At 59.7% G+C, this 66,669-nt stretch overlaps 8 protein-coding genes across 8 annotated transcripts; 5 read left to right on the top strand and 3 right to left on the bottom strand.

The window, feature by feature from the left end:
* Positions 1 to 17,792: 17,792 nt before the first annotated feature.
* Positions 17,793 to 19,857, top strand: ZNHIT2 (zinc finger HIT-type containing 2). The gene has a single exon (XM_054295261.1). It carries the CDS (start codon positions 17,967 to 17,969, stop codon positions 19,398 to 19,400), a length of 1,434 nt encoding a protein of 477 aa, XP_054151236.1. The 5' UTR covers positions 17,793 to 17,966; the 3' UTR covers positions 19,401 to 19,857.
* A 431-nt stretch (positions 19,858 to 20,288) lies between these two features.
* LOC128950380 (delta(14)-sterol reductase TM7SF2-like) lies at positions 20,289 to 24,639 on the bottom strand. Its single transcript, XM_054295263.1, is given in 12 exon segments — positions 20,289 to 20,452; positions 20,454 to 20,485; positions 20,789 to 20,911; positions 20,999 to 21,082; positions 21,437 to 21,473; positions 21,475 to 21,600; positions 22,057 to 22,170; positions 22,771 to 22,868; positions 23,084 to 23,248; positions 23,432 to 23,471; positions 23,888 to 24,075; positions 24,571 to 24,639. Coding segments are annotated over 12 exon segments (1,188 nt in total). The 5' UTR covers positions 24,629 to 24,639; the 3' UTR covers positions 20,289 to 20,329.
* Positions 24,640 to 26,938: 2,299 nt separating this feature from the next.
* Positions 26,939 to 29,878, top strand: ZFPL1 (zinc finger protein like 1). Its single transcript, XM_054295264.1, has 8 exons — positions 26,939 to 26,992; positions 27,563 to 27,678; positions 27,755 to 27,866; positions 28,024 to 28,217; positions 28,313 to 28,376; positions 28,652 to 28,744; positions 28,940 to 29,051; positions 29,661 to 29,878. The coding sequence occupies exons 2-8, from the start codon at positions 27,577 to 27,579 to the stop codon at positions 29,827 to 29,829; spliced, it is 846 nt and encodes a 281-aa protein (XP_054151239.1). The 5' UTR covers positions 26,939 to 26,992; positions 27,563 to 27,576; the 3' UTR covers positions 29,830 to 29,878.
* Positions 29,879 to 30,341: 463 nt separating this feature from the next.
* Positions 30,342 to 35,079, bottom strand: LOC128950382 (EGF-containing fibulin-like extracellular matrix protein 2). The gene is made up of 12 exons (XM_054295265.1): positions 35,059 to 35,079; positions 34,927 to 34,971; positions 34,587 to 34,694; positions 34,296 to 34,344; positions 33,848 to 33,967; positions 32,799 to 32,918; positions 32,493 to 32,609; positions 32,260 to 32,379; positions 31,755 to 31,868; positions 31,267 to 31,346; positions 30,899 to 31,084; positions 30,342 to 30,648 (listed from the first exon to the last, which is right to left on the bottom strand). The coding sequence occupies exons 1-12, from the start codon at positions 35,077 to 35,079 to the stop codon at positions 30,400 to 30,402; spliced, it is 1,329 nt and encodes a 442-aa protein (XP_054151240.1). The 3' UTR covers positions 30,342 to 30,399.
* An 8,086-nt stretch (positions 35,080 to 43,165) lies between these two features.
* FIBP (FGF1 intracellular binding protein) lies at positions 43,166 to 51,643 on the bottom strand. The gene is made up of 11 exons (XM_054295259.1): positions 51,585 to 51,643; positions 51,250 to 51,336; positions 50,775 to 50,973; positions 49,113 to 49,239; positions 48,659 to 48,759; positions 47,983 to 48,116; positions 47,486 to 47,594; positions 44,321 to 44,384; positions 43,964 to 44,050; positions 43,740 to 43,837; positions 43,166 to 43,374 (listed from the first exon to the last, which is right to left on the bottom strand). The coding sequence occupies exons 2-11, from the start codon at positions 51,332 to 51,334 to the stop codon at positions 43,305 to 43,307; spliced, it is 1,074 nt and encodes a 357-aa protein (XP_054151234.1). The 5' UTR covers positions 51,335 to 51,336; positions 51,585 to 51,643; the 3' UTR covers positions 43,166 to 43,304.
* On the top strand, positions 51,623 to 55,504 carry INTS5 (integrator complex subunit 5). The gene is given in 6 exon segments (XM_054295257.1): positions 51,623 to 51,742; positions 52,065 to 52,144; positions 52,764 to 54,882; positions 54,884 to 55,243; positions 55,245 to 55,464; positions 55,467 to 55,504. Coding segments are annotated over 6 exon segments (2,937 nt in total).
* Positions 55,505 to 56,175: 671 nt separating this feature from the next.
* Positions 56,176 to 58,902, top strand: POLR2G (RNA polymerase II subunit G). Its single transcript, XM_054295262.1, is given in 9 exon segments — positions 56,176 to 56,187; positions 56,350 to 56,370; positions 56,372 to 56,460; positions 57,024 to 57,183; positions 57,505 to 57,555; positions 57,818 to 57,883; positions 58,168 to 58,239; positions 58,541 to 58,574; positions 58,752 to 58,902. Coding segments are annotated over 9 exon segments (519 nt in total). The 3' UTR covers positions 58,766 to 58,902.
* Positions 58,903 to 59,109: 207 nt separating this feature from the next.
* On the top strand, positions 59,110 to 65,205 carry EEF1G (eukaryotic translation elongation factor 1 gamma). The gene is given in 16 exon segments (XM_054295258.1): positions 59,110 to 59,177; positions 60,141 to 60,299; positions 60,790 to 60,853; positions 61,623 to 61,765; positions 62,335 to 62,478; positions 62,670 to 62,697; positions 62,700 to 62,753; positions 62,756 to 62,797; positions 62,937 to 62,974; positions 62,976 to 63,072; positions 63,075 to 63,110; positions 63,113 to 63,143; positions 63,595 to 63,767; positions 64,315 to 64,395; positions 64,398 to 64,438; positions 64,946 to 65,205. Coding segments are annotated over 16 exon segments (1,305 nt in total). The 5' UTR covers positions 59,110 to 59,162; the 3' UTR covers positions 65,105 to 65,205.
* Positions 65,206 to 66,669: the final 1,464 nt, after the last annotated feature.

Raw genomic sequence — 66,669 nt, 5'->3', positions numbered from 1 at the left:
ACCGGTTCGGGAAAAAATTCCTTGGAGAGAGGTGGAAAGAACCTGTTTATTTGACTGGCACAGCACCCCCCGCACACTAAATGAACAATACCAGCTGACACCGCTCTGAGAAAGATGACAAAATCAGAAAGTCTCTTTTGGGGGTGGTTGCTCTGTTCTCAGTCCCTCCGGCGCTGGGCAGCTGCTGCAGCCGAACGGTGTTCCCGGGTCCCAGTCCAGAGCAGGTTCGAGATGGTCACAAGAACAGGAGAGGAAAACAGTCCGGGAAGGAATTTGGACTGTTTAGCTAAACTAGCCAACAAGCAGAAGCAAAAGCGAGAGCAGAAGCAAGAGCAGAAAAGCAAGCAAGCAAAGCAGCAACCTGCAAGCTAGAAGTGTTGTAGTTGAAGTACATACAGCCTTATGTACTGCTCATTTCTGTGTCCCTGATAAGGAAAACCCAAACAAAATTTCCACTCTTCAGAGTCGGTCTTAAAGGCACAGAACAGATAAATGGGAATACAAGCATCATAACATCACCCCAGGACAGGGCCTCGAGGGGAGAAGGCAGAAGAGACCCCAAAGACACACCAGGGAACACGGCACACCAGACAACACGACACAGACCAGAGCTGTTCTGCACTGCCCGCCTGAAAGCTGCCATCAAAAGTAGAGCCTCTCCCTTTAGCTGTCCTAACAGGCCCTCAGAGAAGAATGCTTTTCCCTCTGCTCATTTTTCAATCGGTCCCAAGAACTCCCAGTCTGCTACTCTCCCATCTCCAGGCTGTGGCCCCCAACTTATCTTTTGGATGATCGGTGATGGGAATCCATGTTGCACCTGAAATGAGTCTGCCTCAGAAGGTCTCATGATCACCTGTGAGCCTCTTGGTCAGCTACAATAAAGAAAACCAAAACCAAAGTGTGAGTCCAGAGTTATGTGGGCCAAATCCCACCAAGGCAGCTACTTGCCCTCTCCTGAGTGTGCCTGGCTCCTTCAGGCTCCAGCTTCATCCTGATTCCAAGGCTGTGGCCTTTATTAAGGGTGGGACCTGGGTTAGAGAAAGGCAAAGTTAAATGGCATTCCTGTGAGTGCAGTGGATGACCTTGTGTGCTGTAAGACATGGGAATGCCTCTGCTAGGCTTCTGAACAACCTTGTGTCAGGGGTCCTCAAATAAATAAAGAAATATCCTTTCTCACCCTGCTGGCTGCAAACCCCCTCCCAAGAACTTCTAACTGGATACCTGCTCACCCTCCCTCTCCCAGTCACAATCCTCAACTCACCTGAAGCATCAATCTCAAACATCATCCTTGACACTGGGCAGATCCCTCTTGTGACATGATCAATCTGCTGAAAAATTGTTCTGTTTGAGAGCTGAGCAATAACAACCACTTCTCTCCGCTGCTCACCTTGACTGCTGGTATCCAGATTTACTTCCTAAAAAGAAAGACACAGAACAGAGCTGTAACAGAATCACCATTTACACTTCTGCTGCAGACACAAATGGGGCCTAACCAGCTCGGTGCAATCCCCTCACCCGGGATGGGGCCCTGTGGCACAGATTTAATCCATCTCAATCTGAAAAGAAAGTTAGGACAAGAGTCAAACTGTTGCAGGATAACTGATGAGCTCCAGACATCCTGTGTCCATCTACAAATTCCATCTAGAGTCCAACTACACCCCACATTACAAATTCAAATTCCTCAACTCACCTGAAGCCTCAATCTCAAACATCATCTTGGACACTGGGCAGATCCCTCTTGTGATATGATGAATCTGCTGAAAAAAATGTTGTGCTTGACACAGCTTGGAATTTCAGGGAGTTGCACTCCTCAATTTAAAAAAAAAAAAAAAAATAAACCCCAAAAAACCAAAACCAGTCCCAAAAACAAACAAACAAAAAAAAAGCAAACAAAAAAAGCCCACAAAAACAACAACAAAAAGAAAACCAAAAACACCTAAATCTCCACAAAATAAAAAAAACCCAACAGAAACCACCAAAACATCAAAAAAACCAACTAAAACCAACCAAACACCCCAAAAAGAAACCAAAAAACCAGAAATTCTTTACGGCACCTTTTACGAGAGTCTCGCTTTACGACACCTTTTACGACAGTCGCGCTTTACGGACGAATTTGCGACAGTCGCGCTTTACGGCACCTTTTACGACAGTCGCGCTTTACGGCCGGTTTTACGACAGTCGCGCTTTACGGCTCCTTTTACGACAGTCGCGCTTTGCGGCTGCTTTTACGACAGTCGCGCTTTACGGCCGGTTTTACGACAGTCGCGCTTTACGGCACCTTTTACGACAGTCGCGCTTTACTGCACCTTTTACGACAGTCGCGCTTTACGGCCTCTTTTACGACAGTCGCGCTTTACGGCACCTTTTACGACAGTCGCGCTTTACGACACCTTTTGCGACAGTCGCGCTTTACGGCACCTTTTGCGACAGTCGCGCTTTACGGCCGGTTTTACGACAGTCGCGCTTTACGGCACCTTTTACGACAGTCGCGCTTTACGGCACCTTTTACGACAGTCGCGCTTTACGGCACCTTTTGCGACAGTCGCGCTTTACGACACCTTTTACGACAGTCGCGCTTTACGGCACCTTTTACGACAGTCGCGCTTTACGGCGGCTTTTACGACAGTCGCGCTTTACGGCCGGTTTTACGACAGTCGCGCTTTACGGCACCTTTTACGACAGTCGCGCTTTACGACACCTTTTACGACAGTCGCGCTTTACGGCCGGTTTTACGACAGTCGCGCTTTACGGCCGGTTTTACGACAGTCGCGCTTTACGGCACCTTTTACGACAGTCGCGCTTTACGACACCTTTTACGACAGTCGCGCTTTACGGCCGGTTTTACGACAGTCGCGCTTTACGGCACCTTTTGCGACAGTCGCGCTTTACGGCGGCTTTTACGACAGTCGCGCTTTACGGCACCTTTTACGACAGTCGCGCTTTACGACACCTTTTACGACAGTCGCGCTTTACGGCCGGTTTTACGACAGTCGCGCTTTACGGCGGCTTTTACGACAGTCGCGCTTTACGGCACCTTTTACGACAGTCGCGCTTTACGACACCTTTTACGACAGTCGCGCTTTACGGCCGGTTTTTACGACAGTCGCGCTTTACGGCCGGTTTTACGACAGTCGCGCTTTACGGCGGCTTTTACGACAGTCGCGCTTTACGGCACCTTTTACGACAGTCGCGCTTTACGGCCGCTTTTACGACAGTCGCGCTTTACGACACCTTTTACGACAGTCGCGCTTTACGACACCTTTTACGACAGTCGCGCTTTACGGCACCTTTTACGACAGTCGCGCTTTACGGCTTCTTTTGCGACAGTCGCGCTTTACGGCCGGTTTTACGACAGTCGCGCTTTACGGCACCTTTTACGACAGTCGCGCTTTACGGCACCTTTTACGACAGTCGCGCTTTACGGCACCTTTTACGACAGTCGGGCTTTACGGCACCTTTTACGACAGTCGCGCTTTACGGCTTCTTTTGCGACAGTCGCGCTTTACGGCGGCTTTTATGACAGTCGCGCTTTACGGCGGCTTTTACGACAGTCGCGCTTTACGGCGGCTTTTACGACAGTCGCGCTTTACGGCACCTTTTACGACAGTCGCGCTTTACGGCTTCTTTTGCGACAGTCGCGCTTTACGGCGGCTTTTACGACAGTCGCTCTTTACGGCAGCTTTTACGACAGTCGCGCTTTACGGCTTCTTTTGCGACAGTCGCGCTTTACGGCGGCTTTTATGACAGTCGCGCTTTACGGCGGCTTTTACGACAGTCGCGCTTTACGGCCGGTTTTGCGACAGTCGCGCTTTACGGCCGGTTTTACGACATGGTTTTTTGCCCATCTTGAGGTTTTTTTTCCTGTGTTTCTTTCTGGGTTTTTTCTTGCCCATCTTGGGGGTTTTTTTCCGGCTTTTTTCCTGTTTTTTTTTTTTTTTCTTGGTTTTTTCTGGGTTTTTTCTTGTCCATCTTGGGGTTTTTTTCTGGGATTCTTCTTGCCCATCTTGGGGGTTTTTTTCTGTGATTTTTCTGGGTTTTTTGTTGATCTTTTCCTTGCCCATCTTGGGTTTTTTTCCCTGGGTTTTCTTGCCCATGTTGGGGGTTTTTTCTTGGGGTTTTTTGGGTTTTTCTTGCCCATCTTGGGGTTTTTTAGCTTTTTTTTCCTGGGTTTGCTCAAGCTCCTCTTGAGGTTTTTTCCCTGGGATTGTTCTGGGTTTTTTCTTGATTTTTTCTTGCCCATCTTGAAGTTTTTTTCCTGGGTTGTTGTGGGGTTCTTTATTGCCCATCTTGGGGTTTTTCCTGCATTTTTTCTGGGTTTTTCTTGCCCATCTTGGGGTTTTTTACTGGGTTTTTTGGGTCTTTTCTAGCTTATCTTGGGGTATTTTTCTGGGTTTTTACTAGGCCGGGACCAAAAAAAAAAAAAACCAATAGCCAGGGTGGAAGGCGGCTGGGGAATTTTTATTCTCAATTTAACAATGAGTTGCAAAACCTGAAAAGCAAAAGTCATATACACAAGTTTAAATCCAGTCAGCATGCGTTCACACACGCAGAGACGAGCAGACAGACACAGCCACGTGCTCTCACACACACTCACACACTCCTTCCACTTACACGCTCGCTGCGGCCCTTACCTGAGATGCTGAAGAAGGTGCTTTGACACATCTTCTGGCTGCCGCTCCTTGAGGTAAATGGCAGATCCTGAGGAAATCAGCAGCCTCGGGGACCTGTGAGACAACAGGAAGGGTCAACAACTGGCTATCTGACAGCTAGGACTTGTCCCCACTCTGGACTGATAACTTTTCTACCCAAAATCCCACAAAACACAGATGAACAGTAAAGTTGTTATAACTGTTCTACCTAACTGTGACTACAGGCCAGGGCAGGGCAGCTCCGATCATAAGTGGTAGAGTGTAAGTACACACAAGATAAGCTGACACATACAGTGCAAGTGTACATAGAGTGTAAGCACACACAATATAAGGCAACATGCTTACATACAGTGTAAGTAGAGACAATATAAGGCAATGCACTTACATACAGTATAAACCAGCATAGGTACATGCAATGTAAGTACATACAGTATAAGCCAACATAGGAACATACAATATAAACCACAACTTAAGATAACTCTCTGGAAGATTACTTATTGAGCCCTATACCCTTGGAGAAGATAGAACCTATAGAACTACTGCAGTCACGTGAGGAGGATGTAAGATGCTCCCTCTAGAAGTCCAAGAAAATGGGAAAAAAAAGGCACTACCAAAGCTGGTAGTGAGAAGGAAGATGGATGAGAACATCTTGTGCCTGTGAGACATTCCTGTCTCAATGAGTAAAAATGTAAAGATGCTGGAATAAGGGATATCTGGAAAGGAATGTGAGTAGAACACAGCCTGTATGGCACAGAAGAGTGCCGATAAAGCATCGAGATGTAACAAAGGCCCGTGACGTGGAAGACAATGGACACAGACTACGTAACAGAGACACCATAACATAGACACAGATGACATAACACCGAGACAAGTTGCAACTGCTTGGCACTTTCCCCTTAGGGACCCGAGAGTCCTAGTGCAGGACAAGCCAGAGGCCAATGAGGCCAAGGGAAAGGAAGCCCTATGATGACAGCACGTGATGATGAAATGTAGCTCATTAAAGGAAGTTAGGGCCAAAGCAGTTAAGAGGATGCCCAAGAGGCTCAGCAAGCCTAGAGAAGGAAGCAGACTGCCGGGTGACCGTGGCTATAGCTCTGGACCTGAAGGCGAGGTCCTCAGGGGAAAGAGCCATGACGACGTCGAGTCGAGGAAGGCTGACAACACAAAGTTCATGACACTGTGGAGATGGGTCGGAACTGCCCTGCCCGGCAAAGGCTCTGGTGAGGCTGAGAAGAAACCCTCTCCCTTTACTTCCAGGGAGCCCGTCCCACTACAGACCTCTCCGCTCACCTGACATCAGATTGCCTCCTGTGACAGGAAAGGCTTTTCCCCTTCTCCCGACCGCTGACCCCGACACTTAGCTTTTGGAAGACGAGCGGACAAAAGCCATCGTCAGTCAGACAGGGACGTTGAGATGTTCTCAATGTGTGTGCTTCGGTGCTGCCGCTTCCAAGCTGTGGCTACAAGCCTCCCCAGGGTACCTAAGGCAAAACAGAAAAGATGACTATTGCCCTCAAAAAGAGTAATCCCCGGGACTCCTCCGCACCCCTGCCCCAGCTCACCTCAAGTCTTGATTTGACTCTGGAGGCTGCCCAGAAGGTACCTGCAAAAAGAAAAGGGACATGCTCAGCATGCTGCTGCATAACGCTCGCCTATGAGTCAGCCTGCCTAAACCCCGAGTCACCTGCCCTCCTCTGTTCCTTGGCATACCTAAGGGAACGACAGCACCTGCAAGGACACAAAGCAGAAAAGCATGCTGAGATACTGTGAAAACACAACCTCCCAACCCTGACAAGTATGCCACACCAATACCTTAAGCTTGAACCCGCCTGGAAGAGGCATGCTGGGCTAGGATAGACGGCAAGCGGATGAACTAAAATAAAAAGAATAATAATACATACTTAGAGTCGCACCAAAAACTGAGACCTCAGAAATAACAACAGCTTCCGTACCCTACTCAATGCTCACCTTGCCCACACAGCCTTGACAGCTGCTCTCTGCATGACTTCCTAAAAATAAAGACAAAGAGCAGAGATGTAACAGCCACCACTTATGCTTCCTCTGCAGAGAAAAAGAGTGACTGACCTGCACAGGGGGATCCCCCCAGCCGGGAGGGGTGGTTCTGCCCTGAATTTCATCCTTCTGAAACTAAAAGAAAATTAGGATGAAAGTCAAAGGGCTGCAGCATAACTGATGGGCTCCAGATATCCTGTGTCCCTCTGCAGATCCCATCTAGAGTCCAACTACACCCCACATTACACATCCCAAGTCCCCGGGCCCTCTCCTATTGCAGCAGGCTACGCGGCAGGGCAGAGCAGCTCCGGCACAAATGCGTGCAGACACCCGTGACACAGGACAGACACAATGTGACAAAAAAAGGGCACAAGACACAGACAGAAATCTCTTTGCAAGAAAAAGGGCTGCCAGGACTGAGAGAATGCAAAAGGAGATGACCAAGCTGAGACCGATGGTGAGCTGATGAGGCTCAGAGAAGCCTGGAGGAAGAAGATGCTAACTGAAGGATTTATTCCAAGAACAGCAAAGATGGATGCCTAGGAATCCTATGGTCAGAATGCTGTACCTAACCACATATTATTACAAGTCCTAATCCACCACAATGGATCCAGGTGGGGCACAGCTGTCCATACAGCTCTGAACAAGACCTGACAAGACATCTGACTGGATGCTTCTAAAGAGAGAACTTTTGACTGGGGAGCTCAGACAGGTATCAGAATCGCATCTATGGCCTGGGTGCCAGGCCAAGGAATGCAGAGATCACAGATGCTAACAATGATGCCAAGGTTTCTGACAGACCCCTCAAAGGGCTAAGGTAAAGGACAGGAGATACGCAAACAACACAAAATACACAATAGACAAGAGACACGAGACACACCGGGACTGCTCTGCCCTGCTGCACACCTCAGCACTGTGATCAAAAGTGAGACTTGGCTTTTATGGGGCCTAAGGGGCCAATTCATGAACACCTCCCACCTACAAAGCGGACTCAGAAACCCCTCCCAGTAATTCCCAAACCAGCACCCCGCTTTCATCCCCTCTGTGGGTCGTAGCCCTCCACTTATCTCTCAGACACCTGGGGATGCCAGTCTGTCTCAGGTGCAAAGAAAGGCCACCTCGTCAGCTGGAAAAGTCCTGCTGGCACCCGGCTGGTGTCTCTCAGACAGCTGTATTAAAGAGAACCAAACATCAGTGCCTGAGCTTGGCACCACATCGGCCAAAACCCCACCACTCTGGTACTCTCCGCGCTCCTAAGAAGGCCCAGCATCTCCAAACCCTGACCCTCAGCCACACATGGAATGCATCTGCACCTGAAAGAAAGTTAGAACATATGTCAAACACCACCAGGAAAACTCACAAGCTGCAAACACCTCATGTCAACCTAGGAACAGCATCTAGAGCCCAAGTACAGCCCACATTACTAATTCCAACTCCCCATGGTTTGTCCTATTGCAGCAGGCCATGCGGCAGGGCAGAACAGCTCTGGCACAAATAAGTGCAGACACCCGTGACACAGAACGTGACAAACAGGGGGACGTGAAACACGACACATCATGCTTGTGGTGAGGGCCTCGAGGGGAGAAGGCAAAAGGGACCCCAAAGACACACCAGGGAACACGGCACACCGGACAACACGACACAGACCAGAGCTGTTCTGCACTGCCCGCCTGAAAGCTGCCATCAAAAGTAGAGCCTCTCCCTTTAGCTGTCCTAGGAGGCCCTCGGACGAGAATGCTTTTCCCTTTGCTAATTTTTAAATCTGGCCCAAGAACTCCCAGTCTGCTACTGCCCCATCTCCAGGCCATGGTCCCCAACTTATCTTTTGGATGATCGGTGATGTGGATCCACGTTGCACCTGAAATGAGTCTGCCTCGGAGGGCCCCGTGATGGCCTGTCAGCCTCTCGGTCAGCTAAAATAAAGAAAACCAAAACAAAAGTGTGAGTCCAGAGTTATGTGGGCCAAATCCCACCAAGGCAGCTACTTGCCCTCTCCTGAGTGTGCCTGGCTCCTTCAGGCTCCAGCTTCATCCTGATTCCAAGGCTGTGGCCTTCATTGGGGTGGCACCTGGGTTAGAGAAAGGCAAAGTTAAATGGCATTCCTGTGAGTGCAGTGGATGACCTTGTGTGCTGTAAGACATGGCAATGCCTCTGCTAGGCTTCTGAACAGCCTTCTGTGGGGGGGCCCTCAAACAAACAAATAAACACCCTTTCTCACCCTGCTGCCTGCAAATCCCCTCCCCATAACTCCTAACTGGATACCTGCTCACCCTCCCTCTCCCAGTCACAATCCTCAACTCACCTGAAGGCTCAATCTCAAACGTCATCCTTAACACTGGGTAGATCCCTCTTGTGACATGATCAATCTGCTGAGAAATTGTTGTGCTTGAGAGCTGAGCAATAACAACCACTTCTCTCCACTGCTCACCTTGGCTGCTGGCATCCAGATTTACTTCCTAAAAAGAAAGACACAGAACAGAGCTGTAACACAGTCACCATACACACGTCTGCTGCAGAGACAAATGATGCCTCACCTGCTCGGGCCAATCCCCTCACCCGGGATGGGGCCCTCTGGCCCAGATTTAATCCATCTGAATCTGAAAAAAAAGTTAGGACAAGAGTCAAACTGTTGCAGGATAACTGATGAGCTCCAGATATCCTGTGTCCCTCTGCAGATCCCATCTAGAGTCCAACTACACCCCACATTACACATCCCAAGTCCCCGGGCCCTCTCCTATTGCAGCAGGCTACGCGGCAGGGCAGAGCAGCTCCGGCACAAATGCGTGCAGACACCCGTGACACAGGACAGACACAATGTGACAAAAAAAGGGCACAAGACACAGACAGAAATCTCTTTGCAAGAAAAAGGGCTGCCAGGACTGAGAGAATGCAAAAGGAGATGACCAAGCTGAGACCGATGGTGAGCTGATGAGGCTCAGAGAAGCCTGGAGGAAGAAGATGCTAACTGAAGGATTTATTCCAAGAACAGCAAAGATGGATGCCTAGGAATCCTATGGTCAGAATGCTGTACCTAACCACATATTATTACAAGTCCTAATCCACCACAATGGATCCAGGTGGGGCATAGCTGTCCATACAGCTCAGAACAAGACCTGACAAGACATCTGACTGGATGCTTCTAAAGAGAGAACTTTTGACTGGGGAGCTCAGACAGGTATCAGAATCGCATCTATGGCCTGGGTGCCAGGCCAAGGAATGCAGAGATCACAGATGCTAACAATGATGCCAAGGTTTCTGACAGACCCCTCAAAGGGCTAAGGTAAAGGACAGGAGATACGCAAACAACACATAATGCACAACAGACAAGTAACACGAGACACACCGGGACTGCTCTGCCCTGCTGCACACCTCAGCACTGTCATCAAAAGTGAGACTTGGCTTTTATGGGGCCTAAGGGGCCAATTCATGAACACCTCCCACCTACAAAGCGGACTCAGAAACCCCTCCCAGTAATTCCCAAACCAGCACCCCGATTTCATCCCCTCTGTGGGTCGTAGCCCTCCACTTATCTCTCAGACACCTGGGGATGCCAGTCTGTCTCAGGTGCAAAGAAAGGCCACCTCGTCAGCTGGAAAAGTCCTGCTGGCACCCGGCTGGTGTCTCTCAGACAGCTGTATTAAAGAGAACCAAACATCAGTGCCTGAGCTTGGCACCACATCGGCCAAAACCCCACCACTCTGGTACTCTCCGCGCTCCTAAGAAGGCCCAGCATCTCCTAACCCTGACCCTCAGCCACACATGGAATGCATCTGCACCTGAAAGAAAGTTAGAACATATGTCAAACACCACCAGGATAACTCACAAGCTGCAAACACCTCATGTCAACCTAGGAACAGCATCTAGAGCCCAAGTACAGCCCACATTACTAATTCCAACTCCCCATGGTTTGTCCTATTGCAGCAGGCCATGCGGCAGGGCAGAACAGCTCCGGCACAAATGCGTGCAGACACCCGTGACACAGAACGTGACAAACAGGTGGACGTGAAACACGACACATCATGCTTGTGGTGAGGGCCTCGAGGGGAGAAGGCAAAAGGGACCCCAAAGACACACCAGGGAACACGGCACACCGGACAACACGACACAGACCGGAGCTGTTCTGCACTGCCCGCCTGAAAGCTGCCATCAAAAGTAGAGCCTCTCCCTTTAGCTGTCCTAGGAGGCCCTTGGACGAGAATGCTTTTCCCTTTGCTAATTTTTAAATCTGGCCCAAGAACTCCCAGTCTGCTACTGCCCCATCTCCAGGCCATGGTCCCCAACTTATCTTTTGGATGATCGGTGATGTGGATCCACGTTGCACCTGAAATGAGTCTGCCTCGGAGGGCCCCGTGATGGCCTGTCAGCCTCTCGGTCAGCTAAAATAAAGAAAACCAAAACAAAAGTGTGAGTCCAGAGTTATGTGGGCCAAATCCCACCAAGGCAGCTACTTGCCCTCTCCTGAGTGTGCCTGGCTCCTTCAGGCTCCAGCTTCATCCTGATTCCAAGGCTGTGGCCTTCATTGGGGTGGCACCTGGGTTAGAGAAAGGCAAAGTTAAATGGCATTCCTGTGAGTGCAGTGGATGACCTTGTGTGCTGTAAGACATGGCAATGCCTCTGCTAGGCTTCTGAACAGCCTTCTGTGGGGGGGCCCTCAAACAAACAAATAAACACCCTTTCTCACCCTGCTGCCTGCAAATCCCCTCCCCATAACTCCTAACTGGATACCTGCTCACCCTCCCTCTCCCAGTCACAATCCTCAACTCACCTGAAGCCTCAATCTCAAACATCATCCTTAACACTGGGTAGATCCCTCTTGTGACATGATCAATCTGCTGAGAAATTGTTGTTCTTGAGAGCTGAGCAATAACAACCACTTCTCTCCACTGCTCACCTTGACTGCTGGTATCCACATTTACTTCCTAAAAAGAAAGACAAAGAACAGAGCTGTAACACAGTCACCATACACACGTCTGCTGCAGAGACAAATGATGCCTCACCTGCTCGGGCCAATCCCCTCACCCGGGATGGGGCCCTCTGGCCCAGATTTAATCCATCTGAATCTGAAAAAAAAGTTAGGACAAGAGTCAAACTGTTGCAGGATAACTAATGAGCTCCAGATATCCTGTGTCCATCTACAAATCCCATCTAGAGTCCAACTACACCCCACATTACACATCCCAAGTCCCCGGGCCCTCTCCTATTGCAGCAGGCTACGCGGCAGGGCAGAGCAGCCCCGGCACAAATGTGTGCAGACACCCGTGACACAGGACAGACAGGACAGGACAGACAACGGGGACACAACAGGAAAAGAGACCTCTAGGCAAGGAAAATGGCTGCAAGGACTGAGAGAATGCAAAAGGAAATGACCGAGCTGAGACCGATGGTGAGCTGATGAGGCTCAGAGAAGCCTGGAGGAAGAAGATGCTAACTGAAGGATTTATTCCAAGAACAGCAAAGATGGATGCCTAGGAATCCTATGGTCAGAATCCTCTACCTAACCTCATATTATTACAAGTCCTAATCCACCACAATGGATCCAGGTGGGGCACAGCTGTCCATACAGCTCAGAACAAGACCTGACAAGACACCTGACTGGATGCTTCCAAAGAGAGATGGAAGTCTGAAACCTGTCTGAGCTCCCGAGTCAAAAGTTCTATGGCCTGGGTGCCAGACCAAGGAATGCAGAGATCACAGATGCTAAAAATGATGCCAAGATTTCTGACAGGCACTCCCTAAGGTAAAAGACATGGGATACACAAACAACAGAAAATGCACAATAGACAAGAGATATGAGACACACCGGGACTGCTCTGCCCTGCTGCACACCTCAGCACTGTCATCAAAAGTGAGACTTGGCTTTTATGGGGCCTAAGGAGCCGTTTAATGAACACCTCCCCCCTCCAAATTGCACTTAAAAACCCCTCCCAGTAATTCATAAACCAGCACCATGCTTTCATCCCCTCTGTGGGTCGTAGCCCTCCACTTATCTCTCAGACATCTGGGGATGCCAGTCTGTCTCAGGTGCAAAGAAAGGCCACCTCGCCAGCTGGAAAGGTCCTGCTGGCACCCGGTTGGTGTCTCTCAGACAGCTGTATTAAAGAGAACCAAACATCAGTGCCTGATCATGGCACCACATCGGCCAAAACCCCACCACTCTGGTACTCTCCGCGCTCCTAAGAAGGCCCAGCATCTCCTAACCCTGACCCTCTGCCATGGAGGCAGTGCAACTGCACCGAAAGAAAGTCAGAACATATGTCAAACACCACCAGGATAACTCACAAGCTGAAAACACCTCATGTCAACCTAGGAACAGCATCTAAAGCCCAAGTACAGCCCACATTACTAATTCCAACTCCCCATGGTTTGTCCTATTGCAGCAGGCCATGCGGCAGGGAAGAACAGCTCTGGCACAAATAAGTGCAGACACCCGTGACACAGAACGTGACAAACGGGGGACATGAAACACGACACATCATGCTTGTGGTGAGGGCCTCGAGGGGAGAAGGCAAAAGGGACCCCAAAGACACACCAGGGAACACGGCACACCGGACAACAAGACACAGACCAGAGCTGTTCTGCACTGCCCGCCTGAAAGCTGCCATCAAAAGTAGAGCCTCTCCCTTTAGCTGTCCTAGGAGGCCCTTGGACAAGAATGCTTTTCCTTCTGCTATTTTTTAAATCTGTCCCAAGTACTCCCAACCCGCTACACTCCCATCTCCAGGCCGTGGCCCCCGACTTATCTTTTGGATGATCGGTGATGTGGATCCACGCTGCACCTGAAATGAGTCTGCCTCGGAGAGCCCCGTGATGGCCTGTCAGCCTCTCAGTCAGCTAAAATAAAGAAAACCAAAACCAAAGAGTGAGTCCAGAGCTATGGGGGCCAAATCCCACCAAGGCAGCTACTTGCCCTCTCCTGAGTGTGCCTGGCTCCTTCAGGCTCCAGCTTCATCCTGATTCCAAGGCTGTGGCCTTCATTGGGGTGGGACCTGGGTTAGAGAAAGGCAAAGTTAAATGGCATTCCTGTGAGTGCAGTGGATGACCTTGTGTGCTGTAAGACATGGCAATGCCTCTGCTAGGCTTCTGAACAGCCTTCTGCGGGGGGGGGGGGCCCTCAAATAAACAAATAAACACCCTTTCTCACCCTGCTGCCTGCAAATCCCCTCCCCATAACTCCTAACTGGATACCTGCTCACCCTCCCTCTCCCAGTCACAATCCTCAACTCACCTGAAGCCTCAATCTCAAACATCATGCTTGACACTGGGCAGATCCCTCTTGTGACATGATGAATCTGCTGAAAAATTGCTGTGCTTGAGAGCTGAGCAATAACAACCACTTCTCTCCACTGCTCACCTTGGCTGCTGGCATCCAGATTTACTTCCTAAAAAGAAAGACACAGAACAGTGCTGTAACACAGTCACCATATACACTTCTGCTGCAGAGACAAATGGGGCCTCACCTGCTCGGGCCAATCCCCTCACCCGGGATGGGGCCCTCTGGCCCAGATTTAATCCATCTGAATCTGAAAAAAAAGTTAGGACAAGAGTCAAACTGTTGCAGGATAACTGATGAGCTCCAGACATCCTGTGTCCATCTACAAATCCCATCTAGAGTCCAACTACACCCCACATTACAAATTCCAAGTCCCCAGGCCCTCTCCTATTGCACCAGGCCATGCGGCAGGGCAGAGCAGCTCCGGCACAAATGTGTGCTGACACCCGTGACACAGGACAGACAGGACAGGACAGGACAGACAATGGGAACACAACACAGACAGAAACCTCTAGGCAAGGAAAATGGCTGCCAGGACTGAGAGAATGCAAAAGAAAATGACCCAGTTGAGACTGATGGCGAGCTCATAAGGCTCAGAGAAATCTGGAGGAAGAAGATGTTAAACTGAATGATTTATTCCAAGGACAGCAGAGACCGATGCCTGAAATTCCTACAGCCAGAGTCCTCTACCTGCCCTCACATTCTTTCAAGTCCTAATCCACCACAATGGATCCTGGTGGGGCAGAGCTGTCCATACAGCTCAGAACAAGACCTAACAAGACATCTGACCAGATGTTCCAAAGGGAGAAGAGAGTCTGATGCCTGTCTGAGCTCCCGAGTCAAAAGTTCTATGGCCTGGGTGCCAGACCAAGGAATGCAGAGATCACAGATGCTAACAATGATGCCAAGGTTTCTGACAGACCCCCCCTAAGGTAAAAGGCACGATATACAAAAACAACACATAATGCACAACAGACAAGTGACACGAGACACACCGGGACTGCTCTGCCCTGCTGCACACCTCAGCACTGTCATCAAAAGTGAGACTTGGCTTTCATGGGGCCTAAGGGGCCACTTCACAAACACCCCCCACCTACAAAGCGGACTTAAAACCTACTCCCAGTAATTCCCAAAACAACACCCTGCTTTCATCCCGTCTGTGGGTCGTAGCCCTCTACTTATCTCTCAGACATCTGGGGATGCCAGTCTGTCTCAGGTGCAAAGAAAGGCCACCTCGTCAGCTGGGAAGGTCCTGCTGGCACCCGGCTGGTGTCTCTCAGACAGCTGTATTAAAGAAAAACTAAAACATCAGTGCCTGATCCTGGCACCACATCAGCCAAAACCCCACCAGTCTGCTACTCACCGCGCTCCTAAGAAGGCCCAGCACCTCCTAACCCTGACCCTCAGCCACACATGGAATGCATCTGCACCTGAAAGAAAGTTAGAACATATGTCAAACACCACCAGGATAACTCACAAGCTGAAAACACCTCATGTCAACCTAGGAACAGCATCTAGAGCCCAAGTACAGCCCACATTACAAATTCCAACTCCCCAGGCTTCTCCTATTGCAGCAGGCCATGCGGCAGGGCAGAACAGCTCTGGCACAAATAAGTGCAGACACCCGTGACACAGAACGTGACAAACAGGGGGGGACATGAAACACGACACATCATGCTTGTGGTGAGGGCCTTGAGGGGAGAAGGCAAAAGGGACCCCAAAGACACACCAGGGAACACGGCACACCGGACAACACGACACAGACCAGAGCTGTTCTGCACTGCCCGCCTGAAAGCTGCCATCAAAAGTAGAGCCTCTCCCTTTAGCTGTCCTAAGAGGCCCTTGCAGAAGATTGCTTTTCCCTTTGCTAATTTTTAAATCTGGCCCAAGAACTCCCAGTCTGCTACTGCCCCATCTCCAGGCCGTGGCCCCCGACTTATCTTTTGGATGATCGGTGATGTGGATCCACGTTGCACCTGAAATGAGTCTGCCTCGGAGGGCCTCGTGATGGCCTGTCAGCCTCTCGGTCAGCTAAAATAAAGAAAACCAAAACCAAAGTGTGAGTCCAGAGTTATGTGGGCCAAATCCCACCAAGGCAGCTACTTGCCCTTTCCTGAGTGTGCCTGGCTCCTTCAGGCTCCAGCTTCATCCTGATTCCAAGGTTGTGGCCTTTATTAGGAGTGGCACCTGGGTTAGAGAAAGGCAAAGTTAAATGGCATTCCTGTGAGTGCAGTGGATCACCTTGTGTTCTGTAAGATATGGGAATGCCTCTGCTAGGCTTCTGAGAAACCTGAGGGGAAAGGCTTTTTTTGTTTTTTATTTCCCTCAAATAAACAAATAAATACCCTTTCTCACCCTGCTTCCTTCAATCCCCATGCCACACACAACCACAATAACCCCTAACTGGACACCTGCTCACCCTCCCTCTCCTAATTACAATCCTCAACTCACCTGAAGCCTCAATCTCAAACATCATCCTTGACACTGGGCAGATCCCTCTTATAACATGATGCATCTGCTGAGAAAAGCCTTGTGTTTGATACAACCTGGAATTTCAGCAAGTTGCAGTCCTCAAAAATCTAAAAACCAAAAAAAAAAAAAAAAAAAAACCAAACCCAGATAACAGAAAAACCCCCAACAATAAAAGAAACAAAAAACCCACAAAAACTAAAAAAAAACAAAAAAAACCCAAAGCACCCACAAAAAAAAGCCCCCAAAAACTAAAACAACCCCAAAAAACCCCCAAAACCAAATCCCCCAAACACAAAAGAAAAAAAAAAAACCAACCAAAAAAAAAAACAAAAAAAAACCCCAAAACCAAAAAGAGAACAAAAAAAAAACCAAAAAACCTCCAGAAAAAAAAAAAAAAAAAAAAAAAACAGCAAAACCCAAAATTTCAAAAGCACCTTGCCACTCCTCAACATGCAAGCCAAAATCTCAATCTTAAATCCTCCCTGTATTCCACACTGTTTTCCTCACAGTATCTTCAAAGCCTCGGTTGCTTTAGATGCCCAGAAACAGCTGCTGGAAACAAGCTGAGATGAGCTAAAAGAGCCCCTTCACTGAAATGAGAGGAGAGCTCGTACCCCAGCACATCCCGGAGAGGGAATGAAGCCCCTCAGCCACGGCTGGGGTTAATATACCCCTGATTGTGCCCGCCCCTCGTTCCCATGATGCCCGGGCAAAGGGAGGGGGGGGCGAATCCCACCGGGTATAAAAGCCCTCAGAGCAGCTGCAGCTGTTTGGCCCCTCTGACTCAAGTTCAAGGGGAGTAAAGGGCTTGTTATAGAAGAAAACTCTTCAGAAAAATAACAGCACTTTCTTTTTGCATCATCTACTTGGAGCAGAAGAACAGGAAACTGGTAAGACATAGAACTTTGTGTTTAGGTAGCATAACTAGATAAATTGGGTAATTTGCTGTTAACTTACATAATTATTCCTTAGTGGCTACTAAGTAGTACTTCCCGTGTAACTAAGCTGGATGGAGAAGAATACTAATTATATGAATCATCTAGGTCTCCTTGGGACCTGTAATTCAGGCTATCTACGTTATAGGTCAAAATAAGAAAAATAAAAGCCTCCCAGGCAGTGTAAGGATTAAGTGCATGCTAGGCTCACCCTTCTCTGAGATACTTGGTCCTACAGCACAGAAAGAAGTGCCCTGAAATGTAGTTTTACACCCTTAAAATGCTGGAAAAGGCAGAGCTTCCTTCTAGTGAACTCCTTAAAAAGAGGAAATGGGGCAGTTACCTCTACTGAAGGTAATACAATGGCAAATAAATAGCTTCTTCCCTTTAATTCATTCTCCTTAAGTATTGGGAAAAGAGGGGTTTTCCTCACTTTAAATCTCTCCAGTGATGAAAAAAGTTTTTTTTAAACTAAGGGGGAATGCCCTTTCCCTGCAATTGTAAAAAAATTTTGCCTGGGGGATCCCGCTCATCCTTCCCCCTCATCTCGCACCCAGAGCACCCTCTGCCCTGGTCCCTCCTCTCCTGGCAGGCTCTGTCATAGGGCGCTAATTAGGGGGAGCATTAATGAACTGCTTACAGCGAAAGGGGTCTGGTTCGGAGGTGGGCGGCGAAAAGAGCCGAGTGCTGCCGGAGATGCCCGAATGGCGGAGAGGGCGCGGTCAGCGAAAGGACTCGAGCGGGGACGGAAAAACCCGAGCGGCGGAGCTCGGCGGAAGGCGACGAAGGGACGGGGACACCCAGACTGGGAGCCCTGATTGGCCAATCGCCTCGGGGAGCCCGGCCCCTGCGCCGGCCTCAGACGCCGCCATGGCGGCGGAGGTGGCGGACGGTTCGTGTGGGTTCTGCACCGCCTCCGCGGCGCCCTATACGTGCCCGCGCTGTCATCGCCGCCTCTGCTCCCTGCGCTGCTACCGCGCCCACGGCCCCTGCGCTGAGGCCTTTTACCGCGACCAGGTTCTTGAGGCGCTGCGCGCCGAGCGCGATTCAACCCGCCGGGGCCCCGCGTCGCCCGGGCTGCGCGAACTACGCGAGCCCGGGGATCCAGCGCGGCCTGTGGGCCGCGGGCTGTGGGAGCAGCTGAGCGAGGCGGAGCGCGACGGGTTCCGGCAGCTGCTGAGTTCCGGGGAGGCCGCGGCGCTGCTGCCGCAGTGGCGGCCGTGGTGGTGGCGCGGGCGGGGGCCAGTGGAGGAGCTCGGCGGCGGCTCGGGGGTCGAGCAGGAGGAGGAGGATGAGGAGGGCGGCGAAGGCCGGCCCGGCCCCGCGCCGCCCGTCCCGGCCTCGGTGCCGCCGCTGAGCGCCCTCCGCGCCGCGGCCCCGTCGCCCTTGGTGCGGTTCCAGCTGCCGAACGCGCTGTTCGGCTACGCTTTCGCGCTGAGCCTGCACGGCGGGGACGAGACGCTGCTGCCCGAGCTCCCCGCGGCCGCCATCGCCGCCTCGGCTGCGCTCCGCGCCCGCCGCCCCTTCGGCAGCACGGCCGAGGCGCTGCTGAGCGCCCGGCGCGACGCCCGCGCCGCGGGGCTGCCCCTGAGCCCGCTCGGCGACAGCGGCGCGCTCCTGGCCGTGGCGCAGCTGCTGGAGGGTCGCGATAGTCGCGACCCCGGCGCCGACGTGGCGGCAGCTTTGTGGCACCTGTGGCGGCTGCTGAAGGCGGGGGCGCGGGCGCTGCCGCCCCCCGAGCGGAGCCGCTTCCGAGCGGCGCGCAGAAAGGTCGGGTTCCTGCTGAGCTGGAGCCGCGGCGTCCCCGAGGAGCTCGCTCAGCTCGCCCGGGAGGCGCGGGCGGTTCACGCCGAGGTGGCCGCGGAGGAGGCGGCGGTGGCCGAAATCAGGGAGGGGCTGGAGAAGGTCTGGGGAGGGCCTCGGCCGCCCCCCAGGGAGGGGCAGGAGGATCGGGTACCCTGGCTGGTCAGGGACGGGGTTGAGGAGGGTTTCGGGGGTCTCCGGCCGCCCCCGGCTGACTGGGGGGTGCAGGGTCGGCGGCTGATCGAGGAGCTGGACTGAGATGGGCAGACGGCAAGGAAACGGCCCGAGAGAGAATCCGCTGGTCAAGGGACAGGACTGATGAACGTCCAGAGAACCGGGACTGGGAAAGCTGCTCCTTAAGGGACAGGACTGATTAACGTCCGGGAAATCTGCTCATTAAGGGACAGGACTGATTACTGTCCGGGAAAGTTGCTCGTTAAGGAACAGGATTAATGAACTTCCAGGAAAGCTGCTCATTAAGGGACAGGACTGATGGACGTCCCCACTCTCGGCGGATGTGGGGGGTCCCAGGGGGCCCCTCAGTTGATGGGAGAGGTCCCGGCAGTGCCAGTAAACGGTGGGGAGTGGGAGTGTGGGGTGGTGGTGCTCGCTGGGGTCTCAGGATGGGAGGGAAGACACGAGAACGTTGACTCCATGTTTCAGAAGGGTCAATATATTATTTTATGATATATATTACATTACAACTGTACTAAAAGAGTAGAAGAAAGGATTTCATTAGAAGGCTGGCTAAGAATAGAAAAAGAATGATAACAGGCTTGTGACTGACCGAGACAGTCGGGACAGCCGGACTGTGATTGGCCATTAATTAGAAACAACCACATAATTAGAAACAACCACATGAGAGTTGAGATGGGGAGGTTCCAAAGGTGCTGCAGTAGATGGGGGGGGGCCTCGGGGGTTTCCACAGGAAATGTGGGTGATCCCAGGAGGGTCCCAGGGGGGCCTTGGGGGTCCCACAGGCAATGTGGGCGATCCCGGGGGGTCCCACAGGCAATGTGGGCCATCCCGGAGGGCCTTGGGGGTCCCACAGGCAATGTGGGCTATCCTGGGGGGCCTTGGGGGTCCCACAGGCAATGTGGGCCATCCCGGGGGGTCCCACAGGCAATGTGGGCCATCCCGGGGGGTCCCACAGGCAATGTGGGCGATCCCGGGGGTCTCGGGGGCCCTCAGTAGAGCAGGGGCAGCAGGCGGTGCGGCACGCGCTGGCACAGCCCCCCCCAGGCCCCCCCAAAGCGGCGCCGCTGCCGCCGCTCCCCCTGCAGAGCCCGGAGCTCCCGGAGCGCCGCCCCCCGCCAGGAGCAGCAGCAGCGGTGGGGACAGACCTGGGGGGACAGGGGCGGCTCAGGGGTGGGGACACGGTGGGACACGGGGCTTTGGGGGGGGCTCGGGTGTGTGGCAGGGAGGCACACGGGGTTCTGGGGGGCTCAGGTATCTGGGAGAGAGGGACAGGGGGTTTTGGGGGGGCTCATGTGTCTATCTGGGGGGGACACGGGGCTTTGGGGGCTCAGGTGGCTGGGAGGAAGGGACACGGGGTTTTGGGGTGACCCCAGGGGAAGGAGGGGCGCCCCGCCGGGGTTTTGGGGGCTCAGGTGTCTGGGAGGGACACGGGGTTTTGGGGGTCTCACCGCAGGGCAGGGTCCAGCCCAAGGCCATCAGCAGCTCCCCGAGGTCATCGGGGCGTCGCACGAGCCCCCACCAGCCCCCGGCCAGCAGCAGCTGCCCCGTGGCCGTGGGAACCGTGGCGAGACCTGGGGAGGGGGTGGAACAGGGGTTTGAGGGGTCCCACATTTGGGGATCCGCGGCCGTTTGGGTGTCCCGGCCCTGGGGGGTCTCACCGGGCCACCCGGGGGTCTCGGGGGTCGCGGCTGAAAGGAGGCTCCTCTGGGTGGTGGCGCCGTGGAAGATCCACAAGCCCAGGGCTGGGGGAAACAGGAGGGGAGGGGGATGTCAGGGCCCCCCTAAACTGCCCCGAGCTCCTCAGGGACCCCCCCAAATCCCCCCAGTTCCCCTGAACCCGCCCCACCCCGATCCTGCCCACCCCCCCAATTCCCCCAAATAATCCCTGGTGCTCCCATTGATCCCAAATCCCCCCAATTCCCCCCAAAATCTCTTCCAGTACCCCCCAAATCTCCTCCAATTCCCCCCACTTGCCCCCAAATCCCCCCAATTCCTCCCAAATCCCCCCAGTGCCCCCAGTACTCCCCAAATCTCCTCCAGTGCCCCCCAAATGCCTCCAATTCCCCCAAAATTCCCCCAGAGCCCCCCGTGCCCACCGTAGAGCCCCCCACAGGCTGCCCCCCCGGCGCCCCCCCAGCCCCTGCTGGGGTCTCCTCAGCAGCAGCAGCACCGGGAGGGGACCCCCGAAAGGGCCCCAGGCGAGACCCCCAAAGAGCCCCAGGAACCCCCCGGGGCCGGGGGCAGGACTCACGCTCAGCTCCTGGGGAGAGGCGAGAGGTGAGACCCCCACAGACCCCCCCCACCCACAAACACACCCCAAAATACCCCCCCGGGCACCCCAAAATTTCTCTGGAGACCCCAAGCACGCCCCATAACCCCCCCCACCCCAAAGGCACTCCAAAACCCCCCCAAACACACCCCAAAAATTCCCCAGGGTATCCCGCACCCCCACCCCCCACCCCCCCCCAGACACATCCCAGAAAACCCCAAAAACCTCCTGGATACCCAAACACACCCCCTACCCCCAAACACATCCCAAAACCCCCCTGGAGACCCCACAGACCCCTCCCCCACTGCCCCCCCCGTGCCCTCCCACCCTGACCACTGCAGCACCGCCCCCATGCTCACCCCCCCGTGTCCCCCCCCCACCCTGAGCCGCCGCAGCACCGCCCCCATGTGCCCCCCATGCTCACCCCCCCGTGTCCCCCCCCCCCACCCTGAGCCGCCGCAGCACCGCCCCCCCCTGCGCGGCCGCCACCAGCGCCAGGGGCAGCGAGGGGGAGCCCCAAAGGCGCTGCTGCTCCCCCAGGGCCGCGCAGAGCACCAGGAACTGGGGGGGACACATTGGGGACACGGGGGGACATTGAGGGGACATTCAGGGACACGGGGGGGACATTGAGGACACATTGGGGACACGGGGGGACATTGAGGACACGGGGGGACATTGAGGACACATTGGGGACACGGGGGGGGACAGGGGGACAGAGGAGGAAGAGCTCGTTAATCCCCTGGGCTCTGCTCCAAGTGCTCCCAGTCTCTCCCCTAGTTCCCTCCCAGTCCCCCCAAGTCCTCCTGCAGTCCCTCCCAGTCCCCCCATTTCCCCCCCCACCCAGTTCCCTCCCAGTTTCCCCCCAGTCCCCCCAGTTTGCCCATTCCCCCCCCCAGTCCCCCCAGTTTGCCCATTCCCCCCCCAGTCCCCCCAGTTTGCCCATTCCTCTCCCAGTCCCCCCAGTTTGCCCGTTCCCCCCCCAGTCCCCCCAGTTTGCCCATTCCTCTCCCAGTCCCCCCAGTTTGCCCATTCCCCCCCCAGTCCCCCCAGTTTCCCCATTCCCCCCCCAGTCCCCCCCAGTTTCCCCATTCCCCCCCCAGTCCCCCCCAGTTTGCCCATTCCCCCCCCAGTCCCCCCCAGTTTGCCCAGTTCCCCCCGTACCCAGGCGCAGAGCCCGACCCGCTCCCAGTTCAGATTCTCGGGGGGTTCCAGGGGGGTCCCCGCTCCTCCCCCCACGAAGAATTCATACACGGGGTGTCCTGGGGGGGGGAGGGGCACGGCCTCAGCACCCCCGGGACCCCCCCCAGGACCCCCCAAAAGCCCCCAGCCCGCCATGATCCCCCCAACTCCCCCAGACCCCAATTCTGCTCCCAATTACCCCCCAGGACCCCAATTTCCCCCCCCAAACCCCAATTTCCCCCCCAGACCCCCATTTCCCCCCCAGACCCCCAATCCCCCCCACCCCCCCGCTCACCGGTGCCGCCGCCCCGCAGCCGCCGCCGCGCGAGGATGAGGAGGGCGAGGCCGAAGGCGACGCTGGAGGCGGCCGCGGCCAGCGGGGGGAGGAGGGGGCACAGGGGGGGCAGGGGGACCCCCAGGGCCAGCGACCCTCCCAGGGCCCCCCCCAGCAGCAGCAGCCCTGGGACAGCGGCCGTGAGGGGGGCGACCCCCGGGGGGACCCTGAGACCCCCCCCCAGTGAGGGCCGCGACCCCCGACGCTCCCTTCGAGCCCGAGGGGACCCCCCGAGCCCCCCGCCCGCACCCAACCCCCCCCCAAAGGGCCTGAACGGACCCTGGACGCCCCCGAGCGCCCCCCACTCACAGCCGAGGTCCTGGAGGGGTCCTGGGGGGTCACCGGGGCTCTGGGGGGACAGCGGCGTCACCCCGAGACCCCCATGGGACCCCCCGAGACCCCCCAAACCCCCCCATGTGGCCCCCCAAGACCCCCCATCACCCCCCAAACCACCCCAATCCCCCCCATCACCCCCCAAACCGCCCCAATCCCCACCAAATCCCCCCCATATCCCCCAATCCCCCATCCCGGCTCCCCAAATCCCCCCAAACCGCCCCAATCCCCACCAAATCCCCCCCATATCCCCCAATCCCTCATCCCGGCTCCCCAAATCCCCCCATCACCCCCCAAACCGCCCCAATCCCCCATCCCGGCTCCCCAAATCCCCCCAAGTCTCCCCAAACCGCCCCAATCCCCCCCAAATCCCTCCCAGACCCCCAAATTTCCCCAGAAGCCCCCCAACCCCCCCCCCCGACCCCCCCTCACCCTCGGGGGTCTCCGGGCCCCCATCCCGAGCGCCCCCACCCACGCCAGCACCAGCGCCAGCGCGGGGGGGGTGGGCGCGGCCAGGGGGGGGGGAGGGGCCCCCCAGGCCCCCCCCCGCCCCTCCCCCACCGTGGCGCTCACGACCCCCACGAGCCCCAAAGGGAGGAGCAGCGACAGAGCCCCCGCGCCTGGGGGGAGAGACCCCAGACCCAAAACAGGAGGGCCCCAGACCCAAATTAGGGGGACCCCAGAGCCAAAATACACACAGATGAGACTCCAGACCCAAGATACCCATAGGTGAGACCCCACACCCAAAACAGGGATCCCAGACCCAAGATACCCCCAGGTGTGACCCCAGGTGTCACCCCGACCCAAATTAGGGGGACCCCAGACCCCACAGGTGAGACCCCAGACCCAAAATAGGGACCCCAGACCCAAAATGGGGTCCCCTCAACCACCAGGCGAGACCCCCCTCCCCAAAAAAGGCACCCGGGGACCCCCAGGTGTGACCCCACACCCAAAAACACGACAGGGGTCACTCCACACCCCTCCCCGAGGGACTCCAGACCCAAAAAGGGACCCCGCCCCCCCAAAAGGGGACCCGGGGCTCAGGACGCCCCTCCCCCCCCCCGCCCCCTCCCCAAAAAGGGCCCCGGTCGCGCCCCCCCCCCGCCCCCCCTCACCCCAGGGCCCCCCAAATTCCAGCTCGGGGGGAGGGGGCGCCGTTCGTGGGGGCTCCATGGCCGGGGGGGTTTCCTGGGGGGTCCTGGGCGCCACGGGGGCGTGGCTTGGCAGGAACCACGTCCCCCCCGGCGGGTGATGTCACCGCACCGCGCGGTGATTGGCTGCGGCAGGGCCACGCCCCCCGCTCTTAAAGAGACAGTGACCGAATCCTGCGGGTCTGTGACGTCACAAACTGCGTCATTACACAGCGAGGCCGCGAGAAAAACCGAATTTATTGAGGAAAAAACAACAAACGGGGGCGGGGGGCGTACGCGAGGGGGTCCTAAAAATCGGGGGGGGGGTCTCACCTCACATGTGGGAAGGGTCCCACACTGGAGGGGGGGGGGGTTCTCACACACTGGGGGGGGTCCGGGGGTCCCATGAGGGTCTCCAGATGTCTCCTGAGCTCTTGGGGCTTTCCAGGGGTCTCCAGGTGTCCATGGGGGTCTCCAGGGGTCTCCAGATATCCTTGGAGGTCTCTCGAGGGTTTCTGGGGATCTCCAGGGCTCTTGGGGGGCTCTCCCGGGGATCTCCTGGGGGTGTCTTGAGCTCTTGAGGATCTCCAGGGGCCTCTGGCAGTCTCGAGAGGTCTCCAGGGCTCTCCCAAGTGTCTCTGGGGGTCTCCGGGGGTCTCTGGGGGTCTCCAGGTGTCTCAGTGGGTCTGGGGTCACTCCACGACCAGGTGGAAGCGCTCGGCCTCCTCGAAGAGCGCGTTCATGGAGGCGGCCCAGGCCTCCAGCTCCGACACCTGGGGGGGATGAGGGGGAGATGGGGGGTCTGTGGGGGGCTGTGGGGGCACTGGGGGAAATGCGGGGGAGATGGGGGTCAGGGGGGTCTGTGGGGGGGGCTGAGGGGGCCGGGGGGTGCCGGGAGCAGCAGGGCGAGGGGAATGGGGGGGTCTGGGGCAGCGTTGGCTCTGTGGGGGGAAATGGGTATCAGGAGGGTCCGAGGGGGCAGCGGGGGTCCCTGGGGAGGGTCCCTGGGGGTCCCAGTGGCATTGGGAGGGTCTCTGGGTTAGGGTTAGGTCTCTGGGGGTCCCAGCAGTGGGGGGGGGGGGTCCCGGGGGGCTGTGGGCGGGCCCCGGGGGTGTCACTCACGTTGATGGGCGTCACCTTCCTCTTCCTCCTGCGCTCGGGGGGGGCGGGGCCGATGCGGGGAGGCCGAGGGGGGGGATCTGGGGGGGCGGGGGGGGAAGGGGCTCGGGGTGGGGGAGGGGCACGTTGAGAGGGAGGGGGCTCAGGGGGAGCCCACCCCGCGGGCTGAGCGCCCCCGCCCACCCCTCCAGGCGACTGTAGGAGCGACGGACACGGGGGAGGGGGGGAGGGGAGGGGGGATGGCGGGGGGGAGGGAGCGGCACGGGTGGGGGAGGGGGCGCAGGAGGGGGAGGGGGCGCAGGGGCCGTTCTCCTTCTGGCTCTGCAGCTGTGGGGGAGGGGCAGAGGGGGGGTCAGTGTAGGGAGGGGTCCTGGGATCACCAGGAACCCCCCCCCACCCCTCCCCCACCCCTCCCCCAACTCACCCGGGGGCTCCGTCGGGGTCGCTCAAAGTCCTGTGGGGGAGGGGAGGGGTCTGAGAGCTGCTCCGAGACCACCCCCCCCCCCCAAAACCCGGCCTGGGACCTCCCCAAAACCTCCCCAGCTCCGAGACCCCCCCAGGACCCTCCCCCACCCTATTGGCGCCCCCCAGCCCCCCCCCCCGCCCCCCACCCCGGTCCCCACTCACAGGGCTGCGGTCCCGGGGGTTCCGGGGGTCCCGGGGGCTCCGGCCCACCCGCGGCTCCGAGACCACCGAGCGCAGGGAGCTGCTCCGAGTCGCTGCGAATTGGGGAGGGGGAGATGGGAGGGGGTGAGGGGGGGGGCGCGACCCCCAGGAGCCCCCCGAGCCTCCTAGAAACCCCCCAGAGCCCCCGGACGCTCCCACGACCCCCCAGAATCCCCCAGACCCCGCAGGACCCCCAGGACCCCCCAAACCCCTCCCAGGACCCCCCAGGCCTCCTTCAGACCCCTCCTCGGGACTCCCCCAAGTCCCGCCAGGACCCCCCCTCACCCCTCGGGGACCCCCCAGAGCTTCCCGGGACCCCCCCTCACCCCTCGGGGACCCCCCAGAGCTTCCCGGGACCCCCCCTCACCCCTCGCGGACCCCCCAGACCCTCCCGGGACCCCCCCTCACCCCTCGGGGTCGCCCCCGCCGAGCGCCGCCCGCCACCAGCTCCCGCCATGGCGGTTCGAACCGCCGGAAGTGGCGTCATCGCCGCGCGCCGCGCGCCAAGGCAGGCACGGGGAGCGGCCATGTTGGGAGTGGCCGCGCGGCGGCGGCCGGTGACGCCACCAGGACGCGACGCACCCGGAAGCGCCAGCGGGGCAGCGCGTCGCCATAGGAACGTGTGAGTCGGGGGCGGGGGGGGCGAAATTTGGGGGGCTCTGGGGGCTCCAGGGGGGGCTGGGGGCTCCAGGAGGGGCTGGGGGATCCTGGGGAGCGCCGGGCGCGGCTTTGCGGTGTCCCTTGGTGTGCGGGGGGCTCTGGGGAGTCCCGGGACTTCCTGAGGGGTCTCGGGCAGAAGGAGAGGGCGAGAGAGTCCTGGGGGCTTCTCCTGCGGGGGGGTCTTGGGATCTTCTTCTGGGGAGGGGTCCTGGATATTCTGGGGGCCTTCTTCTGCGGAGGGGTCCTAGGAGCTTCTTGGGGGCTTTTTCTGGGGAGGGGTCCTGGATGTTCTCGTGGCCAAGGAGGGCCCCAGCCCCCCGAGACCGTCCCTCCCCCCAATTCAGGCCTCTCCAGCCCCCCAGGACCCCCTCAGCCTCCCAGACCCCCCCCATTTCCCCCAGGCCGCCATGGGGCTGTGCGAGTGCCCCAAGCGCCGCATCACCACTCTTCCCCAGGACCCCCCCCCATTTGCAGCCCCCCTAGGACCCCCCCCCCATTTGCAGCCCCCCAGGACCCCCCATTTCATTTGCAGCCCCTCAGGCCGCCATGGGGCTGTGCAAGTGCCCCAAGCGCCGCGTCACCACGCTCTTCTGCTTCGAGCACCGCGTCAACGTCTGCGAGAGCTGCCTGGTCAGCGCCCACCCCAAGGTGGGGCTGGGGGCTCCGGGGGGTCCCGGGGAGCTCCGGGGGGGCTCCTCGGCGCTGACCCCCCCTGTCCCCGCAGTGCATCGTGCGCTCGTACCTGCAGTGGCTGCAGGACAGCGACTACAGCCCGCAGTGCCCGCTGTGCCAGGCGCCGCTGGGGGACAGGGACACCGTGCGCCTGCTCTGCTACGGTGGGTGCAGAATTGAGGGGATTTGGGGGGGGTCTGGGGAGCTTTGGGGGGATCTGAGAGGGTCTGGGGGCCTGGGGGGCTCCAGGGAAGGCTGGGGAGTGATCTGGGGGCGCTCCAGGGGGTTCCTGGGTGTGCCCTGACCCCCCGTTTCCCCCAGACGTGTTCCACTGGCCCTGCCTGTCGGGGTGGGCTCGGGCGCTGCCCCCCCGCACGGCCCCCGCCGGGCACCGCTGCCCCCAGTGCGGGGGGGCGCTGTTCCCCCCGCCCAACCTGCAGGGCCCCGTGGCCGAGGCGCTGCGGGCGCGGCTCCGGACGGCGGCCTGGGCCCGGCCCGGGCTGGGACTGCCATTGGTGAGTGACCCAGAGAGACCCCAGCGAGCCCCCAGACCCACACAGAGACCCCTGAGTGACCCCAGACCCCCTTGACACCCCCAATCTCCCCCCAGATCGAGGACTCAGAGGCGCCGCCGGAGCCTGAGACGTGCCCGGAGCCAGACAGGGGCTGGGACGGTGAGGGGAGACCCCAAAACCACCCCAAAAACACCCGCAGAATCTCCAAAAACACCCCCTGGGACCCCCAAAACACCCCCTGGGACCCCAAAACCACCCCAAGGACCCCAAAAACACCCCCAGAATAGCCCCCGAGCCCCCAAAACACCCCTGGGATCCCAAAAACCACCCTGGGACCCCAAAACCACCCCAGGACCCTCAAACCACCCTGGGACCCTCAAAACCACCCCGGAGAGTCCCCTGGGCAACCCCCAACCCCAATTCTGCCCCCACAGTCCCCGTGACCCCCCCGGAGCCCCCCCCAAGCCCCCCCAGCCCCCACGCCGTGGTGCACATGGGGGGAGGGGAGACCCCGACGCTGCACGCGGGTGAGTCTGGGGGCTTCAGGAGGGGCTGGGTGGGTCTGGGGGCTTCAGGAGGGGCTCGGTAGGTCTGGGGGCTTCGGGGGGAGCTGGGTGGGTCTGGGGGGCTGCAAGGACTGCAGGGACTGCTGGGGCTGGGACCCCCCCACGGTGGGCATTGGGGGGGCAGGGCTTTAGGGTCGCTCCGCCCCCTCCGCCCAGGCTCCGCCCCCCGCAAGCCCCTGGGGGGTCGCGAGCCCTGGAGCCCCCCCGACCACGAGGAGGAGAAAAAATATCGGAGGAGACCCCGGGCGTGGCTGCCCCCGGGGTTCAGGTGGGTCTGGGGGCTGCAGTGGGGTCTGGGGGCTGCCCTGGGGCTGGGGTTTGCGGCCCCCCTGGGGGGGCTGGGGTCCCTTTGTGGGGTTCCATTGCGGTCACTTTAGGGGAGGTCATGGAGTCCTTCTGGGGGGCACTTTGGGGGGGTCATTCAGGGTCCTCTGGGGAGGTCAGGGCATCCCTTTTGGGGGGTCCCTCTGGGCACAATTGGGGTTCTATTGGGGGGTCCCCTGGGGGGGGTCATGGGGTCCCTCTGGGGGTCCCATTGGGCACCAATTGGGGTTCCATTTGGGGGTCCCTTGGGGGGGGGTCATGGGGTCCCTCTGGGGGTCCATTGGGCACCAATTGGGGTTCCATTTGGGGGTCCCTCTGGGGGTCCCATTGGACACAATTTGGATTCTATTGGGGGGTCCCTTGGGGGGGGTCATGGGGTCCCTCTGGGGGTCCCATTGGGCACCAATTGGGGTTCCATTTGGGGGTCCCTCTGGGGGTCCCATTGGACACCAATTGGGTTCCATTTGGGGATCTCTTTGGGGGCTCCTTTGGGGGTCCCTGGGGCTCTCTCGGGGTCCCTCTGTGCCCCCCCCCACCCTGTGCCCCCCCGCAGGTGCCGCCCCCGCGCGCTCTCGCAGCGCCCCCTGCTGGCGCTGTGCCTGGGCGGGGCCGCGGCCTTCGCGCTGCTCCTGATCCTATTGGCCAGCCTGGCCAGGGGCGTGGCCGACGCCGACCCCGCCCTCGAGCCGCTCAACAACCCCCATGTGCGGGTGGGGCACTGACCACGCCCCCGCTGGGGGCGGGGCTTCCGCGGGGGGGCGGGGCAAATAAAGGGCGCCCCTTTGTGGAGGAGGAGGCAGAAGCGTCTGTGTGGTCCTTGGGGGGCACCAGTTCCCCCCCAGTTCCTCCCAGTTCCCTCCCAGTCCCTCCCAGTTTGTCCGGTTTGTCCAGTTCCCCCCCAGTTCATCCCAGTCCCTCCCCAGTTCTTTCCAATTTCCTCCCAGTGCCTCCCAGTTTGTCCTGGTTCCTCCTCAGTTCCCCCCAGTCCCTCCCAGTGCCCCTCCTGTTCATCCCAGTTTGTCCCAGTCCCTCCCAGTTCCCAGCACACCAAACTGATCAGGACATTTGTTCTTTGCCCCCATACTGGGGGTCCCAGTCGTTTTTTTGGGGATTTCAGGGGTCCTGGGGATTTTGGGGAGTCCCAGTGGAATTTTTTGGCGTCCCAGTGGATTTCTGAGGGTCCCAGTGAAGTTTTGGGGGGTCCTGAGGGATTTTGGGGGGTCCCAGTGGATTTCTGGGGGTCCCAGTAGATTTTTTGGGGTTCCCAGTGGATTTTTGGGGTCTCCCCCCAGCTAGAATGGGTGGCCCCCCACTGACAGATGGAGGCGGAGCAAAGCCAGGCCCCGCCCAGTGGGAGGGGGCGGGTCCCAGGCGCCGGGGGGCGGTCCCTCTGTGCCGGGGGGCGGTCCCTCCGTGCCGAGGGGCGGGGCCTCGGGCGGGGGGCGGGGCCCCGGGCGCAGAAGCTCCACCTCCAGCAGCAGCTGCCGCGGGCCCGCCAGGGGGCGCACGAGCTCCAGCAGCGAGCTGTGATTGGTCAGCGCCTGCGGGGAGGCAGGGCCACGCACTGAGACATCAATTCCGCCCGAATGAACCCCAAATTCTCACCGAACGCCCCCCCCCCCCCCAAAATACCCCGAGACTCCTCCCCAAATACAGCCAGAGGCACCAAAGAGACCCCAGAGATCACCAGAGACCCCCCCAAAATACCCCGGAGCCCCCTCCCCAAATACAGCCAGAGACACCATTGACCCAAACCCCCACAGAGCCCCCCAGAGCCCCCCCCTCCCGTACCCGCAGCCGGAAGGTCCCGGGGGGGCCCCCCGCGCAGCCGCAGCCTCTGGGGGTCCCCGACCAGGGGGTGCCGGAGCTGGAAGATCCCGGTGGGCGCCTCGGGGTCTCAGGCAGCGCCAGGAACCGGTGCAGGAGCCAGCGGGGGCGGGGGGCACAGCCCGGGACCCCCCGGGGCACACGCAGGTCCTGGGGGGCCCAAAATGGAGAATTGAGGGGGGGTCCCCAAAGCTGAGACCCCCAAAACTGCCCAGGAGCCCCCCAGGGTGGGTGAGGGGGAGCCCCCCCGGAGTTTGGGGGATTTGGGGGGGTCCGTACCCGTTGTTTCGGGGGTGGGGGGCGTAGGGCCCCCGGCAGAGCTCCCGGGGCACGCACAGGTGCCCCCCGAAGGTGTTGAGGCAGCTCTGGGCCCCCCCGCAGCCGTGCGAGCCCTCCGAGCACTCGTCCCGGTCTGGGGGGGGAGAAGGAGGCTGAGACCCCCCCCCAGTGCCCCGAATCCCCCACAAACAATCCCAGAGCCCCCCAAAGGTGCCCAGAGCCACCCCCCCACCCCCACAAACGGCTCCCCCGCTACCCTGGTGCCCCCCCGTCCCCAACAGCCCCACAGCCCCCCAAAACTCCCAACAGCCCCCCTAAAATCCCCCCAAGCCCACCCAGAGCCCCCCCAAACCCCACCCCAGCCCCCCCAAACCTCCAAAACCCACCCTAAACCCCCCTCAAACAGTCCCAGAGACTCCCATCGTCCCCCAAATCTCCCTCCAACACCTCCCCAGCGCCCCCTACCCCGGCAGAGCCCCCAAACGGCCTCAGAGCCCCCCCCCAGGATCCCAAACCTCCCCAAAACCCCGAGCCCCCCTACCCTTGCAGAGCCCCCCCTCCTCGCTGTAGCCGGGGGGGCAGACGCAGCTGAAGCCCCCCGGGAGGTTCTGGCAGCGGTGCTGGCACCGGACCCCCCCCCGGCACTCGTCCACGTCTGAGAGACCCCGGGGGGGACACAGAGAGGGACCCCCGTGAGACCCCCGGGTGAGGGGGGCACAGAGAGAGAGACCCCCGTGAGACCCCCGGGCGGGAAAGAGAGACCCCCGGGGTGGGGGGGGGAGAAGAGAGAGAGGTGAGACTCCCGGGGGGCGGGGGGGCAGAGAGACCCCCGGGGCGGGCAGAGTGTCCAGACCAGCTGGGCGTGTCCCGACCCCGGTGGGCGTGTCCATTTACCCCGACCCTGGTGGGCGTGTCCCGACCCCGGTGGGTGTGTCCCTGCCGCGCTGGGCGTGCCATTTACCCAGACCCCGGTGGGCGGGTCCATTTACCTAGTGGGCGTGTCCATCATCCCAGTGGGCGTGTCCCGGGCGGGGGGCGTGGCTTACCGAGGCAGCGGTGCCCGTCGGGGCCCAGGGCGAAGCCGGCGCGGCAGCGGCAGCGGAAGGAGCCGAAGGTGTTGAGGCAGCGCTGGGAGCAGCGGGCGCCCATCGAGCACTCGTCCACGTCTGGGGGCACAGGGACACCCCGGGGCTTGGGACCGGGTCCGGGGGGCCTCACCCGCCCCCGGACCCCCGGCAGGGCCGGGGAGGGGTCCCGGCGGGGCTGGGGGGGCTCTGACCGAGGCAGGAGCGGCCGTCGGGGCCGAGGCTGAAGCCGGGGTGGCAGCGGCAGGAGAAGGCGCCGGGGGAGTTGGCGCAGCTGTGCTGGCACCAGCGGAACTGGCACTCGTCCTCGTCTGCGCCAAAAACACCCAAATTCACCCCAAAACCAACCCGAAACCAGCCCGTGAACACCCCTGGGAGCCACAGCCACCCACACCAGGGATCCCCACAGCCCCTTCAGCCCAAACCCCCCCCAAACCCCCCCCATTCCCACCCAAATCCCCCCAACCCCCCCCAGACCCCCCCATTCCCCCCGCACTGACCCACGCACTCGGTGTCCCGGTGCCGGTACCCGGGGGGGCAGCGGCACTCGAAGCCCCCCCGGACGTTGATGCACTCCTGGCTGGGCCGGCACGGGGGGGGCCCCGCGCACTCGTCCACGTCTGGAGGGGGGGAGAGGGGGAGGGGGAGAGAGGGACCCCCGAAATGGGAAATCCCCCCCGAAATGGGGAATCCCCCCGAAATGGGGACCCCTGAAATGGGGAATCCCCCCCGAAATGGGGAATCCCCCCGAAATGGGGACCCCTGAAATGGGGAATCCCCCCCGAAATGGGGACCCCCGAAATGGGGACCCTGACCCTGGGGAATCCCCCCCGAAATGGGGAATCCCCCCGAAATGGGGAATCCCCCCGAAATGGGGACCCCTGAAATGGGGAATCCCCCCCGAAATGGGGACCCCCGAAATGGGGACCCTGACCCTGGGGAATCCCCCCCGAAATGGGGAATCCCCCCCGAAATGGGGACCCCTGAAATGGGGAATCCCCCCGAAATGGGGACCCCCGAAATGGGGACCCTGACCCTGGGGAATCCCCCCCGAAATGGGGAATCGCCCCCGAAATGGGGACCCCGACCCTGGGGAATCCCCCCCGAAATGGGGAATCCCCCCCGATATGGGGAATCCCCCTCGAAATGGGGAATCCCCCCCGAAATGGGGACCCCCGAAATGGGGAATCCCCCCCGAAATGGGGAATCCCCCCCGAAATGGGGAACTCCATAACCGCGCCCCTTCCCGCCGCCCCGCACACTGATTTGCATCCATATTACCACGCCCCCCTCCCCACCCACCAATTTGCATCCACATAACCACACCCCTTTCCACCTTGCCCACTGATTTGCATGTACATAACCACACCCCTTTCCACCCCGCCCACCAATTTGCATCCACCCAGCCCCGCCCCTCCTCCTCAGGCCCCGCCCCCTTTACCTGCGCAGGTGCCGTCGGGGGCGGGGCCGAAGCCGGGCGGGCAGCGGCCGTCGGGGGGCGGGGCCGGGGCGGGCGGGGGCGGGGCCGGGGGCGGGGCGGGGGCGGGGCCGGGCCCGGGGCTGAGCAGCGCGGCCGAGCGGGGCAGGCACAGGTACCCCCCGAAATGGTTCAGGCACTTCATGGAGCCCCGGCAGGGCGGCGGGGACCCCACCGCGCACTCGTCCACGTCTGGGGGGCGAGGGGGGCGTCAGGGGGGAGACCCCGACCCAAAACACTGCCCGAGAGGGGCCATGGAAACCCCCCAAAAAACAGCCTGAGAGGGGAGCCCCCCGACCCAATCACGTCCCGAGAGGGGCCCCAAAACCCCCGACCCAAATACAGCCCCAGAGGGGAACCCATCCCCACAACTCTGCCCGGGACCCCCCAAACTCTGCCCCGGACCCCCCAAAACACCCAGGGAGCCCCAAACCCCCCCAGATCACCCCCGAGCGCCTCCCACGGACCCGGGACCCCCAAACCCCGCGGACCCCCCCAAACCCCCCATCCCCTCGCCCACCTTTGCAGTGCTCGGTCTCGGGGTCCCACTCGTAACCATCGCTGCACTCCTGGGGGGGGCGAGAGGGGTCACGCCCCCCAAAACCACCCCCCCGACCCCCCCCAAAAACAGCCCCCGACCCCCCCGCCCCGCCTCAGCCCCTCCCCCACAGCGGCTCCCGAAGTTTGGGGAGGGGCGAGGGGCCGAGGAGTTTTTGGAGAGGGGGTTCAGGTGTTGGGGGAGGGCCAGGAAGGTTTGGGGAGGGGGTCAGGACCCCCCCACGCCCCCCTCCCCCCATGTCCCCTTCCCCACCGCGTAATCCTCGGCTCCTCCAGGTCCGGGGGGGCCGCGGGGGCCACGCTGGCGCCGAGCGAGAGGAGGAGGAGGAGGAGGAAGAGCGGCGCGGGGGGGCCCATGGCGCTGGGGGGGGCACGGGGTCACCCCCAACTCCGCGACCCCCCGGAGCGTCTGGGACCCCCCCCCAACCCATCCCCCCAACCCATCCCCCCCCTCCCCCAACGGCCCCTCTGGGTCCGGGGGGGAGGGGCGTCTCTGTGGGGAAGGGGGCGTCCGGGGGGGCCCCGCAGAGGGGGGGGTGGGGTGTGAGCCCCCCCAGGACCCCCCCCCCAGAAGCCCCCGCGGCCTCACTCACCCCGCTCAGCTCTGGCCCCGCCCCCAGGCTCAAAAGCTCCGCCCCCTCCCCAAAATTGGCCCCGGAGCGCGGGAGAGCCCCTCCCCCACCCCAACGCTCCTCCCCTTTTTCCCCCTCCCCAAAATCTGGGGCCTCCCCCCTCCCTCTCCCCATTTCCTGAATTTGGGGACCCCGCTCCGCCCACCCCAAACTCTGCCCCTCCCCCCAACTCTGCCCCTCCCACCCCAAACCCAAAATTTTGGGGATCCCCCCCCCCCGAACGGCCCCACCTCGGCCCCACCTCAGCCTCGATTCCGGCTCTTTATTGCCCCCCCACTCCAATTGCTGGGGTCACACGGGAGGGGCACCCCTGGTTTGGGGGGTCCCGGTTTCGGGGGTCCCCCTTTTTTGGTGTCACCCCATTCCCAATGTCCCAATTTTTGGGGCGCTGCCGCTGCTGCTCCTCGGGGTTTGGGGTGTCCCAGGTTTGCGGTGTCCCAGGTTTGGGGTGTCCCGGGTTTGGGGTGTCCGGGTTTGGGGTGTCCCAGGTTTGGGGTGTCCGGGTTTGGGGTGTCCGGGTGCTCGGGGTCCCTTCCTGCAGGTTCCCCAAACACCCAAATTTTGGGGTGCTGATGCTCCATCCTCGGCCCGTTGGGTTTTCGCGTTTCCTGTCCTTTTTGGGGTCCCGTATTTGGAGGCTGCCCAAGCTTTGGGGTACCTCCAGCTTTTGGGGTATCTTCAGCTTTTGGGGTCCCCCCACTTCGGGGTCACTGCAGGCTCTGGATCCTTTCATTTCCCAGGGGCGCCGATTTTGGGGCTGTGTCCGTTTCAGGGGTGCAGTTTGGGGTGCAGCTCTTGAGGCTGTCCCCATTTTTGGGGCGCAGTTTGGGGTCAGTCGTGGTACAAGTGCAGCAGGCAAGGGCTGATGGTCGTGTCTGGGGCGCTGTTTTTGGGGTGCGGTTTGGGGGCCATGTCCTGTTTTTGGGGCACAGTTCCAGGGCAGTGTCCATTTTTGGTGCTGTTTTTGGGGTGCGGTTTGGGGGCCATGTCCTGTTTTTGGGGCACAGTTCCAGGGCAGTGTCCATTTTTGGTGCTGTTTTTGGGGTGCGGTTTGGGGGCCATGTCCTGTTTTTGGGGCACAGTTCCAGGGCAGTGTCCATTTTTGGTGCTGTTTTTGGGGTGCGGTTTGGGGGCCATGTCCTGTTTTTGGGGCACAGTTCCAGGGCAGTGTCCATTTTTGGTGCTGTTTTTGGGGTGCGGTTTGGGGGCCATGTCCTGTTTTTGGGGCACAGTTCCAGGGCAGTGTCCATTTTTGGTGCTGTTTTTGGGGTGCGGTTTGTGTTGCCTTCTGAAGCAAGGCAGGCGACCTGGTTCTGAGGAAACGGCACGGCAGCCCTCTCACTAGGGCCACTCGGGCCAATGACACACGCAGACATCAATGTGATGGACGGTCAAAAGGCGTTTATTGTCTCATCTCTTGGGTTTTTATAGTCTAAGGGGTCTCTACGTCAATGTGGGTCTGTCTTTACCATCTATGGTTAGTAAGAGGTGGACTGTTACTGGGTAGGGGATGGAAAGTTACTGGAATTTGGTTAGGAGGGTTACATTCCTATGTTAGTTTCTTATCTATGGGAAGCAGATGGTCTTATCTAAGGGGATCTGAGGGTCCTGGCTTTCCGTGACATCGCGAGATCTTCCGCAGTGCCTTTCCCTGTCTACCACATCTCCCCCCCCCTTTTCACAAATGAATGAGGTAGTCATATACATAGGTACTGAAGTGAGGTATGAGGTTGTAACTGGACAAGGGAAAGGAGTCTTGGGAAACTTGAGTAAGCTTTTGCCAGACAAGTTCGGAGGATCTTGTGACTGACGGTGTCCCCTGGTTGAATTCTCTGGTTGAATTCTCCGGTTGAATTCACAGCAATTGTCGTCGGCCTAGGTACCGGATGTTGGTCCGTTCCAGGCGGCTCTGAACGAACGAGACCAGCTTGTTCAGCAGGCATGGTCCGAAGGTGACTGTTAGAAACCTGTCTATATTTCTCTTTTGTGGATCCGGCTGGGTCCCTCAAGTAGATGGTGCACTTCTTCGTCTGAGTGGTGCAGGACCCTAGGAACAATCTGAACTTGGACACAGAAGTCGTTAGAGTCATTGAATTTGGGAAGGAACTCATAAGGACTCGCTCCGGATCGCTGGCAAACCCACCTCCCAGATGCGGATGGGACTGCCCACTTATTGTTTTTCCTGTTAGGCTTGACGATTTTGGTGCAGATGTTGCCTCCCCGCTTAGCTAGGGTTGCATTGCCAAAGCGTCTGCCTCGGCCTGTGACTTGACTCCGGGTGATTCCTTTGCGAGGGGTGTCCCATCTGCACTGGTGAGGGGCGTCGGCTGAGGAGTAACTGAAGGGAGTGTTTAAGGCGACTCCTTCGTAAAAAGGGGGGTTTGACATCATAACAAAGCCTGCAGGATTCGGTTAGGTTAGGGTTGGATTCGTTCGGGGATACAAAGGTAGCTTCTAACATGCGAAGGATTGGGTCTGAGTCTGACTCGGTTAAGCGGCTCCTCTGAAAGGTCTCCGCTTGACCGGTCGGGACTTTGCTGACCCCTGTGGGTAAGGTTTTGGGGTAGGTTATGTTTCTCCCTTTCGGCACGCTTTTAATCGCTTTGTTGGGTCCGACTGCTCGGGGTGCTGACGGTTGAAGCCTGATAATTTGCACGTTCCCCCTCTCTATTGACCCTTGAAGGACCACTGTCCACGTTCTGCCTGTGGCCCAGCTAGGGTGATCTGGCTGCAAGACCGTCCTGTTGTAATCGGTGCATGCCTGAAATCTAGGGATTTTATGCGGGTTTCGATGGAAGTTCCCGTGAAAGAAGAGGGGTATTCTGCAACCGATGGGTGCCCTGGTGAACTGTAGGAATTTGTCTGGCTCTTGTGGATCCCACCCAGGCCCCGACGGCCTGGCATCTGTAACTATGGTTTCGCAGCCCCAGTGCCCACAATATCCCCACCCTGGGTGATTGCAGTAGCTTTTCCCAGGGTTTGAAGCTGGGCACCAGTAGGATAGGTACGAGTGTTTGACGTGTGGGGAATAGGGGTGTACCTTTGGCTGTCCTGGAAACCCGTCGGTGATGCGGAGCACGGTGTGGCGATTTCTCTGAGTGCTTTGCCCCTACTAAGGTGTCGCATGACCCACCTGAAGGGCTGATGGGGGTAGTGATCTGGGCTGGCTTGCCCTCTGGCAACTAGCCCCAACAGCAAAATCCCACAGAAACTCCCTTGGTGCTTGGGTCTCACCCGTGCGGGTCTCTCGGGTGCTGCTTGGCGGCTTGGTGGTCTGTCGCTTTCGTCCGGAACCGGGAAGTACGCATCACGAGGGCGTCCCACGAGCAGGTCCTGTAAACAAATACTCGCAATTCTCGTCAGTCTCATTCTGCTCGCCCTGAAGGTCCGGTTTAATCGACTTAAGTGGACACCACCTGATTTTGCCGTCCTTTTTGACCGCTGCGTACCCTCGCCCCGTGAGCATCAGCCTCCAACCCCGTTCCCACTCGCCTAGCTCGTTTCTGATTACCACCTGTGGGCCCTCTTCTAGCGTTCGAGTGGCCCAGTGTTTTTGAACGGGACTGTTTGTTTCATCTCCCCTAGGGGATTGATTCAGTGCCAGCAAGGCGGTTGCCAGCATATGTGCCTGATCTCCTGGGGGAATGGCATTGGCAAAGCCTTCTGCTTTTGCCAACACTTCTATCTTGGCTTTCATGGTCTGGTTTGCTCTCTCAACTATGGCCTGTCCGGTACTGTTATGTGGGATGCCTTGCACTAACGTGATACCCCATTTCGAGGCAAATTCCTGTACTTGTTTGGAGGTGAAATTGGAGCCGTTGTCCGTTTTGATCTGCTTGGGGATACCTAGCCAAGCCATGGCTGTCAGCCAGTGCTGAATTGTGGCTTTGGAGTTAGTTTTGGGGTGCTGTGTGGCTATGATCGCTCCGCTATGAGTGTCTACTGTCACTGCAAGCCATGCTCGGGGCTTCAGCAGTTGACTTAAGGTGAAGTCCGACTGCCAGATTTCTGAGGGCTTGAGACCTCTCGGGTTGACTCCGTAGGTCCAAAGGGGTGACTTCTGGCAATGAGGGCAGGTGGCTACCACATGTCTGGCGTCCGCCGTCGAGATTCCACATCTCTTCGCCAGTGCTTTGACTCCGATGTGGAGCGACTCGTGCAGTTGACGGGCTCTTTTTCCAAGGTCCCAACGCCTTTTGCTGCGGCGTCCGCTTTGTCGTTGCCAATCTGGAAGTAACCTTTGATTGGGTCGTGGCTGTTGATGTGGATGACTGACATGGTGCCCTGTCGCGAGGAGAGTGCTTCTTCCAGCATTAGGGCTGCTGCTGATGTTGACACTCCTGGTCCTGCCATGGCTAGGCTGAGCCTTGCCACGAATATGGAGTCCGTTACGATGTTGAGGTGTTCGTCTTGGAAGAGTCCGCACGCCAAAACCACTGCTGCTGCTTCCAGCTGTTGCACTGACCGCGTGGGGTCACACGCTTTGACGCAGTGCCATTGCTCTCCTGCCTGCCACACTGCTGCTGCGGTTGAAGTCGTGGAGGAAGCGTCTGTGAAGACCGTTGGTCCCGGCTGCGGTCTGTCCTTGACCTTCGGCGGCATGTCCATGTCGACTATGGTCAGCAGCTTGGTCCAGGGTGGCTTGGAGGAGTAGGTGATTTCTCCTCCGAAGCCGGAGAGAGCAAGGGCCAGGTACTGTGATTTTGCGGCTGACTCTATGGTCGGCTGCTTGCGAAATGGAAGGTGGATGCTTGTCGGCTCCGTCCCTAGGTGTTTCAAGGCGAGTCTCCTGCCTTTCATGATGAGGTTGGCGATGCACTCGATTCCTGGGGAAAACGCACGAGCGGGTCTTCCGAGGACCACCCATTGGATCGGTCGGGCCTTTTCTGCAAGTCCTTGGGCGAGTGCTCCCACTCCCCCCTTCGGTGTAAAGTGGACGTACAGGTCCAGTGGCACGGCTGGATTCCACCTGGCAAGCGTGCCAGTGGCCATTTGGTTTTCGATGAAGTCGAGGGAGCTCGTTGCTTGCGGTGTCAGCTCCTTGGGTTCCCAGGGGTTCTTTCCTTTCAGGAGGTCGTACAGAGGGTCCATGACCTCGGGAGGAATCTGGACGATGTTGCGAAGCCACTGCAGCGATCCCACCAGGCGTTGCACGTCGTGGAGCGTCTCGGTGTCTCGGTTGATCTTCATTTTGGGGGGGTCACGTAGGAGCTCGTGATGCCCACTCCCAGGAAGGTCACGCAGGGTCCTCTCTTGATCTTTGCGCTCGCGATCTCGAAGCCGTTGGCTTGAAGGGTTTCCGTGACTGTGGTCACCAGGTGATCTACTTGGCTTGTCGATGGTGCTGCGACCAGGATGTCGTCCATATACTGGATGATGGTTGCGGTGGGATAGGAGTGTCGGACTGGCATCAGTGCTTTGTCCACGGTGATTTGGCATATGGTGGGACTGTCGACCCGGCCTTGCGGAAGTACTCTCCATTGGAAGCGAAGGTTGGGCCGCTCGCCGTTCCGAAATGCCCCGGAAAAGGCGAATCGCTCTCGGTCCTCAGGGTGCAGGGGTATTGAAAAGAAGCTGTCCTTGATATCCAGTACTGCACACGGCTGCCCTTCGGGGATGGCTGAGTTCGTGGGTAGCAGTGTCTGGACTGGACCCATGGGTCTGATCATCTTGTTCACTTCTCTCAGGTCGCGGACGAGACGATAGCCTTGTCCGGGCCTTTTGGGGACCACGAATACCGGGGTGTTCCAAGGGCTGGTGGAGGGTTCTATGTGACCCTTTTGCAGTTCTCGATCGACCTGTTCCAGCAAGGCTGCCATTCGAGGCTCTGTCAGGGGCCTCTGCTCAACCCATACAGGGTCTGATGATTTCCAAGTCAATTTGATTGGCAGCGGGGGGTGTACAGCAGTGGCCCTCGTGGTAAATTTGTGATCCGAAATCCAAGCAAGGAGAGAACGTCCCTTCCTAACAGGGGTGGAGAATTCTGCAAAATTGACTGCTCCCTGTGGGGGCATAGGGTTGAGGGTCCCCTGCCCCACTGGGGGTTGCTGTAGCTGGGCCGTCTCGCATTTGCAGCGGGAGGAGGCTGAGTGTGGCCCGCGCGCCCCCTCCCTCTCCCGTTTCCCCGGGGCCCGGGATGCTTGGAGTGAGGGTGCTGCCAGGGAAAGCTGTGCTCGCTGACTAGCTGTCCTTCCCCGGAAGCCTGGGCTAACACGGTCGTCTTGCCATTCCTGCTTAAATGCAATCCGCCCCGCCCCATCAAAAGCATGCGGCTTATTTGCGTAATATCAAAATTGAGCAGATCGTTATTGCTAGAAAGGCCGTCCTCAGGAGTGGGTACTACAACTGAGTTGATCCCTATTTCTGAAATCCCTTTGGCTTCTTTTGGGTTAACTGGGGTATATGCCCTTTGTTGGTTCCCCCGCGCTCCGGCAACCCCCCCTGGGAAAGCGTGCATGGAGGCTGCCGGTGCCCGGTCCCCACAGGCTGCTTTTATTTTTCCCCCATCGGTGAGTTTGTGTTGCGATTGTTTCCCGATATTGTTTGGAGCTTTATTCGGTTTCGCTCGAAACCGCATTAATTCTGCTCTCTCGGATTCCGAGTCCCAGCCGGGCTCGGTCGGCTCTTCCGAGCTGTCTCAGCAGCTGTTACTTGACTCTGAGCCGGAAGCTGAATGCCGGTACCCTTCCGGCGCTCCGTGCCATTTTGTGCGGCTCCGACCCCGCTCCTCCCTTTGGGGGTGGTGCCGCTCCCTCCCCCTGGAGTCTCCCCGCCTCCTGCCGGGGGAGGTCCTTGCCCTATGAGGACCTAATTTGAATAGAGCGCTCTGGTTGGTCTTGCACTCTACCGCGGGGACCGCCCCCCCTCCCCGCTCGCCCGCGCATGCGTTTTTAAGCAGCCTGACGGCATTTCCGCCCTTCTCCTCCTCTCTTCCGCCCTCGCCATGTGGTTCGGCGCCATTTTTAAACGCACATGGCGGGGGCGAGTTTTTACCGATCCCGGCAGGGTCCGACCATCCGGCCGCGTTCCGCGCCTTCTCCGCGGGTCCCTGCCAGAAGCATCGCGCGCGCTGCTCTGCCTCTTCTGCTGGATCGGCGACCGGCGGGGAAGGGACGGATAGAGAAACTGCGGTTTTCTCGGATGGTTCCGCGGGGGGGCTAGGACCCGGCGGGCTCCGTGGGAAGGTCGGGGGGTCCCCTGGGGGTTCCGGGGGGTCTCCTGGGGGCTCCGGGGGGTCTGGGCTCGGGCTCGGAAAGGGATGGAACGCGCCCGGCCCCCGCATGTTCCCGCCTTCAATCCGATCGCTCTCTGAGGCGGTTTGTGTCGCGGCCCCCACCCCAGCTTTGGTGTGGCTAATAAACCTGTACACGCGGCTTTCCGCGTCTCCTGTTCTTCTAACGTCTCGCGTAGGGTCTCTTCTACTTTCCCCCACGCTCTGAGGTTTTTACCTCTGCCTGCGGACTTAGAGTCCTCTGCTGAGGCGGCAGTGCACTTCTCCCGCGCTCCCGAATATAATATATTTACCGGACGTCCGATCGTCCCCAGCTCTAGGAGCCTTGCAATAGCAAGATTAGAGTTCCTGAGCTCACCTTTAATTCCCCATTGCTCATGAGCCTGACTTACGACCTTCGCTGTGGATTCCATGGTCCACGCTGGTCCGGAGGCGTCCCTCCCGCTGTAGTCGGACCCGCCGCTACAGCCGCCGCCCTCTGACCAGGAGAATTCCCGTTCCCCGGGCGCTGCAGCAGTCCCGGGTTTGGCACCAGTATGTTGCCTTCTGATGCAAGGCAGGCGACCTGGTTCTGAGGAAACGGCACGGCAGCCCTCTCACTAGGGCCACTCGGGCCAATGACACACGCAGACATCAATGTGATGGACGGTCAAAAGGCGTTTATTGTCTCATCTCTTGGGTTTTTATAGTCTAAGGGGTCTCTACGTCAATGTGGGTCTGTCTTTACCATCTATGGTTAGTAAGAGGTGGACTGTTACTGGGTAGGGGATGGAAAGTTACTGGAATTTGGTTAGGAGGGTTACATTCCTATGTTAGTTTCTTATCTATGGGAAGCAGATGGTCTTATCTAAGGGGATCTGAGGGTCCTGGCTTTCCGTGACATCGCGAGATCTTCCGCAGTGCCTTTCCCTGTCTACCACACGGTTTGGGGGCCATGTCCTGTTTTTGGGGCACAGTTCCAGGGCAGTGTCCATTTTTGGTGTTGTTTTTGGGGTGCGGTTTGGGGGCCACGTCCCATTTTGGGGTGCCGTTTTTGGGGCACAGTTCCAGGGCAGTGTCCATTTCCGGGGTGCAGTTTCGGGGTGCAGTTTCTGGGTGCAGTTTGGGGTCAGTCGTGGTACATGCGCAGCAGGCAGGCGCTGATGGCGGCCATGTAGCGCTCCCACAGCGCCTGGTGCCTGCAGAACGGGCAGAAATTAAATTTTAGGGTTTTTGGGGGGCACAAATGGGATCTGGGGGATCCCTCGCTTTTGGGGAGCCCCCCTGGAGCTCCAATCCACCCCCAGCCCCGTTCTGGGTGGCTTTGGGGTTCCCCTAAAGGCTCCTGGGGGGAGATTTGGGGAGTTCCTGGGTTTGGGGTCCCACCTGAAGCCCAGCAGGTTTCGGGGTGATTTGGGGTGGTTCAGGGGGGGTTTATGGGGTGTTTTAGGGGGTTCCTGGGTTTGGGGTCCCACCTGAACCCTGGCAGCTTTTGGGGTGATTTGGGATGTTTTAGGGGGCGTTTATGGGGTGTTTTGGGGGGTTTCTGGGTTTTGGGGCTCACCTGAAGCCCGGCAGGTTTCGGGGTGCTGCCGTGTAGTGCGTCAGGAAGAGCCTCAGGTCCCCCGGGCTCCACTTGTCGGAGCGGCACGGCTCGATCACCTGGGCGGACCCCAAAAACACACCTGGATCTGGGGGGGGTCCCACTCCAGGGGGGTCCCCGGGGGGGTTCTGGGTGCCATTTTGGGGGTGTGGTTTTTGGGGTGCGGTTTTTGGGGCGCCCCTCACCTTCTCCACCAGGTCCACGAAGAAGTCCCGCACGTCGCGGGCGTGGGTCAGCTTCCCCCCCACGTTCACCAGGGCCCGCGACAGAGCCTGGGGGGGCACGGGGGGTGTCAGGGACCCCCAGACCCGGGGGGGGCATTGGGGACCCCCAGAGCTGAGAGGAACCCAGCGGGGGCGTTGGGGACCCCCTAAATTCCCTCCCCTCCCACGCAACCTCCCCCACAAACGTGCACGGGGGCTCCTGCGGGATTTTGGGGGGTCCCAAGATTTTGGGGGAGCCCCTCCCCCTCCCAGCAGCCCCCGGGGGTTTTGGGAACCCCTCCCCCCACCGAGGACACCCCGTTTTTTGGGGGGATTCACCTTGAAATTGGCCTCGAGCTCGTTGTAGACCGAGATCTTCCCCCGCAGGGCCGAGCACACCAGGCTGGGGAAGGGGCAGGTTGGGGGGCTGGGGACCCCCAAAACCGGGACCCCCCCGGGAACCCCCCAAAACCGGGACCCCCCCAGGGAACCCCCCAAAACCGGGACCCTCCAAAACCGGGACCCCCCCAAAACCGGGACCCCCCACAGGGGCCCACCCCAGAGCCAGGATCCACCCCCCCAGGGACCCCCCAAAATCGAGACCTCCATTCCAGGGGTGTCCCAGTCCCCATCCCAGGGTGTCCCTGTCCTGTCCCCTCCCATCCCTGTCCCATCCCTGTCCCCATCCCAGTACTATCCGATCCCTGTCCCTGTCCCCATCCCCGCCCCTGTCCCCATCCCTGTCCCCATCCCTGTCTCCGTCCCTGTCCCTGTCCCATCTCTGTCCCCATCCCCGCCCCTGTCCCCTCCCATCCCTGTCCCCATCCCCGCCCCTGTCCCCATCCCTGTCCCATCCCTGTCCCCATCCCCGCCCCTGTCCCCTCCCATCCCTGTCCCCATCCCCGCCCCTGTCCCCATCCCTGTCCCATCTCTGTCCCCATCCCCGCCCCTGTCCCCTCCCATCCCTGTCCCCGTCCCCATCCCTGTCCCATCCCTGTCCCCATCCCCGTCCCTGTCCCTGTCCCATCTCTGTCCCCATCCCCACCCCTGTCCCCTCCCATCCCTGTCCCCGTCCCCATCCCTGTCCCATCCCTGTCCCCATCCCCGTCCCTGTCCCTGTCCCATCTCTGTCCCCATCCCCACCCCTGTCCCCTCCCATCCCTGTCCCATCTCTGTCCCCATCCCCGCCCCTGTCCCCTCCCATCTCTGTCCCCATCCCCGCCCCTGTCCCCATCCCTGTCCCATCCCTGTCCCCATCCCCGCCCCTGTCCCCTCCCATCCCTGTCCCCATCCCTGTCCCTGTCCCTGTCCCATCCCTGTCCCCATCCCCGCCCCTGTCCCTGTCCCATCCCTGTCCCCGTCCCTGTCCCTGTCCCATCCCTGTCCCCATCCCTGTCCCCATCCCCGCCCCTGTCCCCTCCCATCCCTGTCCCATCCCTGTCCCCATCCCCGCCCCTGTCCCCTCCCATCCCTGTCCCCGTCCCTGTCCCTGTCCCATCCCTGTCCCCATCCCTGTCCCCGTCCGTGTCCCCATCCCCGCCCCTGTCCCCGTCCGTGTCCCCATCCCTGTCTCCGTCCCTGTCCCATCCCCGCCCCTGTCCCATCCCTGTCCCCATCCCTGTCCCCATCCCCGCCCCTGTCCCATCCCTGTCTCCGTCCCTGTCCCCATCCCATCCCTGTCCCCATCCCTGTCCCCATCCCTGTCCCCGTCCCTGTCCCTGTCCCATCTCTGTCCCCATCCCCGCCCCTGTCCCCTCCCATCCCTGTCCCATCTCTGTCCCCATCCCCGCCCCTGTCCCCTCCCATCCCTGTCCCCATCCCCGCCCCTGTCCCCATCCCTGTCCCATCCCTGTCCCCATCCCCGCCCCTGTCCCCTCCCATCCCTGTCCCCATCCCCGCCCCTGTCCCCATCCCTGTCCCATCTCTGTCCCCATCCCCGCCCCTGTCCCCTCCCATCCCTGTCCCCGTCCCCATCCCTGTCCCATCCCTGTCCCCATCCCCGTCCCTGTCCCTGTCCCATCTCTGTCCCCATCCCCACCCCTGTCCCCTCCCATCCCTGTCCCCGTCCCCATCCCTGTCCCATCCCTGTCCCCATCCCCGTCCCTGTCCCTGTCCCATCTCTGTCCCCATCCCCACCCCTGTCCCCTCCCATCCCTGTCCCATCTCTGTCCCCATCCCCGCCCCTGTCCCCTCCCATCTCTGTCCCCATCCCCGCCCCTGTCCCCATCCCTGTCCCATCCCTGTCCCCATCCCCGCCCCTGTCCCCTCCCATCCCTGTCCCCATCCCTGTCCCTGTCCCTGTCCCATCCCTGTCCCCATCCCCGCCCCTGTCCCTGTCCCATCCCTGTCCCCGTCCCTGTCCCTGTCCCATCCCTGTCCCCATCCCTGTCCCCATCCCCGCCCCTGTCCCCTCCCATCCCTGTCCCATCCCTGTCCCCATCCCCGCCCCTGTCCCCTCCCATCCCTGTCCCCGTCCCTGTCCCTGTCCCATCCCTGTCCCCATCCCTGTCCCCGTCCGTGTCCCCATCCCCGCCCCTGTCCCCGTCCGTGTCCCCATCCCTGTCTCCGTCCCTGTCCCATCCCCGCCCCTGTCCCATCCCTGTCCCCATCCCTGTCCCCATCCCCGCCCCTGTCCCATCCCTGTCTCCGTCCCTGTCCCCATCCCATCCCTGTCCCCATCCCTGTCCCCATCCCTGTCCCCGTCCCTGTCCCTGTCCCATCTCTGTCCCCATCCCCGCCCCTGTCCCCTCCCATCCCTGTCCCATCTCTGTCCCCATCCCCGCCCCTGTCCCCTCCCATCCCTGTCCCCATCCCCGCCCCTGTCCCCATCCCTGTCCCATCCCTGTCCCCAACCCCGCCCCTGTCCCCTCCCATCCCTGTCCCCATCCCTGTCCCCGTCCCTGTCCCATCCCTGTCCCCATCCCCGCCCCTGTCCCCTCCCATCCCTGTCCCCGTCCCTGTCCCCGTCCCTGTCCCATCCCTGTCCCCATCCCCGCCCCTGTCCCCTCCCATCCCTGTCCCCGTCCCTGTCCCTGTCCCATCCCTGTCCCCATCCCCGCCCCTGTCCCTGTCCCATCCCTGTCCCCATCCCTGTCCCCATCCCCGCCCCTGTCCCCTCCCATCCCTGTCCCCGTCCCTGTCCCATCCCTGTCCCCATCCCCGCCCCTGTCCCTGTCCCATCCCTGTCCCCGTCCCTGTCCCATCCCTGTCCCCGTCCCTGTCCTTGTCCGTGTCCCCATCCCCGCCCCTGTCCCCGTCCGTGTCCCCATCCCTGTCTCCGTCCCTGTCCCATCCCCGCCCCTGTCCCCATCCCTGTCCCCTCCCATCCCTGTCCCCATCCCCGCCCCTGTCCCCTCCCATCCCTGTCCCATCCCTGTCCCCATCCCTGTCCCCGTCCCTGTCCCTGTCCCATCTCTGTCCCCATCCCCGCCCCTGTCCCCTCCCATCCCTGTCCCCATCCCCGCCCCTGTCCCCTCCCATCCCTGTCCCCGTCCCCGGTGCCACCTCTTGTGCTGGTCCAGCAGGTCCTTGTCGCTCACCAGCACCTTCAGCTCCTTCAGGTCCTGCAGGAACGACTTGGGCAGGTCCCCGTCGGGATCGGCCGCCTCGGGGGCTGCGGGGACACAGTGGGGACACAGTAGGGACACCATGGTCACTGGGGTCACGGGGACAGGGTCAGTGGGGTCACCGGGGTCATGGGGTCACAGGGACAGGGGGTCATGGGCATTTTTGGGTACCCAGAGCCCCCTGGCTCCAGTGGGCCATCATGCTCTGGGGATTTTGGGGTTTTTGGGGTGTTTTGGGTGTTTTTGGGTACCCAGAGCCCCCTGGCTCCAGTGGGCCATCATGCTCTGGGGATTTTGGGGTTTTTGGGGTGTTTTTTGGGGTGTTTTGGGTGTTTTTGGGTACCCAGAGCCCCCTGGCTCCAGTGGGCCATCATGCTCTGGGGATTTTGGGGTTTTTGGGGTGTTTTTTGGGGTGTTTTGGGTGTTTTTGGGTACCCAGAGCCCCCTGGCTCCAGTGGGCCATCATGCTCTGCGCGCAGGCTGCGAAGTCCCCGAAGCTCAGGAACTGCAGGCGCCTCTTGCCCGTCTCGAAGCGGCTGTTGGCGAAGAACACGATGGCGGCGTAGTCCCTGGGGGGAAAGGGGGGTCAGGGCACCCCAAAAAACCCCAAAACCCCTCCCATAAACCCCAAATATCCCCCAAATCCCGAAGAACACGATGGCGGCGTAGTCCCTGGGGGGAAAGGGGGGTCAGGGCACCCCAAAAAACCCCAAAACCCCTCCCACAAACCCCAAATATCCCCCAAATCCTGAAGAACACGGTGGCGGCGTAGTCCCTGGTGGGGAAAATGGGGGGTCAGGGCACCCCAAAACATCCCCTAAATACCCCCCACAAACCCCCCAAACCCTAAATATCCCCCAAAACATCCCCCACAAACCCCAAACATCCCCACAAACCCCCCAAACCCTAAATATCCCCAAATCATCCCCCACAAATCCCAAATACCCCCCAAACCCAAAGAACACAATGGCGGTGTAGCTCCTGAGGGGAAAAATGCGGCAAACCCCCCCAACCACGGGAGCATTTGCGGGGCCCTGAAAGCCCCCCCAAGCCCAGAGACCCCCCCAGGACCCCCCCAGACCCCCAGACCCCCAGTGTGCCCCCCCCTCACCGTGCCAGGGCGGGGGGCAGCAGGAAGAGCTGCTGGATGTTCTCGGCCAGGGGCCCCCGCAGCTCCTCCACCGCCTTGAAAACCCTCTTGAAGTTGTCAAACTGGGGGGGCAGGGGGGGTCAGCACCCCAAAAACACCCCCAGGGACACCTAGACCCCCACCTTTGGGGTTTTCCCAGGTTTTGGGGTATTTTTCCCCGAGTTTTTTGGGTTTTTTCTTCCCCCGTTTCAGGGCTCCCCATTTTGGGGCTTTTTCCCCAGTTTTTTGGGTTTTCCCCCCATTTTTGGGGTGTTTTTCCCCGTTTTTGGGGCGCACCTGGCAGCGGCAGCTCTGGATCCCCACCCCGGTGCGGGCGCTGATCTCGTTGGTGTTTCCCCCCCCGTTTTTGGGGATTTTCCCCCATTTTGGGTTCCCCCCCGTTTTTGGGGTGTTTTTCCCCGTTTTCGGGGCGCACCTGGCGGCGGCAGCTGCGGATCCCCACCCCGGTGCGGGCGCTGACCTCGTCCAGCTCCTTCTTGGTGCCCTTGGAGAGTTTCTTGCCCAGCAGCTCCCGGGCCAGCGCCTCGTCAAAGGCATAGTACCTGGGGGGGTAAAAAAACCCCAAAACCGTGAGAAAACGCCGAAAATGGGGAGAGAAAACCCCCAAAATGGGGACAAATTATGGAAAAACATAAAAGCAGGGAAAAAACCCCAAAAACAGGGGAGAAATTAGGGGGAAACCAGCTCCCAGTGCTCCCAGTCCCTCCCAGTCTATCCCAGTTTATCCCAGTTTGTGCCTCTGCACGAGCAGGGCCTGTCTCTCGGAGGGATCAGGAACAGTCCATCCCAGTCCATCCCAGTCCATCCCAGTCTATCCCAGTCCATCCCAGTCCCTCCCAGTCCATCCCAGTCCATCCCAGTCCATCCCAGTCCATCCCAGTATATCCCAGTCCATCCCAGTCCATCCTAGTCCATCCCAGTATATCCCAGTCTATCCCAGTCCATCCCAGTCCATCCCAGTATATCCCAGACCATCCCAGTCTATCCCAGTATATCCCAGTCCATCCCAGTCCATCCCAGTCCATCCCAGTCCATCCCAGTATATCCCAGTCCATCCCAGTCCATCCTAGTCCATCCCAGTATATCCCAGTCTATCCCAGTCCATCCCAGTCCATCCCAGTATATCCCAGACCATCCCAGTCCATCCCAGTATATCCCTGTCCATCCCAGTCCATCCCAGACCATCCCAGTCCATCCCAGTCCATCCCAGTCCATCCCAGTCCCTCCCAGTCCATCCCAGTCCATCCCAGTATATCCCAGTCCATCCCAGTCCATCCTAGTCCATCCCAGTATATCCCAGTCTATCCCAGTCCATCCCAGTCCATCCCAGTCCATCCCAGACCATCCCACAACATCCCAGTCTATCCCAGTCCATCCCAGTCCCTCCCAGTCCATCCCAGTCCATCCCAGTCCATCCCAGACCATCCCAGACCATCCCAGTCCATCCCAGTATATCCCAGTCCATCCCAGTCCCTCCCAGTCCATCCCAGTATATCCCAGTCCATCCCAGTCCATCCCAGTCCATCCCAGACCATCCCACACCATCCCAGTCCATCCCAGTCCATCCCAGTATATCCCAGTCCATCCCAGTCCATCCCAGTCCCTCCCAGTCCCTCCCAGTCCATCCCAGACCATCCCAGTCCATCCCAGTCCATCCCAGTATATCCCAGTCCATCCCAGTCCATCCCAGTCCCTCCCAGTCCCTCCCAGTCCATCCCAGTCCATCCCAGTCCCTCCCAGTCCATCCCAGACCATCCCAGACCATCCCAGTCCATCCCAGTATATCCCAGTCCATCCCAGACCATCCCAGTCCATCCCAGTCCATCCCAGTATATCCCAGTCCATCCCAGACCATCCCAGACCATCCCAGTCCCTCCCAGTCCATCCCAGTCCCTCCCAGTCCCTCCCAGTCCATCCCAGTCCATCCCAGTCCATCCCAGTCCCTCCCAGTCCATCCCAGACCATCCCATTCCCTCCCAGTCCATCCCAGTATATCCCAGTCCATCCCAGTCCATCCCAGTCCATCCCAGTCCCTCCCAGTCCCTCCCAGTCCATCCCAGTCCATCCCAGTTTGTACCGCTGCACGAGCAGGGCCTGTCTCTCGGGGGGGATCTGGAACAGCAGCTGCTGCAGCAGCCGGGGGGGGGCGTGCAGGAGCCGCTCCAGCATCTGGAACGTTCTGTAGTGGTCGCGGGTGTCACTCTGCAGCACGGCCACCGACGTCCCCTCGCGCTCCAGGACCCCGCCCCGCAGGCGACGGGCCACGGCCTCGGCCACTGGGGACACATTGGGGACATTGGAGATATTGGGGACAGTAAATGTTCCCCACGTGTGCTCAGGTGTGTCACAGTTGTCCCCAATGTCCCCAGGTGTGTCCCCATGTCCCAGGTGTGTTCACCTGTCCCCAGGTGAATCCCTACCTGAGTGTCCGTTCAACCACAGCCAGTACGCCTCCTCTGTCCCTGTGTGTCCCTGCTGTCCCCATGCCCCAGGTGTGTCCCAGGTGCGTCCCCAATGTCCCCAGGTGTGTCCCAGGTGTGTCCCTGCCATACCTGAGTGTCCGTCCAGCCACAGCCGGTACACCTCCTCGTCGATCAGCGTCGTGTTCCCCACGAACACGTCCAGGTCACTGCTCATGGCTGGGGGACGGCACAAACGTCACCGAATGGCCCCAAAATGTGCCCAGATGTCCCCAGAGCTGCCGTCAGGGACACGCTGACCCCACACTGGGAGCCCCTGAGCCCAGACTGGGCCGCACTGGGATCACGGCCCCCCACCCCAACCCAGACTGGGCCCGCCCCTCCCCCAAACTGGGCCCCGCCCCCCCGGACCCCTCCCCCACCCGGGGCAGCCCCTCCCCCACCCCCGGGACCCCTCCCCCACCGACCGGCGCCGTTCCGCGCGCTCCTCCCGCGGCGCACAGCGATGACGTCACATGCTCGAATATACGACGTCACGGACGGGGGCCGAGCCGCAGAGCGCGAGCCACGCCCACCTCCGCGCGGCGCGCGAACCCCGCCCCCCGGGTGCTCCCAGAAAAAACCAGTGAAAACCAGTAAAAACAGTAAAAATCAATAAAAACCAGAAAAAATCAGCAAACAACCCAGTAAAAAACAGTAAAAACTGGTACGAGAGAAAAACAGCTCCAGGAAAAACAGTAAAAAGCACTAAAAAGCAATAAAACCAGTCCCTCCCGGTGTCCCCAGTTTGGCACCAGTGTCCCAAATCCCAGTCCCTCCCAGCCCCTCCCAGTCCCCCCCAGGGGGGACCTTTTTCACGGTGACGCCGCGAGAGGGGCGGAACCATCGCGCGGAGCCGCAGGGGCGGGGGGCATTTCCGGTGCGGGACTCTTTTAACGCATGCGCAGCCGCCCGGCCCGGCCGCCGCCGCCATCATGGCGCTGTGCGACCCCCCCGGCGCCGCCAGCCCCCCCCGGCCGCCGCTCAGGTACCGGGGGGAAACGGGAACACCGGGACAGCCCGGGGGAGCGGGGACAGCCCGGGGGGCGAGGGGAGGGCGGCGGGACCTCCCTGGGGGTGGGAGCGGCGACCCCCGGAGCTGGGAGCGGTCCCGCCCCTCAGAGACCCCCGGAACGGGACCCGACCCCCAGAACCGGACCCTACCCCCGGTTCCCCTCCGGTTCCCCCATCCCGCCGTTGTCCCCCCCAGTTGGAGCCCCCCCCCCGCCCCTTCCCTCACTCCTCTGGGAGTCTCCCTCACCTCCTTTTTAACCTGTTTTAAATTTTTTGAAACCTATTTTAACTCCGCTTTAACCCCTTTTTAACAATTTAAAGCCCCTTTTAACCCACTTTGCCGCTCTTTAACCCCATTTTACCCCCATTTTAAGCCCTTTCATTCCAATTTTTACCCCATTTTATTCACATTTTCCCCAATTTCACCCCATTTTAACCCATATCCCCTCTCCCCAGTGCCCAGGAGCTGTCCCAGGAGGTGAAGGCGTTCCTGAGCAGGCTGGACTCCGTCCAGGGCACCCTTTGTATCCCATTTTAACCCCATTTTAACCCTGTTTTTCCCCATTTTAACCCATTTCTCCTGTCTCCCACAGTGCCCAGGAGCTGTCCCAGGAGGTGAAGGCGTTCCTGAGCGGGCTGGACCCCGTGCAGGGCACGCCGCTGTCGCCGCCGGCCCACGCCCGCTGTGCCCTGCGCCTGCTGCGCTGCTTGCCCCCCGCCCGCCACGCCGCCCTGCAGCACCTGCGCGGCCTCTTCGACGAGCAGGTGTGCCAGCACCTGCTGCAGCGCGAGAGCCCCGCCCCCGGGCCCGCCCCCAAGGCCACGCCCGGCGCCGAGGTGCTGCAGGAGGCGCGCCGGGCCCTGGCCGAGCTGGTGGCCGCCAATCCGCGGGCGTGGGCGCCCGGCGTGGCCGCGTGGGCCAGCGAGCTGATGGGGCAGCTGAGCAGCAAGTACGCCAACCGGCCTGGCGTGCCGCCCGCCGCCAGCCTCAACGAGCTGCTGCAGCTGTGGATGGCGTGCCCGGCCACGCGGGCGCTGCTGGACATCTACAGCCAGTGCCTGGCCGCCATGGTGGGCAGCTGCCCCGACGCGTGCGTGGACGCGCTGCTGGACACGTCGGTGCAGCACTCGCCGCACTTCGACTGGGTGGTGGCGCACGTGGGCTCCTCCTTCCCCGGCACCATCATCAGCCGCGTGCTGTCCTGCGGCCTCAAGGATTTCTGCGCGCACGGCGGCGCCGAGGCCGCGGGCACGGCGGGCGACAAGCGCGTGCCCAAGATCGCCTCGGTGGTGGGCATCCTGGGCCACCTGGCCTCGCGCCACGCCGGCAGCATCAAGCAGGAGCTGCTGCGGATGTTCCACGAGAGCCTGGGCTCGCCCCGCGAGCACCACAAGGCCACGGTGCCCTTCCTGCTGCAGCTGGCGCTCATGTCGCCGGCGCTGCTGGCCGCCGTGTCCCCCGAGCTGGTGGACTCCCTCAAGCCGCCGGTGCTCAACCAGCTGCACCAGCACTTCTCCTCGGTGCCCCGGGACGAGCTGGAGGGCGTGGTGGGCGTGGTGGTGCACCTGCTGTGCCACACCTCGGCGGGGGCGCTGCGCACGCTGCGCTTCCTGCTGGCCACGGCCGCGCCCGCCTCGGTGATCACGGCGCCGGGCCCGGCGCTGCACGAGGGCGTGCGCGAGGCCTGCGAGCGCCTGCTGCAGCTGCTGCTGCTGCACCTGCAGAAGCTGGTGCACTCGCGCAGCTCGGCCAGCCTGGCCGAGTGCCCGGCGCGCCCGGTGCCCTTCCTGGAGGCGCTGCGGCCGCACGTGCGGGAGCTGTGCCAGGACACGCTGCGGCTGGAGCGGCGCCGCTGCCTGTGGCAGCACCAGCTGCTGGCGCTGCTGGCCGTGCACTCGGCCCCGCACGGCGCCGCCGAGGCGCTGTTCTACCTGCTGGCGCTGGCGCGCACGCCCGAGGAGCTGGCGCTGGCGCCGCAGCTGCACGCGGGGCTGCGCGCCGTGCTGCCCGACCCGCTGCCCGCCGCCGTGGCCGCGGCCGTGGCGCAGATCCACGCCGGCCGCCTGCCCGAGCCGCAGCTGGCGCAGCTCCTGCGCAACCTCTCGCTGCTGCTGCAGCCGCGCGGCGACGACGGCGGCGAGCCGGGGGACGCGGCGCTGGGCGCGGCGCTGGCGCGGCACCTGCCGGACCTGGCGCAGCTGCTGCTGCACCCGCGCGCCGAGGTGGCGGAGGCGGCGTGCCGGCTGCTGGCGGCGTGCCCGCTGCCCCGGGCGCTGCCCCCCGCGCACCTGCTGCCCGCCGTGCGCGCCGCCGTGCGCGGCTTCTTCGCGGGGCTGCGCCGGGGCGACGCCGCCGCGCCGGCGCCCGGGGTGCGGCTGCTGGCGCGGCTCAGCGCCGTCAGCCCCGCGGCCGCCAAGGCCGTGCTGGCGCAGCTGGTGGAGGGCGCGCTGGGCGGGCACAACGCCGAGCTGTTCGGGGGCGGCGCGGACCCGCCGGGCCCCGAGGCCGCCCCGGCGCCGCCGCCGGCGTCGCTGCTGGACACCAACCGGCGCTTCACCGCCGGCCTCACCACGGCGGGCGGCGTCTGGTCCGTGTTCCACGCCGGCGTCATCGGCCGCGGGCTCAAACCGCACGCCGGGCCGGGCCGGCGCAGCCCCGAGGAGCTGAACCGCAACACGCAGACCTTCCTGAGCCTCCTGCTGCGCTGCTGCCCGCGGCTCCGGCCCCGCCGAGGCCGCCAAGGCGGTGGCGGCGGCGCTGGTGGAGGCCGTGTGCCCCGAGGCCGCGGGCGCCGAGCTGGCCTGGCCGCCCGAGGAGCTGGCCCGGGCCACGGTGGAGCGGGACCTGCGCATCCTGCGGCGCTTCCGGCAGCACCCGCTGCTGTTCCCGCTGCTGCGGCTCGTGGCCGGCGGGCACCCCGCGCTGTGCTACTGCTCCGTGCTGCTCCGCGGGCTCCTGGCCGGGCTGGTGGCGCACTGGGACGCCTGCAGGGACCCCAGCACGGGCGCCTCGCCCTGGCACCTGCGCGCGTCCTGCGCCCTCGTGGCGCTGCTGGCCGAGGGCTCGCTGCTGCCCGCCCGTGCTGGGCAACATGCACGAGCTGTTCCCCGAGCTGGCGCCCTTCGAGGTGCACCTGCTGCTGCTCAGCGTGTGGGGCTACCTGCGCGAGAACAGCCCCCTGCCACAGAAATTCACCTTCCAGCCCGAGCTGGGCGTGTTCCGCAGGGACTTCGGCAGGGACGGCGACCTCAGCAAACACCTGGCGGTGCTGCACGCCGTGCTGCACAGGAACATCACCGCCTGGGGCTGCTGGCCGCAAGGTTCTACCCCTGAGGGGCAAAACGGGGGGTGCGGGGGTTGGGGGTCAGGGGAGGCGGAGATACAGATTTGTAATAAAAGGAAAGAAAAGAGAGATCGGTGTGGAGTGCGGGGGTCCTGAGGGGGGTTTGGGAGGGGCTGGGGGTGTTTGGGGGGGTCCTTGGGGGTGTCTAGATGGCTTGGGGGCAATGGTTTGGGGGTCCCAGGGGAGTTTTGGGGCGTCTCAGGAGAGTCCCGGGGCTGTATTGGGGGTCTCAGGAGGTTCTGGGGGTGACGAAGAGGTCCTTGAGGGTGACCAGATGGGTTGGGAGGGGGTTCCGGGTAAGGTTTGGGGGTCTCAGGAGGGTCTGGGGGTGTCCAGAGGAGATTTGGGGAAAGGTGTGGGGGTCCTGGGGGTGTTTTGGGGGTCCCCGGGATGTTTTGGGGGTCCCTGGGGGTCTTTGGCGCTCCCGGAGCACTACCGATCCCGCCCTGTCAATCACACGCCTGTCCCCGCCCATCGCTCATAACTAACCGACCAATCACCGCCCTCTCTCGGGCCGTAACCCCGCCCCTTCCCTGAGCGCGGCTCTCATCTTGGTGGGCGGGGCTTTATGCTTGGCGACCAATCAGCGCCCCGCTCCCTGGCGGGATTCCGTCACTTCCGGCAGAAGCGGAAGCGTTGCGGAAGCGGCGGCGGCCCGAGGATGTTTTACCACGTGAGCGGCACCGGGGGGTCACGTGCGGCACCGGGAGGGTCACGTGTCACACCGGGGGTCACGTGTCACACCGGGGAGGGGGTCCCGGGGGTGTTCCCGCCCTTGGGGGGCCTCCCGGAGCGTTCCCGGTAACTTCCGGTGCCCTCCCGGTGCCCCCCGCAGATCTCCCTGGAGCACGAGATTCCTCCTGCACCCCCGGTACTTCGGGCCCAACCTGCTCAACACCGTCAAACAGAAACTCTTCACCGAGGTGGAGGGGACCTGCACCGGGAAGTGAGCGCGGGAACCGGGGGGGACCGGGAGGGACCGGGGGGGGACCAGGAGGGACCGAAAATCCAAAAAACAGCCCCCAAACATTCCAAAACCACCCGCGGAAAACCCAAAATCCTCCTTGGGACATCCCTGGGATCCCCGCCGGGACCTCCCGGTATCCCGAGAACCCCAAAAATGCCAAAAACGGCCCCAAAAGAACCCAAAACAACCCCGGGACCCCCCAAAAAACCCCAAAACAGCCCCGGGACCCCCCAAATCCACCCCAAAACCCGAAAATCCCCCTAAATTCTGCTGAGATGCCTCTGGGTCACCCCAAACACCCCCAAAAATCCCAAATAGCCCAAAAAACCCACAAAACCTCAATAAATCCCAATAAACCCCAATAAATCCCCTGTTTCAGGTATGGGTTTGTAATAGCAGTGACCACAATCGATCACATCGGTGCCGTGGTGATCCAGCCCAGCTGGGGGTTCGTCCTTTACCCCGTCCAGTACAAGGGAACCCCAATAACCCCCAATAAACCCCAATAAATCCCAATAAAACCCCAATTAATCTGGTTGCAGGTACGGATTCGTTATAGCAGTGACCACCATTGACAACATCGGGGCCGGTGTGATCCAGCCCGGCCGGGGCTTCGTCCTGTACCCCGTCCGCTACAAGGCCATCGTGTTCCGGCCCTTCAAGGGGGAGGTCGTGGACGCCGTGGTCACCCAGGTCAACAAGGTCAGGGGTCACACTGGGGTCACACAGGGGGACAAGGTGACATTTTGGGGGTGACCCCGAGGTGTCTCAGGAGGGTCCGGGGGGATTTTGGGGGGTTCCGGGGAGGTCTGGGGGGTCCTGGGGGTGTTTTGGGGTCACCCAGGTGGCAATTCTGGGGCTCTGCAGGGCCCTGACCCCCCTTTCCCATCCCTTTTCCACCCATTTTCTGTCCCTTTTTGTGCCTTTTTGTCACTTTTTACCCCTTTGTTAACCCTGCTTTCCCTTCTGTTCCTTTCTGTCCCTTTTTGTCCGTTTCTGTCCCTTTTTGCCCCATTTCCCCAGGTCGGGCTGTTCACCGAGATCGGGCCGATGTCCTGCTTCATCTCCCGCCACGTGAGAGGGCGGGGACACGCGGAAGGGGGCGGGACACCCGGAAAGGGGGCGGGGACAATCCAAAGGGGGAGGGGACGCCCAAAAATGCCGCTGATGGGGGAGGGGACCCCAAAACTCCTCCTGGGGCCCTCCCTGACCCCTCAACTCCCCCCATTTCCACCAAAATGCCTTTGGGGACCCCAAATCTCCCAAACCTGCCCAGGATCCCTTTGGGGACCCCCGGGGACCCCCAGACCCCCCCTGACGCCCCCTTTCCCCCCAGTCCATCCCCTCCGAGATGGAATTCGACCCCAACTCCAACCCCCCCTGCTATAAAACTGTCGATGAGGTGAGGAGGGGTCATTGGGGGGTCCTGGGGCGTTTTGGGGGGATCCTGGGGGGTCCCAGGGGGGCTTGGGGGGGTCCTGAGGGATCCGGGGGGGTCTTGGGGATCCTGGGGGGGTTCTGAGGGTTTGGGGGGGTCCTGGGGGGGTTTCAGGGGGGTCTGGAGGTACTTGGGAGCATCTTGGGGATCCTGGGGGGCTGCGGTGGGGTCCTGGGTGTTCTTGGGAGGGTCTGGGGGGTCCCAGGGGGTCCCCAATGTCCATCTGTCCGTCCGTCTGTCCCCCCCAGGACATTGTGATCCAGCAGGACGATGAGATCCGGCTGAAGATCGTGGGGACCCGCGTGGACAAGAACGACATCGTCAGTGGGGGGGGACCCCAAAAATGGGGGGAAAAAACCCAAAAATTGGGGGGGGAATAAAGTCCAAAATTTAGAGAGGAAAATTCCAAAATGTGGGGAAAAAATCACAAAATTTGGGGGGCGGAAATCCCAAAATCTGGGGGGAAATCCTGAAAATCTAGGAAAAAAATCTCAAATTTTGGGGGGGCAAAAAGCACAAAATTGGGGAAAATTTTGGGATTTGAGGGAGAAATCCTGATATTCTGGGGGAAAATCACAAAATGTGGGGAGGATTCCTGAAATTCTTTTCTCTCCCCCGCAGTTTGCCATTGGCTCCTTGATGGACGATTACCTGGGTGAGTTCTGGGGGGTTCCTGGGGGGATTCTGGGGGTCTCAGAGCGGTTCTGGGGGTCCCAGGGGGGGATTTTGGGGGGTCCTCGGGGGGCTTTTGGGACTGGGGGCACCCCCAGCGGAATTTGGGGGAGGGGGATTTGGATCCCTCCGCCCTCACCCCTTCCCCTTCTGCCCCCAGGCCTCGTCAGCTGAGCCCCAGCAGCAGCCGCGACCCCTCTTCAATTTGTGCCCCCCCAATTTTGGGGGTCTCTCCCCAATTTTGGGGGGTTTTGGTGGCAGGGCCACCCCCAGAGCTGGTGGGGCTCTGTCTTTCCCCTCCATATTCCAAATAAAAGGGTTTTTTCACCCATTTTGCGCCTTTTCTTCTTCTTTTGGGGGGTTTGGAATTTGGGGAGGGGTCTTTACCTAGGAGCGGGCCTCACGGCGCCATCGCCGCTTTAAGGCGGCATCGCCCCTTTAAGCGCACCCCTCGTTTCCACGGCAACCGCGCTTTGCGTGGCCGCGCGCCGCTGTCGCGCTGTCGCCCTGTCCCCCTTCCCCCTTCCGCGCTTTGCGGCCGCGGCCCGGCCTTCTTTCCGCGCTCTCCAAGATGGCGGTGTCCGGGGTGAGTGCGGCCGCCGCCGCCATCCGCCGTCATCCTCCTTTCCCCGCCGCCCCGCCACCTCTCTGCCGCACCGGGAGAGCCGCGGGACACCGGGGATGAGGCCCAGCCGGGTCCGGAGCGGCGGGGATGCTGCGGGGGGCGCCGATGGCCGCGGGAAGGGAGCGGGGGGGGGGGGGGGGGGGGGGGCGGCCCTGAGGGGAGCCGGGCTCGGAGGGGGCGGGGGGGGGTTTGGGGGTGTCCCCTCATGAGGGGAGGGGGCGGTGTCACCCCTGTGGACACTTTGGGGACATTTTGGCGTCTCACTGCCCGATTTCCCCCAAATCCTGCCCGGGGACCCCAAAATCCGGGGGGCTCAGGGCCCTCATTCCCTTGTACCCCCTCATATCGGGACCCTCAGTGTCACCCCACTGTCCCAAATCTTGGGGACACTTTGGTGACATTTTGCAGACACTTTAGCGACACTTTGAGGGACATTTTGGTGACACTTTGGGGACCCTCTGGCTGTCCTGTACCCCAAAACCCGGGGGATTTCACACCCCAATCACTGCGGGTCCAACTTTAAGTCCCCAGTTCAGCATCCCCAGTGCCACAATGTCCAAACCCTGGGGACACTTTGGTGACATTTTGAGGATACTTTAGGGACACTTTAAGGGACATTTTGGGGACAGTTTGGGGGATCTCTGGGCATTCTGTACCCCAAAATCAGGTGCGATTTCAGACCACCAATCACTGTCTGTCCCCAATTCGAGACCCCCTATGCCACCCCAATGTCCCCCATTTTTGGGGACACTTTGGGGACCCTCAAGACATCCGGTACCCCCAAAATCTCACGATTTCAGACCCCAAATCACCGCGGGTCGTACTTTGGGTCCCCAATTCGAGACCCCCTGTGCCACCCCAGTGTCCCAGATTTTTGGGGACTTTTTTGGGACACCCTGGTGACGCTGTGGGTGCCATCCCCAGACCCTGTACACGTACCCCGAGAACTGGCGAGCCTTCAAGGCCCTGATTGCCGCTCAGTACTCGGGCGCTCGGCTCCGCGTGCTCTCCACCCCGCCGCACTTCAGCTTCGGCCACACCAACCGCAGCCCCCAGTTCCTCAAGAAGTTCCCCCTGGGAAAGGTAAAATAACCCAAAAATAACCTAAAAATTGGGTTTGGGGTTTGGGGAGGTTCAGACCCCCCAGTTCCGCAGGAAGTTCCCACTGGGGAAGCTGGGGTCTGACCACAAAAAACACCCTAAAAACCCCAAAAATCAGAATTTGGGAAGTTTGGCATTAACAGAATTTGGGGCTTGGGGATTTTGGGTTTGGGGAGGGAACTTGAGGTTTCTGGGGGATTTGGGGTTTTTGGGGGATTTGATATTTTTGAGGGAATTTGAATGTTTTGGGGTGGGAATTTAAAGTTTTGGGGATTTTTGAGGGGAGAATTTAGGGTTTTTTGGAGGGGTTTGAGGTGGAGATTTGGGTTTTTGGGGAAGATTTGGGATTTTTTAGGTGGGAATTTTAAGTTTTTGGGTAATTTGTGATTTTTGATGGGGCAGTTTAAAGGTTTGGTTTTTTGGGGGTTTATTTTGGGGGTTTTGAGCGTTTCACCCCAAATCTCCCGCGCAGGTCCCGGCCTTCGAAGGCGACGACGGATTCTGCGTCTTCGAGAGCAACGCCATCGCCTACTATGGTGGGTCATTAATTAATTAATTAGCCTCATTGGGCCTTAATTAGTGCAGCTCTGCTCTTAATTGGTCTCCTTCTTCTTGATTAATTAATTCATTAATTGATTAACCCTTTCCTGTGGGCTCAGAATCAATCAGGGATACCTCATAATGATCCCTTTTGCTCATTAATGACTCCTCCTATCCTTGAACGAATCCTTCCCCTAATTAATGCTCCTCTTGGCTAATTAATTATCTTGCTGGTTAATTAATTAACTGTTTCGCCCCCAGTGAGCTCCAACCTCATTGCTTCAATCCCCCTCTTAATGTGTTCTTGACTTTTAACCAGTTTTGCATCTAATTAACGACTCTCCTGGCTAATTAATGACCCCTTTGTCTAATTAGTGATCCCCTTGACTAATTAATGATCCCCCTTGGCCAATTAATTAACCCTTTTTGCTTCTCAGTGAATTCAAGATAAGAGTTGACAACTCTGATCATTCCTTGTTCCTTTACTCTTTAATGTATGTCTCACCCTAATTAATGAGCCCCTGGCTAATTAACGACTCTCGTAGTTAATTAATATCCATGCTGGGTAATTAATTACCCTGTTGGTTAATGAATTAACCCTTTCCCACCCAGTGAGCATGGAGGAGCTGCCGGGCAGCGCCAACTTCATCACTTTATTTTCCGTTAATGATCCCTCTTTGCTCATTAATGATTCCTCCTGACCTTTAACGAGTCCCTCCCCTAATTACGCCCCCCCGGTTAATTAATTAACCCTTTCCGGCGCAGTGAGCACGGAGGAGCTGCGGGGCAGCACCCCTGAGGCCGCAGCCGCTGTCCTGCAGTGGGTGAACTTCGCCGACAGCGACGTCGTCCCCCCGGCCAGCACCTGGGTGTTCCCCACGCTGGGCATCCTGCACTACAACAAACAGGTACCAAGGACTTTGGGGGAATTTTTGGGGTTCTTTGGGAATTTTTTAAGATTTTTTGGGATTTTTTTAGAATTTTTTGGTGTTTTTCTTGATTTTTTGGGGGATTTTTTTTGGAATTTTTGAGGGGTTTTTTGGGTGTTCCCCACGCTGGGCATCCTGCACTACAACAAACAGGTCTGGGGAGATTTGGGGTTTTTAGGGGGAGTCTTGAGGGAGATCTGAGGGGATTTGGGAGGGTCAGGGGTGGTTTTGGGGTTCTCCTCCCAGTTTTGGGGTCCATTCCCCAATTTCAGGTTCCTCATCCCAATTTTGGGGTGTATTCCCCAATTTCGGAGTGACCCATCCCAGTTTTGGGATGCATTCCCCATTTTTGGGGTCCATTCCCTCATTTCCAGGTCTGTTTCCTCCCCAATTCTGGGGTCCCCCATCCCAGTTTTGGGGTGCATTCCCCAATTACAGAGTCCGTTCCCCAATTTTGGGATGCGTTCACCAATTTTGGGGTGCGTTCCTCAATTTCGGGGTCCCCCATCCCAATTTTGGGTTCCATTCACCGATGTTTGGTCCCCCAGGCCACGGAGGTGGCGAAGGAGGAGGTCCGGAAGGTTCTGGGGGTCCTGGACGGGCACCTGAGAACCAGAACGTTCCTGGTGGGGGAGAGGGTGAGCCTGGCCGACATCAGCCTGGTCTGCGCCCTGCTCTGGCTCTACAAACAGGTACCACGGGGATTTGGGGGTATTTTGGTTATTCTGGGGTGTCAGGGAGGTTTTTTCAGAATCCCAGAGGGGTTTAGGGGTGTCCTGGAGATGGTTTTGGGGATCCCAGGTGTATTTATGAGATCCCAGGTGTATTTAGGGTGCAGTTAAGGAGTATTTCAGGTGTATTTAGGATGTCTGTCCCTCCCCAGGTGCTGGACCCGGCATTCCGGGGCCCCTTTGGAACGTCACGCGCTGGTTCCTCACCTGCCTGAACCAGCCCCAGTTCAAGGCCGTGCTGGCGAGGTGCAGCTGTGCCAGAGGATGGCCCAGTTCGACGGTGGGCACACCTGGGGGGATACCTGGGCACACCTGGGGGGTGGGACACACCTGGGCACACCTGGGGGAGATGCAGCGAATTTTTGTGCATTTTTTCCCTTAAAAGCCCCAAATTAATCAGATATTTTTTGTTAACAAAGCCAAGAAGTTTGCGGAGAGCCAGGCGCGCAAGGACAAGGACAAGGAGGCCCCAAGAAGGGGAGAAGGGGGAGAAGGAGCCCCCCAAGAAGGAGAAGCCCCCCCGGAAGGAGGAGAAGCGGCCGCAGCCCGAGGAGGAGCTGACGAGTGCGAGCAGGTCCTGGCAGCCGAGCCCAAGGCAAGGACCCCTTTGCACACCTGCCCAAGAGGTGGGACACACCTGGGACACACCTGAGATGCCTGGGGACACTGAGGAGTCAGGGGTCATCACTCTGAGGGCTCAGGGTCACACTGGGGTCTGTCCCTGACTGTCCCCATGTCCATCTGTCCCCGCAGTCCGTTTGTCCTGGACGAGTTCAAGCGCAAGCACTCCAACGAGGACACGCTGAGCGTGGGGACACTGCAGGGACACTGAGGGGTTTGGGATCACAGTGACAGGTTCAGGGTCACCCTGAGGGTTCATGGTCACTCAGGGTCACTCTGTCTGTCCGCAGTCCGTTTGTCCTGGACTAGTTCAAGCGCAAGTACTCCAACGAGGACACGCTGAGCATGGGGACAGGGGGACACCACGGGGTTTAGGGTCACACCATGGGGTCAGGGTCACTGTGAGGGGTCAGTGGTCACTGTGGGTCACTCAGGGGTCACTCTGTCTGTCCGCAGTCCGTTTGTCCTGGACGAGTTCAAGCGCAAGTACTCCAACGAGGACACGCTGAGCGTGGCCCTGCCCCATTTCTGGGAGCACTTTGACCGCGAGGGTTGGTCCCTGTGGTACTGCCAGTACCGGTACCCCGAGGAGCTGAGCCAGACCTTCATGAGCTGCAACCTCATCACAGGTGGGCCTTCATCACCCTCATCATCATCCTCTTCATCCTCATCTTCTTCCTCATCCCTATCCCTTGTCCTTGTCTGTGTCCTTGTCCTTCCCTACCCTGAGAGCTCCCCCAGACCGTCATGAGCTGCGCCCTCATCACAGGTGCGCCTTCCTCACCTTCATCATCCTATCCTCAGCGTCTTCGTCATTCTCTTCTTCCTTATGTTCATCCCTGTCCTCGTCCTTGTCCTTGTCCTGTCCCACTCTGAGGAACTGAGCCACACCTTCATGAGCTGCAACCTCATTACAGGTTTTCCCCATTTTTTTCCATTTTTTCCCATTTCCCCAATTTTCCCCAATATTTCCTGGTTTTTTCCAATTTTTCCCTCTTTTTTTCCCCTTTTTCCCTTTTTTCCCATTTATTTCCCATTTTCCCCCATTTTTTTCCATTTTTCCCGGTTTTTCCCTTCCCCCCCCCTTTTTTTTTTGCTTTTTTCCCATTTTTCCTGTTTTTCCCTGTTTTTTCCCATTTTTTCCCATTTTTTCCCATTTTTCCCCCGTTTTCCCAGGGATGTTCCAGCGCCTGGACAAGCTGAGGAAGAACGCCTTCGCCTCCGTGGTGCTCTTTGGGAAGGACCACGACAGCAGCATCTCGGGGTCTGGGTCATGAGGGGGCAGGAGCTGGCCTTCACGGTGAGCAAATACCAAAAAATACAAAATTTACCCCAAAAAAATCACTGAGGTGGGTTTACAGGGAGAAAACCCAAAAATCCCCACTGCAATATCCCAAAATAGCCCAAAATCCAAGGTCTGGGTGATGAGGGGGCAGGAGCTGCCTTCACGGTGAGGAAATCCAAAAAATGCAAAATTTACCCCAAAAAATCCATGGGGAGGCGTTTACGGGGAGAAAATCACAAAAATCCCCACTGAAATACCCCAAAATATCCCAAAACCCAAGGTCTGGGTGATGAGGAGGCAGGAGCTGCATTCACGGTGAGGAAATTGCAAAATCCACAAAATTCCCCCAAAAAAATCAGTCTGGTGGGGTTTACAGGGAGAAAACCCCAAAAATCTCCGCTGAAATATCTCAAAAATGCCGATTTCCATGGGGTTTTTGATGGAAATATCCAACTTTTTTGCAGAAAATTTATTTTTTTAACTAATACCCAATTTCATTGGTTTTTTCCCCATTTTTCGCAGCTGTGCCCGGACTGGCAGGTGGATTACGAGTCGTACACCTGGCGCAAGCTGGACCCCGACAGCGCCGAGTGCCGGACGCTGGTGACCGAGTATTTCATGTGGGAGGGCGAGTTCAGGCACGTGGGCAAGCCCTTCAACCAGGGCAAGATCTTCAAATGAAATGGGGCAAATTCCTCGGGTTTTGGGCAAAAAATCCGGGTTCCAGAGCCTTTCAACCAGGGCAAAATCTGCAAATAAAATCCCGTGATTTTGGGCAAAAATCCTGGCATTTGCGGTCAAAAATTCGATTTTTTTTTTGGTCAGAAATTGAAGAGTTTCAGAGCCCTTCAAGCAGGTCAAAATATTTAAATAAAATTTGGGTCGAAATCCTGGGATTTTGGGCAAAAATGCTTGGGTTTCAGAGCCTTTCAACCAGGGCAAGATCTTCAAATGAAATCCCAGAATTCTGGGCTGAAGTCCCAGGTTTTTGGGCTGAAATCCCAGGATTTTGGGGCCCTCTGGGAGTTTTGTTTCTCCATCCAATAAAAAGTTTGGGACAGGACGAGAGTTGGAGTGGTTTGGGGTTTTTTGGGCAATTTGGGGTTTTGGGAGGATTTGGGGAATTTTGGGAGGACTTGGGATTTTTTGAGGGATTTTTTGGGGAGAATTTGGGGGGATTTTGGGGGAGGATTTGGGGATTTTGGGACATTCCAGGGAGTTCCAAAAGGTTCCAGGATATCCCAGGGTATCCAAAATTCTGGATTTTTCCTTTAAATCCCTCAAAAGCTTCGATCAGGACGAGAACCTGGAGCAGTCCCGGGAATTTTGGGGGGTCCTGGGGTGACCCCAGCCCCAAAAAAACCAAACAACAAAAAAACCCCAAAAAATCCCAAATCCCGACAAATTTGGGGCAGAACTTCTGGAATTTTCTGGGAATGCCCCCCAGAATCCCCTCCCCCACATCTGGGGGGGCGCTCCCAGTATAAACCAGTAAAAAACCAGTAACCGCCTGCAAACCAGTACAAACCAGTACAAACCAGTAACCCCTCCCCCATTTCCTTCCTGGGCTTCCCCTCCCCCACCCTGGACAGCACCAGATGTGGCCCCGCCCACCCCCCCCAGCGGCCACATCTGGATCCAGTTCGGTCCCAGTCCCTCCCAGTTTGTTCCCAGTCCCTCCCAGTTCGGTCCCAGTTTGTTCCCAGTTTGTTCCCAGTTCGGTCCCAGTTTGTTCCCAGTTTTTTCCCAGTTTGTTCCCAGTCCCTCCCAGTTCCGTCCCAGTTTGTTCCCAGTTGTTCCCAGTTTGATCCCAGTTTGTTCCCAGTTTGTTCCAGTTCGGTCCCAGTTTGTTCCCAGTTTGTTCCCAGTTCCGTCCCAGTTCCGTCCCAGTTTGTTCCCAGTTTGTTCCCAGTTTGTTCCCAGTTCGGTCCCAGTTTGTTCCCAGTTTTTTCCCAGTTTGTTCCCAGTCCCTCCCAGTTCCGTCCCAGTTTGTTCCCAGTTTGATCCCAGTTTGTTCCCAGTTTGTTCCCAGTTCGGTCCCAGTTTGTTCCAGTTTGTTCCCAGTTTGTTCTCAGTTCCGTCCCAGTTCGGTCCAGTTTGTTCCCAGTTTGTTCCCAGTTTGTTCCAGTTCCGTCCCAGTTCGGTCCAGTTTGTTCCAGTTTGTTCCCAGTTCCGTCCCAGTTTGTTCCCAGTTTGTTCCCAGTCCCTCCCAGTTCCGTCCCAGTTTGTTCCCAGTTTGTTCCCAG

The sequence above is a fragment of the Melozone crissalis genome, unplaced genomic scaffold, assembly GCF_028551555.1.
Source record: "Melozone crissalis strain CALT ecotype California unplaced genomic scaffold, PUWL_Pcris_2 ptg000562l_1, whole genome shotgun sequence".
Taxonomy (NCBI): Eukaryota; Metazoa; Chordata; class Aves; order Passeriformes; family Passerellidae; genus Melozone; species Melozone crissalis.
This window is presented reverse-complemented; position numbering and strand designations above follow the sequence as displayed.

Bases quoted from the DNA above. Each gene is read 5' to 3' on its own strand.
- ZNHIT2 (XM_054295261.1), top strand. From the start codon at position 17,967: ATGAACTGCTTACAGCGAAAGGGGTCTGGTTCGGAGGTGGGCGGCGAA.
- LOC128950382 (XM_054295265.1), bottom strand. From the start codon at position 35,079: ATGGGGAGAGGGAGGGGGGAG. The intron at 34,345-34,586 runs GTGGGGAAGGGG...CGCCCCCCCCAG, and splicing joins GAGGAGCCGAGGATTACGCG to GAGTGCAGCGATGGTTACGA. The intron at 32,380-32,492 runs GTCAGAGCCCCC...CTGTGCCCCCAG, and splicing joins CGACGGCCGCTCCTGCCTCG to ACGTGGACGAGTGCTCGATG.
- ZFPL1 (XM_054295264.1), top strand. From the start codon at position 27,577: ATGGGGCTGTGCAAGTGCCCCAAGCGCCGCGTCACCACGCTCTTCTGC. The intron at 28,218-28,312 runs GTGAGTGACCCA...ATCTCCCCCCAG, and splicing joins CCGGGCTGGGACTGCCATTG to ATCGAGGACTCAGAGGCGCC. The intron at 29,052-29,660 runs GTGGGTCTGGGG...GCCCCCCCGCAG, and splicing joins TGGCTGCCCCCGGGGTTCAG to GTGCCGCCCCCGCGCGCTCT.
- FIBP (XM_054295259.1), bottom strand. From the start codon at position 51,334: ATGAGCAGTGACCTGGACGTGTTCGTGGGGAACACGACGCTGATCGAC. The intron at 48,760-49,112 runs GTGCGCCCCGAA...CTGCCCCCCCAG, and splicing joins TCCGCAGCTGCCGCCGCCAG to TTTGACAACTTCAAGAGGGT. The intron at 43,375-43,739 runs GTGAGCCCCAAA...CCCGTTCTGCAG, and splicing joins CGAAACCTGCCGGGCTTCAG to GCACCAGGCGCTGTGGGAGC.